Genomic DNA, 71,381 nt, shown 5'->3' with positions numbered 1-71,381 from the left:
TTTGCTAGAGCAGCTCGCAGAACTCGGGGAAACCCTTACATCAACTACCTTATTAAAGGAAATCACAAAGGATATAGAGGAACAGCCAGATGAAGAGATGCGTGGGGCGAGGTCTGAGAGGGTCCCGACTACAGGAACTTCTGTCCCTGTGGAGTTGGGGTGCATCACCCTGCCTGTGTGGTAGTGTTTGCCAACCTGGAAGCTCTCCAAACCCCATACTATTGGGATTTTCTGACGGCTTCCTCACATTAGGCATGATCAATTATTAACTCAGTTTCTGGCCCTGCTCTCCTCCAGAGAATGGGGCAAGACGGCTGAAAATTCCAAGCTTCTAATCATGGATTGGTCTTTCTGGTTACCAGTCCCCATCCAGGAGCCATCCAGGAGCCCACCCAGAGTTGCCTCGATAGAACAAAAGATGCTACTAGTGCTTTTATCAGTTAGGAATTTACAAGGGTTTAGGAGCTCTGTGCTGGAAGTTGGGAGAAGGGTACAGGCAGAGACCAGTACACGTATTTCTTATCATTTCCACCTTCCGTCATCAAGTCCATCTTGCAAAACCTGACACACATATATTCACACACATACACATAGTTTAAATGGCAAATAACAAGGTAATATAATGTTGCCAACATATATTAGAATTAGCTACTTCTAAAACACATAATGAAATGCTGCTCTAGGTCATGAAGAAACAGGTGAACATTCTAAAGGAATGGGAAATGTAGATTAAAAGGAATACAAATATTTTCCCAATAAGTGAGGGAAATATTCAACCTCACTAACAACAACAAAAAAAGCACAACAATATGAGATTCTCTTTTCAACCTATAAAATTTATAAAATTATAAAAATTAGACACACGCACACCTATACACACACATTACACCAGTATTGACAACATGGCTGTCTCATACAGTGTCTTTGATGGTGTACTTGATTGTTTCTGGTATGCATAGTAAAGGATCATAATACTGTTCAGAAGTTTGACCCAGTAATTTCCTTTCAAAGAATCTCTCTTAAAGAAATAATCAGTGATACACAAAGACTTATACATGTATATGTCCCTTCACCATAGGAACGGACTTTATAAAGAAAAACTTATCAACAATGTCAAGGGCTAACAATAGGGGATGGATTAAATGAAGAGTTGTAGCACCAATCAATGGAATACATATCACTGTTTTTAAAAAGTCATGTATTTGAAGAATATAATAACATGGTAAGAAAAACATCATACAATACTGAGGTAAAATGGATGTACACTTAATTGAGTAAAAACTCAATACACACAACAAGCAGCCTAGAGGAAAATGGAAATATTCTAAAATGTTAAGTGTGCTAGTTTCTAGTGAATGGATTATATGCAACTCCTTTTCTAGTGAATAATTTTCTCTATTTTCCAAGTTTTCTATGAATTTTTATTACTCTAGATTCGAGAAAAAGAGATCCTATCAGTTAAGACCCATATCAAAAGCCACTATCACTCTGAATTCTTTTCTAATCTTTACATCATAGTATGTAGTTTCACTCTCCCCTCCAGAACACATGCCTATGGTGTCTCTATTTCCCCTTTTCTTAGATCCTCCTACTCAAGAGAATTTAAAGAGGAAATCATCTTTGTGTCTTTTGAAATACATGGTCTACAATTTAACTTCGTCATTAATTGGCCCCCAAATTTCTGCTGCTTCTGCCTTTTATCACTCACGATCAGCATCTAGAGAAGACTGACACTCCAGCTTGATAGATGGCGCGATTCCTTCAAGTGTCACGGAAGACGCTGTTTACAGAAAGTAGCAGAAAGAGAGATACAAAGAGAGGAAAGAGGAAGAGGAGGGCAAATCACATACACATTGTTAACAATCAAGGGAAGGAGTGTAGGCATTTTGAGTTGCCTGTCAGCTCCCGCAAAACCATACTACTATGTCAAGGGTTTAAACACGGTTCCAGATCTACTCTTTCAACATCAGTGCCCTGAAATACCCCTACCCCCCCACTGCAAGTCCAGGAACTCCCCTGAGAACTTAGGCAGGAGAAAGACGAGCCACTTCCTTTGCCTGTGACTGGGGCTGCTGCCCTGCACAGGGCATGGACGGGCTCAAGAGAGAAGAAACTTGATGTGGGGAGCCGGGGCCCCAGCTCTAGAGGTACCATGCAGGTACTGAGTCTCAGTTTCCTCATCTGTAAAAGGAAGATGACACCTGCCTCACAATGGTATAGAAGAAAAAAACAGCTGGCAAAACAAAAAGAGTTCTGTACTGTTTTTGAATTTTGAGAAAAAACACCTGTCAGGAATTGCTTTACTGAAAAAGAAAGTTGAGGAACTGGAATACCATATCACAAATTAAGGTGTTTTTTATTTTAAACACATTAAGCTTTAGAAAAGTTCAGTAAGTTTAATATGAAACTATTTATATCAAGTGGTACAAAACTGAATATTTGCACGCTAATCGTTATTAAAGTCACTTATGAAATTCATCTAAATGTTTTACCAGCTTTCAAAATAACTAGATCACAAAGGTCCATATGTGAAGATACAAAAATAACTTAAAATACACTTGCATGAGGAGAATGCTTACTCATTCAAGGAGAAGATATCAAAGAACTAAAACCATACTTGCTTTGAAAATTTTTATTAATTTTTTTCATCTAAGTAGTTCTATAACTAGTATAGTAATTTACAGCTAAGATGTTCACTTCCATTCTTAAATTAGAAACTCAGATCTGATAATATTTTTGATATTTTGTATGCTTTTCTTCCACAGTAGGTAATCATTTATTTATAAATTAATTATTAAACAAAATCAATAATAAATTATTCAAATAATAACTAAGCACCAATTGTGTACCAGGTATTACTCTTTTCCTTTCAGAGCTAAAGTTTTGTCAGTTATGTGTTGTTAGACACTAAAGGGCATGCTTTCTCCATCTGTTGTGTTTTCTGTAGAATCACTCTCCTCCCAAACAACTGAAAAAGTATGTAATTTATAAATATCTTGAAAATTTCTTGGTACATTCACTTTAACACTGAAGTAATTATTAAAAAGAAAAAAACTACACATATACACTAATTGTGGCAGCTGTCCCCGGGATAAACGATTACAGCATTCCTGGGATTGGCCCCTTTTCCCCACCCAAGTGTTTGTGGAAGAAAGTCTGGAGCTGCTGCCAAGCATCCACCTGGGCCCTGGCATGAGCCCTGGGCTCCCCTCCCCAGATGACAGGACTGCCCACCAAGGTGTGCAGGGAAGCCCGGCACATGGGGAAGTAAGGAGGCTCAATGTAGTGTCCCGCCCCTGGGTAACAGATGATCTGGGGCTTCGCCTTACTATGGGCCTGCAAGCGTTTAGACGCCTCATTAGCATAGAATTCACTCTTCCAGTTGTGGTCATCCTGACCCACAAGGAACAGGAAGGCACACTCAGCCCTTTCCACAGGAATGAAGCTCTTCTGATCAGGTCCTTCCAAAGGGCTGTTCAGGACATCCAGAATGTCTGTTAGGCCATCTTTGGTCACCTTGAATCGACTTCGGCTGACACCCACAGGCGGCAGTGTCTCACCCTTGTAGTGTAAGGTTCCGCCGACACTGGCCACAGAGCCATTGATGATGACAGCCGCGGTGATGCCCTTCAGGAACGAGGCCATGGAGAGGCAGAGTTCGCCTCCTTTGGAAATCCCAAGCAGCCCTACCCCTGGGCCCTTTACCTGAGAAAAGGCCAAAGGGAAAAGGAGAATGAGTCCGTGAACAGTGCAGTGTGGCGAGTAGCGCCTGGACTTGAGAGTCGGTTAGAACTGAGCGTGGATCTGGGCTCTCCCACTTATCAGGGTTTGCAGCCTTGGGGTACTGACTTAGCCTTCCTCTCTACCTTGCTTTCCACAATTTCTCCATCACCATTCCTGGTGTCTTCAACCATGTGGACGACAACTAAATACTTTGGCCTCTCAGTTCCTTGACCTCCAAACCTCCCATTATCTTTTTCTCTCCCCGACCTCAGACACACACTCCCATTGTCATAACCTAAGTCAAGTCATCAATAAGTACATCATCTCCAAAACATCAGCTTCAAGCATTCTACTGTCTAATCACCAACTTATTTACCTCCAGTTTAGCAATTCTAGTACTGCCCACTCCCACCTCTTTGAGACCCTGACTACCATTTTTTCCCTATCAGTACCTCTCATTTTCTCACTTCTCACCTCATCCGGCTTAGATTTCAAGCTTAGATTTCAAGCTTCATCGTTATTATCGCTCCCCTGCAAACACTCCTAACTCCCTTAATACTGCTCTCCCTTTGGTCCTACTCGCCTAGAAAAGTGCTCACCTCAGTTAGCACCTGTTATTCACTTCCTCCTGGCCTGCATTTGTGCAAATGAACACTGCTGGAGGAAAAAATGCATGCTTGTTGGGCTTCCCTGGTGGTGTAGTGGTTAAGAATTCACCTGCCAATGCAGGGGGCACGGGTTCGAGCCCTGGTCCAGGAAGATCCCACATGCCGTAGAGCAGCTAAGCCCGTGCGCCACAACTACTGAACCTGTTCTCTAGAGCCCGCGAGCCACAACTACTGAGCCTGTGTGCCTAGAGCCCATGCACCTCAACAAGAGAAGCCACCGCAATGAGAAGCCTGCGCACCGCAACGGAGTAGCCCCACTTGCCACAACTAGAGAAAGCCTGCACGCAGCAACAAAGACCCAACGCAGCCAAAAATAAATTAATTTAAAATATATATATATGCTCGTGCGGACAGATCTTACTTTCATGTCATGACCACAAATTTCAAATAAGCGTCCATATTGCCCCTCAATCCTGCTTCCCTGATGTTTGCTTTCCACTTCTCCAAAAGGCCATTCCACCTTGTCTCCTACCTCTGTAAGCCCCTTTAACCCCTATTCCCCTTCACTAAAAATAGAAGCTATCAGGTAGGAACTTGTCCTTAATTTTCCCTTCCAAGTCTACGTAGTTCTACATGAATCAAGCTCTCCTCCTTCCTTCCTGTTTCCAAGGTATCTCTAATTCAAGGCCACCCTCTGCTTGTGCTTGGGATCCCATCTATTCTCATCCTCAGGGACTTTGCTCCTGCAATTACTTCCTCCTTCTCTCCTTCATAACTTTCCTCTCTACTGGCTCATCCCCGTCAGTGTACCCCAAGCTCTAGTACCTCTTACATTTTAATAACAATCCTTTGAGCTTAAATCCACTCTGCCCCAGTTTTCTACTCCCTTTCACAGCAAAACTTGTGGGAAATTTTGTAGTTATTTTCTTTCTTCATTTTCTACTCAATCCCCTCCAGGGTAATTTGGGTATGCCCTATTCCATAAGGACTCTTCTTGTCAATTACCAAACTCTTCTGTTACAAATGCCTTTTTATTGACCTCTCAACAGCACTTTTTGTTGTTGTTGTTGTTGTTATGGTTTCTACAAGAGCACTCTTAACTGTTTTCAGCCACTTATTTCTCATAAAGATACTCGGAATGGGATATTACTGTCATCCCAACTTTTGAGAGGAAGAAACAGAGGCCCCAAGGTCATGAAGCTAGTTAAGTGGCAAAATCAAACCTCAAATTTAACTTTTCTCTATCAAACATATTGTGCCGGTTCCACTACACCCCATCACATTTTCTAAGAGCTCCAGCACTTCCATCCCCCTTGAGCTCTGACTGAATTATAAAATAAGCAAGGTCTATCTTCTAATCCTCTGATATCCTGAGCCCTCCAAACGCTCCGTACTACCTAGGTTCTTTGTCACCAGGTTCTTTAAAACTGAATCCTCTGCTCTCAGAGGGGCACATGGAGGAGAGGTTTATTAAACACAAACATTTAAACTAGAGACACTGATCTCGTTCCCCTTTTCCTCTACTTCCTGTGTCAAACCCAGGGTTCTCAATGTGTTTGGGCTTGTAATGAAATAGTATAAAATACTGGAATTTAAAATTCCATAATTCCAACTAGGACATCTTTACTAGCAGGAAATCTATTACGGCTACATCTAATTGCATGGAAACTGTCTGGGAAAAGCGACTATGAAAGGTAGTGTGTGTTGGGGGCAGGAAAGGGCTGTCATGAATTTGTCAAGTTCTGTGAAAACCAAGAGCATTTAAGAGCAGGAGAACTGATAGGCAGAACATAAAAATTAGAGGAAGTTCCAACCTGAGGGTGATTAAGCAGGTAGTTCATAGCTTCTTCAAAGTACTCCAGGTGGAGGTTCTCTATGCTCTTGGGGAGGTCTTCATAGTTATAATAAGCCAGAGCCATCACAGCAAAACCCTTCCCAGCCAGCAGACTAGCTCGATATTCCGGAAGGCCACGTCCAGTTCCAGAAATGTCCACAATCCCAGGAAAGGGTGCAGGTCCTTGGGAAGAAACAAAACACAAAACTAAACTATACTTGAAACTCTTTGCAGTGGCGTCAAAAGCCATTTTTACCTATTTGGTGATGTCAAAGTTTTCTGTTGACAATCAGAAATGCTGAATGGCTCTGGTCTTCAAAGATCCAGACTGTGGCATAGGCTAAACCCACATTCCCTGCTATACCTGGGGCCTCAAAGCCCCACAGATTTTTACAAAGAACATGTACTATTTTTGTGGTTAAAAATAATTTAAAGGGACTTCCCTGGTGGCGCAGTGGTTAAGAATCTACCTGCCAATGCAGGGGACATGGGTTCAAGCCCTGGTCCAGGAAGATCCCACGTGCCGCAGAGCAATTAAGCCCGTGCACCACAACTACTGAGCCTGTGCTCTAGAGCCTGCAATGAACACCCAGTGCAGCCAAAACAACAACAACAACAACAAAGACTCAATTGGCAGGACTTCCCTGGTGGCCCAGTGGGTAAGACTCTGTGTTCCCAATGCAGGGGGCCGGGATTCAATCCCTGGTCAGGGAACTAGATCCTGAATGCATGCCGCAGCTAACAGTCCACATGCTGCAACTAAGAAGTCTGCATGCCGCAACAAAGATCCCAAGTGCTGCAACTAAGATCCAACGCAGCCAATAAATAAATAATTTTTTTTAAAAAAAAGACTAAATTGGCAAAATTCATACAAACCCTCCAAATACCTTGGCCAAAAGCATTGCCGTTGGTCCTTCTAAATCTCAGATCCACCCCCTCTGGAACTCATAAGCTCTCACCCTTTGCGATAGTCACAAGACATCTAATGCACCTGGCCCCTGCCTCTTTTGATTCACAGCTGATAAAAGGAGGTATATTTCATACTGTAAAGACCTAGTTGCTTCCATTAAAAATAATCATGCTTTGGCAGAGCAATCTTGTCACAGAGCAATCCCAGGAGATGAAGACCTTAAGCATCATACCTTGTATCCTGGAGATTTCCTCTTGAAAAAGACACCTCCAGAAAGACTTTTTTTAACCCCACTGGGAAGGCCCCTTTCAATTACTTTCAATTACTGCTAAACAACCCTTGTGCTGCCAAACTCCAGGGAACAGACTCTTCACTTACATGACACATCTGAAAAAAAGCACCAAACCCTCACTGGACCTCACATCATAGGATGACCTGAAAGTAAAGATTTCCTAGAATTGAAGCGCACGACATCTGACCAGACAGCTTTGCTAAGACGTCAGGGCCAGTACTGTTAGAAAGTTCAGGATTCACATTCTTTTTTTCATCTGGACTGTTAACTGACTCTGGATTCTTATCCAGATTCAGGGTAACTGAACTTGCAACCTCACATGCTATGCCAGTAATAACACATTTGGTTACAAACAGTTCTTTTAAGGTAAGAATACTGTTTTAAAATGTCTTTTAAGTTTTGCTATCTTCATGAAGAGTTCATTAGCTGTTGCCTCATGTTTATGCCTGCACTGTACCTTCCTGAATGCACTTGGTTAACTGTTTTAGATTGACCATGCCCTTGTTGTATTTGCTAGTCTATTTTGCTCTCCTGGCTGCTTTAAACGGGGACTTCCAGGAGGCATCCATGGCTCTGGGTTCACCTCAGTAGGGATAACTTTTCTCCCCGAAATCAGAGTAAGTGCCAATAAATATTTGTTCAGTTGGCTATCTTCAGGCCTAGGATCCTGGTTTAGAATCATCATACAATTTGGAATTGTCATGTTACTTTTGATTCTATACTTGTTTCCTGTCAAACCTCTGTAAAAATGATATATACCAAAAGAGATGATCTCTAGTTCTTAGGGTCTTGAGAAATGTGGACTATAGATGGAAAGTTCCTGAAAGTTCTCCCTCCTACCCCTCCTTGTTACTCAAATGTGACCTCACTAGGTTTCCACTCTGTGCAGTTTCCCTCTAACAAGGGACATGACACCCAGGAAAGGTCCTTCCTGACACAGAAGGACAAAAAGCCACTCTACTGACTCTTGATCATCGATGGTTTTGGAGAAAGATCGTGATTAAAAGGGAGAAATGTGAAAACTAATAAAGGGAAACCTCACTACAACGGAGTAAGGAGGACAGAATTGGGGAGCTTTCCTGCAGTACCACTCCATGTCAATTATAGGAAGAATTGTCAATTACATCAACAGGAAAGAATCATCAACTACAGGCCCCAACAGCAAAAGATGTAAATGGCCTCCCCTCCAAGAAACTGACTACCCCAACAACTCAACAGTAAAAAATCACCATTATCCCAAACTCTCTTTTCTCTGATGGACTTTTGTTCAAAACAACCCCTCCCAGCTTCCTCCTTTTTCTCTATAAAATAGTGTTCTTCTCCTTGCTTTGTCGCACTTGCCTATGGTTTTAGCCGTAGCTTGCTTGTTCCAATTTGCAATTCTCTGCTATTCCCAAATTAACCCATTTTTGTTAGTCAAGTAACTAACTTTTATATTTAAGGGCAACAGTGGGGGTGCAAAATGATACAATCACTTTGGAAAACAGCTTACAATTTCTTATAAAGTTAAACATACACTTAGGTTATGACCCAGCAATCTCACTCCCTGGTATTTACCCAAGAAAAATGAAAACTTGTGTTCACACAAAAACTTGGATGCAAGCGTTTCCAGTGACTTTATTCTTAATCTCCAAAGACTTGAAACCCAAATGTCCTCCAACTGGCGAAAGAATAAACAAACTGTGCCACATCCATCTAATGGGAAACTTCTAAGACACAAGAAGAAGGAACTACCAATATATGGAGCAACAGGAATGAATCTCAAATACATTATGCTAGACTCAGACAGCTACCTATGGGCTTCCCTGGTGGCGCAGTGGTTGAGAGTCCGCCTGCCGATGCAGGGGACATGGGTTCGTGCCCCGGTCCGGGAGGATCCCACATGCCGTGGAGCGGCTTGGCCTGTGAGCCATAGCCGCTGAGCCTGAGCCATAGCCGCTGAGCCTGCGCGTCCGGAGCCTGTGCTCCGCAACGGGAGGGGCCACAACAGTGAGAGGCCCGCGTACCGCAAAAAAAAAAAAAAAAGCTACCTACTGTGTATAAGTCTAGTTATGTCACATTTTCACTATTTACATTAAAAGTTTGTATTTAATGTGCAAATTTTAAGGACAATTTATAAGGCAAATACTTTATACTCAGAACTTTAATAATTCAGTACTAACCATCAAAGCCCTGTCAGTACCTGTTCCCCTTCCCTCACTTTCCACTATTCTGAATTTTATCAATCTCTTGATTTTCTTTACAGTCTTACTACTTGTAAGTATTCCTTAAATGGCATTTTGTTTATTTTGCCTAATTTTTGAATTTTATCTGAATGTAATGATACTGAATGTGTTCTTTGGGGACTTGATGTTTCCATCAACACTGTTTTTGAGGTTCATCCATTTTGATTCTTGGTTTTTAAAAAATATTTATTTTGGGCTGTGTGGGGTCTTAGTTGCTGTGGCACGCGGGCTTAGTTGCCCTGCGGCATGTGGGATCTTAGTTCCCTCACCAGGGATCGAACCCGTGTCCCCTGCATTGGAAGGTGGATTCTTAACCACTGGACCATCAGGGAAGTCCCTTGATTCTTGTGACTATATTTCAATCACTTTTGTGCTATAGTATACCTCAATTTATTCATCAGTTTTATTGCTGATGGACATTTAGGCTGTTTCCAGTTGTTTTTGCTCTTACAAACATAAATACCTATTGGTGCACCAGGAGTAGAATGACAGTCAACTTTCTAAGTAAAAGCAATTTTTTCCAGAGTAGATGAATAATTGTGTTCCTTTTTTAAAAACAATTATTTATTTTTGGCTGCGTTGGGTCTTTGTTGCTGCTGGCGGGCTTTCTCTAGTTGCGGTGAGCAGGGGCTACTCTTCGCAGTGCGCTTCTCAATGTGGTGGCTTCTCTTGTTGTGGAGCGCGGGCTTCAGTAGTTGTGGCTCACGGGCTCTAGAACGCAGGCTCAGTAGTTGTGGTGCACTGGGTTAGTTGCTCTGCGGCATGTGGGATCTTCCCGGACCAGGGCTTGAACCCGTGTCCCCTGAATTGGCAGGCAGATTCTGTGTTCCTTTTAGCAGTGTATGGGAGTTCCTTTTCCTCCACATACTGGTCAAAAACTGGTAATATTAGACTTCTAAATTTTGAGGGTGTTGAGTGTAGTGTTTAGTTTTACTTTGCATTTCCCTGATCCTAATCAGGACAAGCATCTTTTAACTTTTTCATTGGCCTGTTGCTTTTTATGTAATGGTAAAATTAACCAATAATTCAGAAGATTTCCAGTGGATAGCAAGAGGCCTTCTTCCTTCATGGTAGTTTTCTTAAATCTTAATATACTCTGGGAGTTAGAAGCAAAGTTGTAAAACTGAGAAACTTTAGAAAGAAAACTTTAAAAACTGCAAACTCCTTATACTTTTTTTTTTTTTAAATTACAACTGTCTTGACCCTTTCCTTGCGATGTCTTCGTTCTGACCTCTGTCTTGGAGCAGCAGAGCCACCTCCCCAGCCAGCCTTACGTTCCATTCTTGTCTACTCGAAATTTTCAGGCCCCACAGACCTTCGGAATGTTGGGAGCTACCTACTTATTACCTTTCTCTCTCACAGACAAGATAAACAGTTAGGGAAGCAGGGGGCTTACCCGGCGGCAAGAAGAGCGTGGCGCGCACCCGGCCCGAGCGCACGGGCTCGCGCCGCACCCCCGGCGCCAGAAAGTCGCGCTCGTTCACCGCCCGGCCCAGGAGCCCTCCGGCCTCCGGGTCGTGGCCATCGAGCACCTCCAGCTCCACGGCGAAGGGCGTCTGCACGTCCCGCTTCACCAGCCGCAGCAAGGGCTTCTCGGGCTCCAGAGCCCAGAGGAGCCCCATGGGCTCGAGGCCCGTGAAGCTGCCGCCCAGCGCGGGCGCGCGCTCGAGGTCCAGCTGGCCGTGAGCGTCGGCGCAGTAGCGCGCGTGGGCTCGGAAGAGCGCGTCCTTCTCGTCGCGCAGGGACGCGCGCAGCGTGACCGGCTGCCCCGGGGCCAGGCCGCTCACGGCGATGCGCACCGGCTCGTCCCAGCGGCAGCGGCCCGCGGGCTCCAGCGTCACTGTCACCGCCATCCTGGCAGGGGCCCAAGAGTTTGGGTCACCGGTCCTGAGCTTTGTAGGCCTTGCCAACCGCGCCCAGGGTGTCGGGTCCCATCGACAGAGTCGGAAGGGTCGCAGGAGAGCCGGAAATGAGACCACCATTTTGCGCCTTTTTCAGATCTCAGGTCAACTTCAGAGGGCTGTGAAGAAGGTTAGAAACTAGAGTCCCTCTAGCGACAGGCTGCCTACCTGCAGCCTAAGGCCTCATGGGGCCGAGCAGCCTGCTATAACTCTTTGGAGGGCCGCGAAGTCCTGCCGATCAGTGGCCGACCTTTAAAAGCAAGAGCGAAAGCAGACACACAGGAACTTTATGTTGGGAAGAATTTTCCTAGTTTTGCCTCTTGGAAGTTCTTTGGTTCGTGCAGCGTGGGCTGGACCGGGCTGCCCCTGAAGGAACCTGGCACTTAACAAAGTGTCCAGTCTCCAAAATTAATGTAATAGGGCAGGGCGCGCCGGCCGGACCCCGGGCCTCTATGATGTAGGAGCGTGCGGCCGCCGCTGCCTCCTGCAGCCATCCGCCCGATTGGCTCCGACGCGGGCCCCGGGCCGACCAGGGCGACCCCGGTCTCTGGCCCCGCCCCCAGCCCAGCTGCTAAGGCAGACGGCAGCTGAGGCAGCGCCGGCCCCTCGGCGGTACCGAGCCCCTGAGCCTGCCCGGGATCCTGTGGTGGAGCGGGGCAGCGAGCAGCCCTTGGCGCGCAGGATTTGCTGCACGCAGTTACTCTGGGCGACCGGTTACCGTGAGAACCCCAAAGCGGGAAGGTTAGAGAGGCGATTAGCGGTCCTTCTCCGCCAACTGTCCGACCGGCGGTGGTCCTCCAGCGGAGAGTGAGGTAAGAGGTGGATCAGACCACAGCCTTCTCCCTGGGGCCCTCCAGGCCCTCCGCAGCCTCCTGCCAGCAGGTGCGCTGGGGAGCCCCAGGACAGGCTGGGGGCTGTGTCCTGTAGGGCTTCAGAGCCCTTGCCAAGGCTGCCCACTGGCGGGGCCCAGGCCTTGAGGCAGTGGTGAACCTCTCCCCCATGCCCGTCTCTGCGACCTAATGGCAGCGGCAGTCTGCCTGGGTCGCAGTCTGTGGGACCTGACCTCCGCCTTTTGGGCGGCCTGAGGAGCCTGAGGGCCAGTTGGGTTCTGGACGCCTTGCTCCCTCAGTGATGACGGCTGGGCAGGGTCTGGGGACCCGGCCCTGAGGGTGAAAGTTGTGCCTTGGGACCTTGCCCTTTCAGGCCGGAACAGAGAATAACATTTGTTTGGTGGAGATTTATGAGAACATCGTTACCTGACCTTGACCTGACCTGACCTCAAGAACAAAGGATCTGGGACATCCCTGGTGGTCCAGTGGGTAAGACTCCCCGCTCCCAATGCAGGGGGTCGGGGAACTAGATCCTGCAAGCATGCTGCAACTAGGACCTGGTGCCGACTAAATAAATACATAATTTTTTTTTAAAAAAAGGATCTAACATCAAGAAGTTTGCAACAACTAACCACGCCCCCTCCACCTTTCCTATAAAAAGGCTTTGCTGAAAGCTTTAGGGGAGTTTGGGGTTTTTAAGGCATGAGCCACCAATCTCTTTGCATGGCCTGCAATAAACCTTTCTCTGTTCCAAACTCCAACGTTTTGGTATTGTTTGGCCTCACTGTGCGTCAGGCACATGGACTTATGTTCGGTAACATTAATTGCCAGAGGAGTGGACTGGAATTGAGTTTTGTCACTTTGTTGAGTAATTCACACCAGCTAATAATCATGTCTTTTCTTTTAAAATGTGCACCATAAAAAAAAAAAAAAAAAAAAAAGACCTCCCTGGCGGTCCAGTGGCTAAGACACTGCCCTTCCAATACAGGGAGCATGAGTTCGATCCCTGTTAGGGGAAGTTCTCCATGCTGTGCGGCACGGCCAAAAAAAAAATGAAAATAAAAATAAAATGTGCACCATGGTGTTTTGCTTGTATGTTATTTGTCTATTATGATTATTTTTCCACACCATTCCACAACTAAGGGGCCTGGCATCTTACTAGCTGTGTGACCTCACTTTCATTCCTTATGGGTGTAAAAACAGCCAAATGAGGTAATAGTTGTTATTTTGTTATCTGGACTCTTATATTGCTCCATTTAGGCAAACGTTATCTCCCTCTCGCCCTGGACTGCTCACCTTTTCCCACTATTTCATAAGCTATGGGTTCCATCCAGTGGTGAATTTTTCATCAAACTTAACTGCAGGCCCCTTCCAAGACCTTGTACTTGATTTTACATTCATGAATTCATATCCTTTCTATTAGAGAAACCTGCAAATTGTATAAGCTTCAAACCCACAAAACCTGTGTTTGCCTCTGCTCCTAATAAGGCCACCCCCATGAGCTTCCCAGACAAGACTTTTTACCTAGTTTCGAATGTTCTCCTGTCCTGCTGGTCATTAATCATGCAACTCCCTTTAGCTCTAATTACTTTTGTACTGGTTCTGTGGGATACTTCACAGTGTATTTTGTGCACGAGACTCAAACTAAAGACGGTAAATAATAATAGCTAACTCTTAATCCTTACAAGAACCTTATGAGAAAATTAAGGCCCAGAGAGGTGAATTGATTTGCTGAAGATCACACAGCTAGAAAGTGGAAATGCTGGGATTTATATCTTTGCAATCCAATTCCAGAGCCTGTGCTCTGAACCATTATGCTTTGTTTCTCACATGATGATGTCCTAGTTGAGCAGATTTGGGAAACAGACATTCATATACTGTTGGTGGATGTACACACTGGTATGAGCTTTTCAGAGCAACCTGGTTAAAAATATTTAAAAGATGCATTCTCTTTGACTCACAATTCCACTCTAGAAACTTTGCCTAAATAAACATTCATAAATGTGTGTAAATATTTGGCTATAACAATGTTTACCATATCGTTGTTTTAACAGAGGAAAAAGAAACTAGCAAGATAAATTTGGTTTAGTCAATTTGATTGTAATGCAGTAATACAACAGAAGAGATGTAGCCATTAAAAATGATATAGCAGAATATGATGAGGAAATTTTCATGACATTGAAAGCAGGTAGAGAACAGTTTGTAGAACTTTATATATATATATATATATATATATATATATAAACATTAAAAAAAAAAAGACTAGTAGAAAGCTACCCTAAACTGTTGTCTCTTAGGCTTTGGGGTATCATGAGTAGTTTTAATTTTCTTCTTTGTGCAGAATTTCTATCACCAAAAAACACATGGCTTTTATAATTAAACAGGGTTGGTTTTTTTAAACTGTGGTAATATACAAAGATAAAATTTACCATTTTAAAATGCATAGTTACTTAAGTACATTCACATTGTTGTGCAACCTTTAACCCTATCTCCTTTTTCATCACCCAAACTGAAATTCTGTACCTATTAAACAACTCCTCATTCCTCCCTCTCTACCACAGCCCCTTGGACATCATTATTCCACTTTCTGTAGCTATTATTTGACTATTCTAAGTACCTTAGATCAGTGGAATCATACAGTATTTGTCCTTTTGCGTCTGGCTTATTTCACTTTGCATAATATCTTCCAGGTTCACCCATATATGTAGCATGTACCGGCATTTTATTCCTTTTTAAAGCTGAATAATATTCTATTGTATGTATATACCACATTCTGTTTATCCATTCACCCATCGATGGACATTTAGGTTGCTTCCACCTTTTGGCTGTTGTGAATATGCTATGAGCATGGGCGTACAAACATCTGTATGAGCCTCTGCTTTCAGTTCTTTGGGTATATACCCAGAAATGGAATTGCTGGATCACATGTTAATTTTAATTTCTTGAGGAACCTTAACCAGTGTTTTTGTTTTTGTTTTTGTTTTTTTGCGTTACGTGGGCCTCTCGCTGCTGTGGCCTCTCCCGTTGCGGAGCACAGGCTCCAGACGTGCAGGCTCAGCGGCCATGGCCCACGGGCCCAGCTGCTCCGCGGCATGTGGGATCCTCCCGTACCGGGGCACGAACCCGCGTCCCCTGCATCGGCAGGCGGACCCCCAACCACTGCGCCACCAGGGAAGCCCTTAACCAGTGTTTTAATATTTAATTTCTTAATTCTTTCATTCATTTCATCTCAGAGAACATGTCCTTTCACTCTTTTGTGAGGGACCCAGAGTCTGAGCACAAACTGAGCCCTGGTACTAAAGTTAGTGTTCAGGTTGGTCAGCAAGAGATGGTAACCACCTGAATAGCACAGCCCCAGATCAACGAGACAGACAGAACATTATGGCCAGAGATCTTCTTTACTGTCAGGACAAATTAGTTCTCTTCACAAGGGGAAGCCTGAAGACCAGTATTCTGTAGGCCTGGAATTTTATTATTAAAAATATAGGACTTGAAGAGTCCCCTTGTAAAAAAAATAGTGTTATTGGCTGACAACCTAGCCAGAATTTGGGAAGCAGGGGAGATGGAACTGAACTGTGTGAAGGAAGGAGATTAAGCAGGGGCAGAGACGAAAGGGGAATGGGAAAGGTCCCAAAGACACTCATTCTGCTTTACCGTTTGTTCTATCAACCTGGTGGTCTGAAGCATGCCAGAGCTGGGTGTTCATGTGTTCCCTTGCTCTGTCTCTTTCTCAGTAGGACTTATGAACGAATGGTGGGGCGGGGGGGGTGGACATTGAGCTGCATAGACCTAGAGGTTTATTTTTCAAAGGATGACCAAGAAATCCATTTTGCCACCAATCAGTAAATACAATGCAACTTCCCAAAGTTCAATTTACAAAGAAGGAAATTTAATAAATAGCTGAAGATACGCCTGATTGAACCCATAGGTTCTGTGAGTAGCCTCATGGAATTCTAAAGAGGTGGTTGCCTAGTAACCAATATAAGCAGCTTTGGAACCTAAAACTAAGGAAGGTTTAAGATGGAAGAAACTTGCTTCCCTTTGAAGACTGTGTGTGGGAAGCCACTTTGAAGGTAATTTCAAAACACTGCTGCTTCACCAGTATGTGAAAGGAGCTTATTAGCATCAGATGAATGATAAGAGACAGAGAGAAGTAGTTGAAAATATTTTGGATTTAGTGTCAAAGTATCAGTGTGTTGCTTCAGGTACTAAGCAGTGCTGTGATCTTAGTCACGTCTGCTCTCCAGACCTTGGTTTTGAAACCTAATATAAAAGAGTTTTAACAGATTATCTTTATGGCAGCATTTCCAGAGTAATCTCATGAGACAGCAGTGTACCTGTATGAGTGCATGGCAAAGAATGGGAATTAGAAAGTAGAGGGGAGGGAATTCCCTGGCAGTCCAGTGGTTAGGACTTTCACTGCTCTGGCCCAGGTTCAGTCCCTGGTAGGGGAACTAAAATCCCCCAAGCCACTCGGCATGCCAAAAAAAAAAAAGAAAGAAAGAAAAAAGAAAGTAGAGGGGGAAAAAAATGAAGGGAACTTTCTGTTAAGAAAGAGGCAGCAGGGAATGGATAAAGAAGATGTGGCACATATATACAATGGAATATTACTCAGCCATAAAAAGAAACGAAATTGAGCTATTTGTAATGAGGTGGATAGACGTAGAGTCTGTCATAGAGTGAAGTAAGTCAGAAAGACAAAGACAAATACCGTATGCTAACACATATATATGAAATTTAAGAAAAAAAAATGTCATGAAGAACCTAGGGGTAAGACAGGAATAAAGACGCAGACCTACTGGAGAACAGACTTGAGGATATGGGGAGGGGGAAGGGTGAGCTGTGACAGGGCGAGAGAGAGTAATGGACATATACACACTGACAGGGCGAGAGAGAGTAATGGACATATACACACTAACAAACGTAAGGTAGATAGCTAGTGGGAAGCAGCCGCATGGCACAGGGATATTGGCTCGGTGCTTTGTGACAGCCTGGAGGGGTGGGATAGGGAGGGTGGGAGGGAGGGAGACGCAAGAGGGAAGACATACGGGAACATATGTATATGTATAACTGATTCACTTTGTTATAAAGCAGAAACTAACACACCATTGTAAAGCAATTATACCCCAATAAAGATGTTAAAAAAAAAAAAAAGAAAGAGGAGCAGGGACCTCCCTGGTGGCGCACTGGTTAAGAATCCACCTGCCAATGCAGGGCACACGGGTTCGAGCCCTGGTCTGGGAGGATCCCACATGCCGCAGAGCAACTAAGCCCACGCACCACAACTACTGAAGTAGGCTCTGAGCCTGCGCTCTAGAGCCCATGAGTCACAAATACTGAGCCTGCGCACTACAACTACTGAAGCCCACATGCCACAACTACTGAAGACTGCGCACCTAGAGCTCATGCTCCGCAACAAGAGAAGCCACCGCAATGAGAAGCCTGTACACCGCAACGAAGAGTAGCCCCTGCTCGCCACAACTAGAGAAAGCCCATGGGCAGCAACGAAGACCCAACACAGCCAAAAAATAAATTAATTAATTTTAAAAATACATAACTTAAAAAAAAAAGGCAGCAGAGAGAGGGTATTTGAAATAAGCCAGGTTAAAAGGCTGTGTTCCCTGATCCCACTCTCCCCACTAACCAAACTTCCTTCACAAATCTGACAGATACATTTTGGAGCTATGGTTTCTCTAAATTTAATGTGTATAAAAACCTCTGAGACCTTGTTAAAATGCAGATCTCTAAGCTTCAATTGCAGCCCACTGAATCAATATTCTAGAGTGTGGGACGCAAGAATGTGCATTTTAACAAACTCCTCAGGTGACCTTGATGCAGAAGGTCCTTTAACTGTATCTAACAAGCACTGTCACAGAAGCTGACTGTCCCCTCTTGGGCCCTTCCTCAGAACTTCAGAATCTGTGGATGTAGATCAGAGTGTATTACTTGTCTAAAACGCTCAGAAGATGGGACTTCCCTGGTGGTCCAGTGGATAAGACTCCACACTCCCAATGCAGGGGGCCCGGGTTCCATCCCTGGTCAGGGAACTAGATCCCGCATGCCGCAACTAAGAAGTCCATGTGCCGCAACTAAAACCCCGAGTGCTGCAACTAAGAAGATCTCACAGGCTGTGACGAAGACCCTGCGTGGTGCAACTAAGACCCGGCGCAGCCCAAATAAATTAAATAAATAAATTAAAAAAAAAAAAAAACAACCTCTCAAGATACTGTGCTAAGGTTTATAGCCTTTCCTTCTGTGGCAGTTTCCACTGCTTTAGTAACAGAAGGAAGATATTTCTCCTTTCAGCATGCATTATTTAGCCCACTTCAACTATTTCTGCAGAATAAAGGCAACAGACCAGGGGGTGAGGGTCGGGGACTGGGAAGTGAACAGAAGAGTGGAACTAAATTTGGAACCTCTGAGATAGCATCCATTTTGAGTCTGGATTTTTATATCAGGTGTTAACTGGACACATGTGGCATAAACCTTCGAGCCCCACTCCTGCCTGTCTAGCCAAGTTCCTAGAAATGCAAGAGATAATCTGGTGGTTGCTGCTTACCAGATTACAGGGCCTGATCTGCAGTTATGCTAGCTTTGAATAACTGTAGGCTGCAATTTATTCAATTTCTTATGCTGTCAGTGCACAAAAGCACCCGGAACCTGCCACTCTGCTTTTGGTTCTTAAGGGCTATTTGTTGGGAGGGAACCCTGCCTCAATGTTAGGCCAAGTAATACTTAAGTTTGGATAATATGGAGCTTCCAAACTCTGTTTGTAGGTCTTTTCTTCCCTCTCTTAATTGCCTAGGGCCCCAGTATTCCTAAACTTTTCCCTAAGTGCCCAGTGCATCTACCTGTGGGGCTCCAGAGACTTGCCTTCTAAGGACAATACTCCAGGCTCTAAATCAATAACAATTCCTCACAGTTATGTAATACTTTGCAGCTTGCAGAGAACTTTCATACATGTTCCCTAATTTTGAGCTTCATATCAACACTAAATTAGAACAGGTATCAGACTCTATTTTCAGATTGGCAAACTAAGGCAAACCAGGGATATTAAATCATTTAAACATGGCTGGGAAGTGCAGAACCTGGCCTGACACTTGTCTTCTGACTCTAAGTCCGTCCAGGACAGACCTCTTTTGACCAAACCTTAGAACATTTTGTCCTGTCCCAACTCCTTTACAAAAACATATCTATCATGTGTTCATCCTTTTTCAACAAGCCATTATCTTAGATGATGATAACTATTCCTTGAGAATTTATAATAACTGATAATGATAACATGGTATTCTTTCTGTGATGACAGCATTGTAACCAAAGATTCTGTATGTCACAGGCTAAAGGGCATATATCTGGGGACATCCCAAATCATTCCATATAGATAGTCATCTTAGGGTGAAACCAGTCCTCATTCTGTTTTTCAAGTGTTTAGGCTCAAAATGCCCCCTGACTTAGGAGCAAGATACTGACACACTGATATGTTAAGAATAAGATGTTCTATTAGGCAATACACAAGGCAGGAGAACACTAATATTGTGTTCATCTCGCAGTTCATTTTCAACCAGTGAGAGTAGACACTGTTTAAAGAAAAACAGCACCTTGTGACCACCCTCTAGCCTTGCCCTAAGTTTTTAGGCTGACTTTTAAAATACTCAGTGCCCGGTGGCCATGTTGCCTTCGTGACTGTGAAGAGATGGAACGACTAAATTTAACCTTATGTGCAAAAATTCCTGGAGGGACATCACATTAATCATGTGTGACTTAATGTGAGTTAGGTCATTAATTCTGGCCTAGTGACATCTAGGTAAAAGCTGACCCTTAACAAAAAGACACACCAAGAGGACAGATTTAATACACAGAAGACAATGGAATAAATCAAGCCCTAAAAAGAGAAGGTACTGTGCTGGGTGTTGTGAAAGAGAGAGAGAAGAGTCAGATCCAGGCTAAGGGGTACCCTGTGCACAGGGCAGGAAAGGCAGGAGTTGGCACTAAGCACAACAGAATAATGGTCTCACTTCATGCTTGGGGCAGAGGTTGGGGGGCAGTGTCACCTGCCCCTGGGAATGGCAAGGCCAACAAAATGAGTGGTATGGAGCCAAAGCCAGTGTGGCACAGAAGTTAAGTGCTCTGGGGTGGAATCTGGCAGCTGACTTTGAAGCCTGACTCTGCTACTTATGGCCTATGTGATCTGAAGTAATTTACCTACCTCTCTGAGCCTCAGCTTCTTCCCACAGGCAATAAAGACCATAATATCACCCCAGTGTAAAGCCCTTAGCAAAGTACCCATAATTGTCAATTATTATTATTAGGCCAAGGAAGTGCTTCAGAAGGAAAAATTTTTAAAAAGCACTAACTCTAGGCAATTGTTCTCTACAGTGTTTTCCATGCTAGCTAAAACCTGGAAACAACTTGCCTGATAATTAAGAGCTAAAGTGATTTACCTATTTGATAAAATATTCTGTAGCTGTAAAACATTTTAACAATGAAGACTATGTAACAATATGGAAAAGTACTGGGTGACTCTGAAGGACAACAGACTGGAGACGTGGTCCTTATGGTGCAGTTAAGGAGCCAAATATTTAACGATGTGAGGTGTCACAGGGTTAAAAGTTAAAATAACTGGAATGGACTAGGAGTGATTTGTAAATCTGTGTATGACAGGGAGGCCTGGATAGGTCAAGAAAGAGTTACGGAGTAGGCAGGAATTGAGCTGGGCCTGGAAGAATGGACAGAATTTGTGTCAAGTATGGAAGAAAGGCTTCACATGGCACAGAAGGAAGAGCTACTTGTGGAGGGAAGAACACTCAGAGAAGAGCTAGGAGAGTCGAGAGGAGAGGTTACATGTCAGGACAAGGTCATAAACTGGGGTCATACTCAGGGAGAACCCTGAATGCCAGGCTGAGTTGTCTGAACTTTACGCTGTAAGTTCTTTGAACAGGGAGGAAGCAGCTTTTGGGGAAAAACTGGAAACCTGGGATACTGCTGAAAAGCAGTAATCCCTCATAAGGAGATGAGGGTCTGAGCTTTGGGACAAATGTGAGAACTGGAAGCAAAGGTCTGAACAAGGACCATTTCAAATGTTGCAGCATTTCTTTCTTTTGTCTTTCTAATTCCCGTGGCTTCCCCCCTCCCCTACCTGTTCTCCAAGTTCTTTTCTTACTGACTGCTATGGGCTACCAATTTCTACTGACCTAGAGCTCTCAACAGTTCTTCCCATCCCCTTAACAGGTGCCTGGTCATGCCTCCAGGTCCTCCTCTGGACCAGGCAGTGTGGAAGGAAGCATTTGCTGGGAAACAATGACTAAGACCGAGAAGGGAAAGACCTTTCTCTCCCAGCATTTCCGTCAGTCACTCCCCCCACGGCTGGGATGGGGCATGATTTTCTCCTACTTAAAACCAAGAAACAAGGAGGAGTGCGCCTCCGTTTCCAGTGTGCCTCCAGTCTTCCACTCCAGCCCGCAGCACTGTGCAAACCTCAAGAACCAATATTTGAAACAGGCAGCTGCAAACCTCACCTTTTCTCGGGAGGTGGTGCAGCAGCGAGGGCTGGCCAGCATTCCTTACAGCCAAAACAGCTTTGACCATCTCTACGATGCAGACGGCATCATCCAGCCTCCCCAAGTCAGGAAGCCCCGAGCTGAGAAGCCCGTCAGCTTCAAGTTCCTGGATTTTTCAGGTCCCTCAACAAGGGTCACCTCCCAGGCTATGAAGACGGAAAGCTCTGCCAATCTTAAGAAGCTGAAGAAATCAAAGCCAGCAAGCGCAGTCCAGGAAGCATCTGGTCCTCTCAATCTTCATCCAAGCAGGGAGCTAGACGTGCTGGATCTGTCACTTTCTCCAGATGTCTACCTGGAGGAGAGGGAAACCTGGCTTCCCCCTTCTGAGAAGGAGGCCAGAGCATGGCAGGCCGTCGTGCTGGAAAAGCTTAACAAGCGCACTGCCCGATGGATCCAGAACAAGAGTCCTCTGAGGCCTGGGGTGTCCCCCAGTAAGTGGCAGAGCTTCTTGCACCAGCAATACGACTGGAGCCACATCCGGGATGAGCTCACTTCCTCCAGCGACCTGGAGCTCTTGAAACAGCTGGAGGAAGAAGAGACAGCAGAATTTGAGGATCGAAGTGTCGTTCTGCCCACCCAGGAGGAAAAGAAGCCAGAGCTGCTGCTTCCTGTCTATTATAGGTAGACTGGCTGGGGCCTCGGGCGCGCCTTTGAGAATCCCTGGCTCCCCTTCAAGGACTCCTGGGTGGCCTCACACTCCTTATTTCAGAACACACTGTCACATTAACCTCTTGTGTTTTCCACCACCAACCTGCTAAGATTTCCACAAAGTAAGGTTTCGCAACCTCAGCACTCCTGAGGTTGGGTAATTCTTTGTTGTGGGGCTGGTCCTGTGCACTGTAGGATGTTTAGCAGCAGCCTACTGCATGCCAGTAGCACTCTCCAGGTGTGACAACCAAAGATGTCTCCAGACACTGACACATGTCCCTTTGAGGGACAAAGCTGCTCCCAGCTGAGAACCACTGCCTTTAAAGGAATGGGTTCTCAGCCTTTCCCAGCAGACTGAGCCATTCTGCTGTTCCAGGTACTATCCAGGTGCTCCTAGAAACGAATCCATGGTGGGAGTGAGGAAGGCAGAGACCTCATGAGGTTTGGTCCTGCCTCAGTCTGAATAAGGAGCCAGTGTGTCAACTGACTCGAAAACTGACTGGCGCAGGATGGAGAACTAAACAAGCTTAGAGAAGAGGATAACTGCACGTTTCTCACATTGCTTCCTTTTCATTTATAACTCTAAGGAAGACTGGAGCTATAACATCCCTGATTCCTAAAAGTGAACTAAAGATAAGTGGAAACATTTATTTATTCATCTATTGGACAAATATAAATTGCATTGCCACCACTTTCCAGGCACTCTGCAAAGTGCTGGGAATACAATGTAAATGAAACCGACACGGACCTATCCTTTAAAGAGCTTACAGTCTGTCCACTAAACAACCACACACATAATAGGTAAAGTGAGGTAATGTAGGAGGTGGGTTCCCTTCCCCAAGTCCATGCACCCTCTAAGGGCACCAGTTTTAAAGCTACCCGTCCCCGCTTTTCTCCCCATGTCACTCATTCCAAGATTGCCCAATTACTTGCCGCAAGTGCAGACAGTTGAAATCACACCTGGCATCAGTAAGACTGCTGAGGACATCGATGGAAAGGGGAGCATCTACCAGCCCCCAAGACAGAGCCACTTCCGACAGGTGAATCCCCGAGCTGGAAAGTTTGCTTACTCCACAGACAACACCTTTGAACAGGAGATTTACTTTGGTAATGGAGCTTGGGCCCTGTAGTGGGGGCCTAGGGGGACATGGAGCAGGGAGGTGGAAGGTAGCTGGGGGATAACACAGTCATGGGTGTGGATGAGAGGCCCTGGATGAACCAAGTGTTCATGTTGACACTTCCTGGTTACTAGCACATGAGGTTTTTTTTGGGTTTGTGGGGTGGAGGCCGGGGACAGGGGGTAGGTATCTGATAGGAAGGAAACTCTTCTTCCTCTTTCCCCTCTCTCTATCCCTTTATGTTTACTAAAGAGGTAGTGGAGGTAGGATTGCAAAGTAAGCAAGATTCAGCTTTGGGAACAACCTACCTCTTCTCTGTTCTCCCTTCTCTCACTGAGATAATTCCCCCAATGAGGTGCTATGTTGGAAAAAACAACCACAGGCTCTGGAGATCTGAGCTTAAATCCTGGCTTAGCCCCTTCCTACTAACCTTCAGCAAATTATATAAGCTGTCCAAGCCTTACATACCTTATTTGTAAAACAATATTAACAAAAATGCACTTTAAGTAGACAAGAAATATAATGCTTCTTGCCCAATACCCATGAATGTCCACTACCTTCCCCTTCCATCCTGCTACCCTTTAGATGCCTGGGCTTCCAGGATACACAATCTAGGATTGCACGTTCCAAGCTGTTTATTCTTCCCTACCCTCATCTTGTTCCGAAACTGCTTTCAACTGAAAGTCTTCTTAAAATGTTTAACAAAATTATTCAGACAAAGGTATTTATGACTGATAAGAGATGAATTAGGTAACCCTTCATTAGTATCTAGCTTTTCATAGCGGACAATGCCTGTAAGTTAGGTTCTGACTTGGCTTCCAGGCTTTTATGAGGCCACCAGGTCATACTTCCAAGCAACAGTCACCTTCAAGGGATGCCCCCAGAGCATGGTAGTCATGAGTCCTAGAGGCTTAGAGTAGGGCAAAAGGAAACTCGGTTGATCCTGGTGACCAAAAACCCAGGAAGAGAGGAAGGAGGGGGGTTCTAGGGACTCATTATTTATCTGTTCACAGATAAAGTCCAGATCATCCACCAGATTGGTACAAAGAGAGACCAAATTTTCCTGGAAAACCTCAATCGATACAGCAAGCAGCTATCTAAGGTCTTCCCTGAAACCCCAGAAAGGTGGACTTCCCAGCCAGTTCCTGAATCATGTAAGCACGAAGCTGATAATGGGGGTAAAGGTGGATGTAGGGTTAGTTCTTTAAGGTCCCTGTTTCATAGGCTGGGACACCACCAGCATCTAGGTGAGTCCCTTCCTACTAACTAAAAATCATCTCATAAAATTATAAAATACTAATTGTAACAGGAAAAGCCTTTGTGGCCCATACAGCTGAAATGAGATGGAACTTAGTTGTAACCAAGTGGTTTAGGGCCAGTAATTCCTAATAAGACAGATCTCACCTTAATGCTTCCAAATGAAGTACATCAAACCCCTGATCTAGCACTCTGCCCTTTTTCCTTGGGCTGGCTCTACCCTCCCACTCCATTCTCAGGCCCATACCTGCTTCAGGCCCTAGAATCAACCTGTGTTTCAAATTTCTGTTTCATGAGTACATCATCCTTCATTCTGTAAGTTAGGTAAGGTAGAGGGAAAGGAGTTAACCAAGAAATAAACTTATGAAACAAAAAGTGCCCATCCTCGGGCTTCCCTGGTGGCACAGTGGTTGAGAGTCCGCCTGCCGATGCAGAGGACACGGGTTCGTGCCCCGGTCCGGGAAGATCCCACATGCTGCGGAGCGGCTGGGCCCGTGAGCCATGGCCGCTGAGCCTGCGCGTCCAGAGCCTGTGCTCTGCAACGGGAGAGGCCACAACAGTGAGAGGCCCGCATACCGCAAAAAAAAAAAAAGTGCCCATCCTCCAGAGACTACGTCTCCATTCCCCATGACTCTTTTTTTTGCAGTGTCACCGTTCAGATGGGCCCACTGGTGTGCAGAAACTAGCAGCAGTAGTGAACCATTCTTTTTCCTACCAGCCCCAAACCTCTGTCTCTAGTGCTGCCTGGCTCTAGAGGCAATAGCCACTAGAGCAGAGGAGGTGCTAATGATGGCAGATGTGGGCAGCTTCCACCAAACTCACACAGCCTCCTCCTTTGTTGAGGGCTACGATTATAAAGCAGTGAAGAAAGCATGTAGCAAAGCCTTGGGTTGGGTCTTAGCAAGTCACCTCCCAGGGCTTCAGCTGCCTCATTAAAACTGAGACACTAATCATTCCTATAGCAAGGCACTCGTAAACACTTAGCAGCTTATAGCACCATTCCTCCTCCCAAATTAAAAACATTAAAAAGAAAACAATAAATTAGGAATTAATGGCCAATTACATTCTACTTTAAATGGCAATATATCAAGTATTGAATTTTATGAGCAAACGTTGTTACATATAAACATATTTATATTCCTAAAGATTTATTAAACTTATAAAAAGGCTTATATGTATCTCAACTTTTCTTCCCCAAATTTCTCTGCTCCATCATCATGGCTTTATCATGTTTGTAGTCAGGACTTGTCATAACTCCCTATGGGACTTGTACTCAGTTTCCTACATAATCACAAGAAAGTTGGCTCTTGACAGTTTTGTTTTGCCTTAGTGCTAGCCAGGAATAGGAATGTGATGCTGGCTGGGAACACACGCTTAGGGCAGTGGGCAGAATACCTCATACTGCTGCCCCGCACAGCTTGCAGGCCTGTGAAAGGAGCCAGGCGCTGGACAGCTCTGCCCATACCGGCCAAGGATCTGCTGCTGCAGGTGGGTGAGGAGGACATGCCCATGAAGACTAGAAGACTGAAGAAGCAGGCAGAGTCACTGAAGGAGAATGTGACTTGGGAACTGGTGGTCCTGCGGAGGATGCTGCAGGAATGGAAGATGGCCTGGGCTCTAAGTGAGTGAAGGGGGTGGGGCGGGCGGGGGTCCTGACATATCAGCATGTTATTTGTGAAGGAGGAGGTTCTCACCTTGGACTAGTGTTTCTCAATCTTTGAAAATCCATCCCTCTCTTGTGAGACATAAAAATCTGGTTGCCTCATCAAGGTTAGACTAGAAAAGAGCTTTTCACACAATGACAGCTGCATTTATCTAGATACTTTTTGCACGGGCAGGTTTTACATCAGTAATTTGTGGAAACTCACTATGCTGAGAACTCTTCACAGGCCGAGACCCTATCTTACTGACCTCTGAAACTTTACACTCAATAAGTGATGCGTGAAAGAAAGGGTGAAATGTGCTGCCCAAGCAATGGAAATGCAGTGATCAAAAGAAACTTCAGTTGGCCGTGGTATATACAACCCTTTTCCAAAATTCATTTGTAAATTTGGGATTATCATATATTTACTTTGCCTTCAGCGATATGGGAATAGAACGCTGAGTGCCTGGGACAGAGGAAGGGCCCAGCAAGGAGTGTTGAAAGCTGCAAGATTTGAGGACTCAAGGGCTGCTGGCTTTCAGAACATGAAAAACTAGTTTAGTTAGTGCAGGAAAAAGAGAGGTGATTCATCACATAAACTGGTTCAGGTAAACAAAAAAAGAGTTGAAAAAGAGATTCTGAGTAAAAGCTACCAGTGGGGAGCACCTACAGGTGGTGGGAGCACTGAAATAAAAGCTCCAAAGCTATAAAGAGAGCAGTTAGCAATAAAAGGAAGAAGCCCTTGAAAGCCAGATGGAAGAGCCCTAGAAGTCAAGGAAACCTAATGATAACCACAACCATTAACATGTGAGCCCTTATTATCTTGCAGGCATTTTGCTAAACACTTTGTCCAGTTAACTCATTTAACACTCAACGTAACTCAATACAATGGGTTCCAGCATTATTCTCATCTTACAAATGAGAAATCTCAAGCCCAGTGAGGTTAAGTAATTTGTCCAAGGTCACATAGCTAGTAATTGCGATTCCAAACCAGGTATGTCTGATGACTAAGTCTCCTTAACCGCTATGTTTTATTGTACCTAACTATTTACCAGGTGATAACAATCAAGAGTTATTTAAGCCAAAAAAAAAAAAAAAGAATATAGGATGGGATTAGGAGTTTTGTTTGGGAACTACCTAAGAGGGTACATGGATCATCAGAGAAATAACTTCCCTCAGGACAGGACTCCATCTCTGGAGCCCTTTATTCTTCTGAACTGTTTTGCTTGAATTGTCCTAGGGGAAGGGGACTTCTTGTCACCTGCCTGCAGCACAATATCTAGCCCTAACCAGGTGGTTCTCTTCTAATTTTCCTCCTCATGGTAGTCATCGAGTGGCACCATAAGACAATAGAGGGCCTGCTGCAGAGCTTGGTGGACATCCATGATGACGTCCGCATCCAAGCCATCATCACTTGTGCCACAGCTGCTTTAGAACGGCCCCGTATTGCCATCAGCCAGGGGGACTCAGGTGAGAGCCAGAACTGGACTGCTTGAGAATATAAGCAATTCACAGAGCCATAGAAATTTTGAACTGGCGGAGACCCTGAAGCTTATCTGAGATCATTTCACAAAATGGAAACCAAGACCCAGAGACTGGCCTGAAAAACCAAGACCCATCTCTTACCAGCAATAGAGATGAATTTAAAATTCCTGACTCCTAGTCTAGTGCTTTTTGCATGAATTTCATCACCCTTTGATGATCAGTAGCTTACAAGTAAGTTCACATTGTTCTACCTTGAGAGATCCCATTCGTAATACCCAAAAAGTATGTGTATGTGTGTGTGAATGCACACACTTTGCTCCCGACTCCACTTTAGCGCTTCTTTTGAAGCGCTCATCTCAAACTCAACATGTCCCATACTGAACTCATCACCCTCTCCACAGACCCCTCCCCACATTCCACATCGCAATCGGCATCCCCACAATCCATGCAGTTTCTGAGCTAGGACCCTGGGAGTCATCCTGGATAAAATCTTTCCTCTTCCCACAACCGATCGACCAATAAATTCTACAGATTCTGCTTCCTAAACATTTTTTTTATTATGAAAGAAATATAAAGTGTCATTATCAGTCAACACAGAGGAGTATAAAAAGAGGTGGGACTTCCCTGGTGGCTCAGTGGTTAAGAATCTGCCTGCCAATGCAGGAGACACGGGTTAGATCCGTGGTCCAGGAAGATCCCACATGGCACAGAGGAACTAAGCCCCTGCACCAAAAATACTGAGCCTGCGCTCTAGAGTCCACAAGCCACAATTACCGAGCCCACGCAACTACGGAAGCCCGTGTGCCTAGAGCCCCTGCTCCACAACAAGAGAAGCCACCGCAATGAGAAGCCCGCGCACTGCAACAAAGAGTAGCCCCCGCTCACCACAACTAGAGAAAGCCCGCACGCAGCAAAGACCCAGTGCAGACAAAAAAATTTTTAAAAAAAGAGGTGATTACCTTCCCCCAACTCACTTCCCAGTCCCAATCCCACCCCCATGCCATTCCCCAGGGTAACCAATGTTTAGTTTGGCATTCCACCATTTTCCCTATGCTTTTACAAACATATGCCAACATACATGTGAGCTTTTCTATTTATTACAAAAATGAGTGTTGAATTTTACCAGCCATTTTCTAGTTTCTTCTCCTTTAATTTGTGGATATAATGAATTCTGTTGTTAAACTCTTGGAAAAAATCCTAATGGATCTTTCTTTCACTCCACTGGGTTTGATTTGTTAATATTTTAGAATATTTTACTACATTTGTAAGTGAAATCGGTAGTTTTGTGTTTATTTATACTATCTTTATCAAGTTTTAGTTTTTACTAGCCTTTTAAAATGAATTAAGGACTTGGCCATTTTCCCCAATGGTCTGTAATCGTTTGAAAAAGAAATGTCAATAGTTTTTTCTTTGCTAGCAATAAGCAGTTAAAAAGGAAAATTTCCCATCTACAAGAGCCAGAACTGTAATCTACCAAGGAGCTGGCTTAACAAGACACAGGAGCCAGATGACAGAAACTATAAAATGCTGCTGAAAGGACATAAAACCAACTGACTTACTAACCCCCAGGTACCCTCTCAGATACCACCTTTTGTGAGAAGCCTGGGCTGATACTTCTTCCTTCTCTGCTGATGGTAGCATCTTTTTAAAATTTTTATTTATTTTTAATTTTTGGCTGCGCTGGGTCTTCGTTGCTGCGTGAGGTCTTTCTCTAGATGCAGCAAGCGGGGGCTACTCTTTGTTGCGGTGTGCAGGCTTCTCATTGCGGTGGCTTCTCTTGTGGAGCATGGGCTCTAGACACATGGGCTTCAGTAGTTGCAGCACACAGGCTTCAGTAGTTGCAGCACGTGGGCTCAGTAGTTGTGGCACAGGGGCTTAGTTGCTCCATGGCATGTGGGATCTTCCCGAACAAGGGATTGAACCTGTGTCTCCTGCACTGGCAGGCAGATTCTTAACCACTGCGCCACCAGGGAAGTCTGGTAGCATCCTGATATTATTCTGCCCTAACATTTATCATTCTGTCATAATTGTCTGTTTACTTTTCTGCCATCTCTACCAAACAAGGAACTTCTTAGAGGTGGGAACTAATTTTATCTCTACAAAGTTGTCAGGTTTTTAAAGTTTCATTTCACTTATTTCCTGTCTTCTGAGTTCCAGATATGGGCATTTTAACTCCAGGTTTTCAAATTTGCTGCTCCCTCTGCTGGGAAACTCTACCTCTCCCTCTTTACCTGATTAACTTCTATACATGCCCTTCAATTTTCAGCTAAGGTATCACTTCCTCTGAGGAGTCTTCCCTGCCCCACCACCCAGACTTGGTTTGATGTCCCTGCTAATATGCTTCCACATGTACACATCCTTTATTTTAAACGCTTATTTCCTTGGGTATTAAATGGGATGATGTATGTTAGTGCCTGGCACATAGAGAAAACCTTCAATAGGTGGCAAGAGATATTATCTTATCCCCAAATCTTCCACATACATTAGAGAATACCTTTGTCTTTCCCTTTCATGTGATCCCTTTCCTGGGTGTCTAGATTTTGATTTGTCTTGTTTCCTTCCCACAACTTCCCAAAGAAAATTATCTTACTCATTATTTCTTGAAATAATTGACTTCTGTCTGTTCCCCTGAAATGCACATATTTCCACCTAGCCCATTCTTAACAGATGGCACAGTGGCCCACAGTAGTAGCAAAAAGGACAGATCAGAAATTCTAAAACCTTAGCTATAGAACTAGCTCTGCCACATCTTGGGAGGTCAGTTAACCTCTCTGAACTTCAAATTCCTTATCTATAAAATGAAACTAGTTGTGGACAAAAGGTTAACAAAACACTTTCCCCTCTTACTTGAGAAATGAGCTTTAGTTAAATGCCTACCTGTTGTCCCGATAACCTGATAAGGATAGGAACTATCTTTGCAGGCAACATTGCTTATGATAAAAATGAACCCTGACTGATAAATTACATCTGGACTGGGAAGAACTGTAAGTGAAATATACACGCCTGAAGGAGGCACCATCCTTTGGGCTCCCATGAATGCTGTAACTTGTCAAAGCATGCCCTTTGAGGACCTTGGAATTATATCTATGGAGTTGTTCTATAAAAGAGATAACTCTGGTGGAACATAAGACACATACCTGGGGATCGATTCCATGCTCCTGAACTGTCCCCAGAAGGCTCCATGGAATGCTAGACAAACCACCTCAAGAACTCTTGCCAAAAGGAACGCCTGATGCTGTCCTGTTGGCAAACTATGCTTCCATCCTATTTCCTTCCAAAGATTAGTGCCATGCGTGGCCTATGATAGTCTTGTGAGACTGTGTAGTTAAACCTGAAAGGACTCCTGCAATACACATATTTCAGGTGAGCTCTGCAGTCATACCTGCCTTGCCTACTTCAATGAGGGTTAGAAGACTGAATGAGATAATGAATATGAAACACCATATAAGCAGCAAAGCACTACCTAAATATATTTGCTATTATTATTAAAAATACAAAAATATTTAAATAGGTTGATTTTCATCACTAAAACTAATGGTGATGGTCACCATAGCCTAGCTGGAAACATTCTCCTTTGGCTTGAATATAGCTCTGTAGAGGCCAGATGATAAAGGATTGGGAACAGGAATACCCAGCACAAAAGTCAGCCTTAAAATCCTGCCCATTGTAGGGGCTCAGCTAAACTCTAATTATATTAAGAAGCAGTAAGCATGTGCAACTGAGACTGAGGTTGGCCACCATGTGACTACAGGAAAAAGTTCTGTTTCAGAGGAAAGCAAAGGGGCTAGCTAGCACCCTCTTACTGGCTTTCTTTTGATCACAGACAAGGAAACCGTCAAAGCTCCACCTATCCAGGACTTGCCAGAGGTTCTACAGGCCCCCCTAAAGGCTGCCCTTTGTGACAAGAACGCCAGTGTGCGGATGGCAGCAGCAGTATGCCAATATGCCATGCAGTCAGATAATCTTCTTGCCCGGGAAATCATGCAGACTGCCCTTTTGAAGGGTGAGTAACTCCTTGTTACTTTTGACCTGGAAATATGGGGTAAAGAGAGGACACCTCACCATCAGCTTTTCCTAATCCTTTCCTCTCCACCATCATGCTCTATGATGTCTACTGTATTGGGTCTGGGCTTCCATTTAGATACTCAGAGATTTGTTCTTCCCAGGTACTTTACAAAATAGGTACACTGCCACCTAGTGGTACCTGGGCTAAACGTTTCATAAGTGCATTTGAACAGAAACCATGTCCCCTTTCATAAACCAGATTTTCAATTGAAAAGATAATGTAATATTAAAGATAACGTTCTAAAAATTTTTTAAATCACTACTTGAACACATCTTGCTTCCATTTTTGCACATGAACTTACAGGCATTGTCCACAAGCATTGCTGGAGTAATACAAGCAGAAAGGTTCTGTCAGATGATAGGCCCAAGGTGCCCAAATGCTCTGTCTGAAAGATGTACCTGCTCCTTGCGTGGCGGCAGGGGTGGAGGACAACTGGCTGACCAGTTTGGCCTTCGGCACGGAGATACTCAACGATTTAATTCATCTGTCTTAAGAAAGCCTCCACTCCAGACTTCCCAATCTCTAGTGAGAGGGACAACTGCATCTCTCACCCAGGCCGGAAGTGCCTTCCTGCTGTTACCTAACAAAAACATATTAGGATTTGACTTTGCAGGTTAAGATTTTCAGTCTATATTTAGAACCTTGATACAATCCATTTAAATATGATTTAAATAAGGGATTGAATTTTGAGACAGGGGGCAGAGGGAAGTGAGATATCAGGCAGGTAGCAGCCTTGTGTACCAACCCAAAGGCTGCTCTCTCTGTGGGGAGAAGAGATCGCCATTCTGGACTCCTTTTTCACCCCACTGTGGCAGGTAATAGCGTGGACAGCTGGGCTGCAGCTCAGTGCCTGGCTCTGGAAGGTGCTGCCACTTACCCCGTGATTACGAGGATCCTCCATCAGCTGTTTAACAAGAAGAATGAGGACACTGAGCAACAGTCTTGTATGCTCTTGAGCCATCTAAGTGCAAAGACAGTATGTGTCCATTACGGGGTCAGAGAAAGAAACCGAGTTTGGGGGGAACAATTGGGTCTTTGAGGTCGGTGCATGTAAGGAACTGAAAATGCAGGTGGTTGGATAGGGATCATCTCAAGCACAGGTAAAACCGGACTAAGTGTGGGTGAACCGGCGTGTATACAAGGAAGAGTGACAACAGCTAGCTGAGAAAGGTGAGAAAAGTAGGCTGCAGATGGCTTCTAACTGTGTAGGCAAGGAAAGTTGTGATATGCAGAATTTGCTTCTGCTAGAAGTTTACCACTGAAAACTACACAGACCTACAATTCTGTTTACTTCCAGTAGAAATGTGAAACTCACAGATTGAGGCATATACAAATCATTTTAGGGGGAAAGATAGTTAAATTAAGAAGAGAAGGTCCTAGGAATTTTCTGTTCAGATTACTAAATCTGTATGTTGTTCCCCAGAAATCAGTTGGCTTGGATGGAAGAGTGCCCCATTGTAAACCCACTCTCCTTTGCTAGCAACGGGCATCTCATGTGTTTGTGACATTAACTATGCTGGATGCCAGGTTAGGATATAACTTCTTCAAGGCCCCATCATCTCTAAAAGTGATCTTGGATATCCATACACGTCTTCCATTTCCTCAGACCCTGATACATACCATGCTTGCCGTGGAGCTGAATAGCCATCAATGGAAAGACCGGATTGTAGCCTGCCGAGCTCTCTCCCAGATTGGTGGAAATGTCAATGTGGTAAGCCTTCTCTTCCTGTGTTTCCAGGACAGAAAGTCTAAGCAAAACTGAGCTAGGGAGCTCTTCCACTTTTTGCTGCTATCTAGTATCCCATTCTTGCCACACAGATCTCTGTTCCCATACTGCTACCTCTTACTCCTAACCCAGAATTCTCTTCAAATGCCAGCATATCGTTCTATTACTTAAGACACTGCTTCTCAGCCTGGTGGCAGTCCACAAACTGTTTGTAACCTACCTACAATGAAGTAAGCAAGAAAAAAAAAAGAGAAAAGTTTAGAAACTTTTATAGTAATTTGACATTGCCTCCACATCAAGGTACTTTTATAAGTATCAGTCAATACTGTCCCTACTTTCAAAAACCTGACATTAGAGTTAGAGTAACAAGACTAACATACACAAATGATTCAAGAACAAGTGATAAATGTAATGTACTCAAAACTTTTCAGAGAGAGATTAGTGTGGGCTGAACCCGTCAGTTAAAGTTCTGTGAAGGAAGGAGTGTGGGTCAGCTGAGCAAGACTTGGGACAGAACTGAAAAAAAGACTTCCAGGCACGGGAAACCCTGACCATCATTTAGGCTTTCACCTGACCTCCTTCTTGCCATTATTTTAAAATCAACTTCAGCTGTCCAAATGGGATTTTTCCCTTCTTCCTATGTGCCACTATCTTTTCCTTATAACACTAAGTAACTCCAAAATGGCCCAGAACACTGCCATTCCCACGAGAAGAGAGCACCCTCCATCTTGACCCTCACATTTTGATGTGGGAAGCACAAAACCTGGCCATTCAGTGTAATCAGTATAATTCTAGTCTGGGTTAATTCTGCCTCGACTGCCATAGTAGTACCCTGCTGCTAAAGTCTTGGACCAACAGCATAGGTATCACCCGGGAGTTTGCTGGAAGTGAAAAATCTCACCTCTGGTCAATTCAATCAGAACCTGAATTTAACAACACCATTTTAACAACATCTGATTAATTTGCACATTCACCTCCTCAGCACTTGTTACTCAGGATGGCCAACTGAAAGTAAAAAGCCATGCAGAGCAAGCAGGGGACGGGGTAAAGATGAGAACTTCACATCAGACTGCTGGGGTTAAGCAATATGTCCATCAGTCCTTTCACTCATTCAGTAAGCAAGCAGTTTCTGACCACATCCTACATGCTGGGCAGCATGCTACCACTGGGGATGCAAAGATAACAGAAGTAGCTGTAAAGTATTATGGGGATTTCCTATTGCTTACAGAAGGCAGAGGAGAGTTCACTGAGGAGATGCTTTTTGAGTTCAATCCTAAAAGAACAGGAAAACATCAGGTATCAGATAGGGGTGGAAAAGCGAGATGTTTCAGGCAGGGAGAATAGCTTTGGGCACATTACATAATCACCAACTAGTAATCTTCGTCCCTTTCCCTTTGAGAGATGTACTAACACATAGGGTGGCCAACTGTCCTAGCTTGTCCAGTACATAGGACTTTCAGTACTAAACCCAGGAAAAGTCCCAGGCAAATTGGAATGAGTTGGTCACCCTACTAATGTATCACTTTCAAATTTTAAGAGTCTCAAGTACAGATATAATACAGTAGTTTAAAGCGTGAGCTTCGGGCTTCCCTGGTGGCGCAGTGGGTAAGAATCCACCTGCCAATGCAGGGGACATGGGTTCGAGTTCCTGGTCTGGGAATATCACACATGCTGCGGAGCAACTAAGCCTGTGCACCACAACTACTGAGCCTGCACTCTAGAGCCCATGAGCCACAACTACTGAAGCCCGCATGCAGCTACGAAGACCCAGCACAGCCATAAATAAACAAATAAATAAATAAAATAAATTTATGAATAAATAAAGCATAAGCTTCAAAAACAGGCCTGGGTCTGAGTCCTGGCTCCAGCACTCAGCAGGTTAACCTTGGGCAAGAAATCTAAGCCTCCATTCTGTCACCTATAAATGGTAATATCTGCCTTATGGGATTGTTTGGGAGGATTACGTGACAGGTAGAAATACTTATTAGCACAGTGCCAAGTACAAAATTGACTTGGTAATAAATGGTAGCTAATTATTACACCTCTGTGTAGGATGTGAAACATAAGTTGATCCAGCTGATGTTGGGTGACTGGAATAAGAAAGTGAGACAAGCAGCTGCCCAAGCTCTGGGGCAAATGAGCCTTGGGAAAGAGGTGCATGACACAATCAGGTAAGACCTTGTCAACATGGAGAAAGAAGCTTTTTTATTCTTAAAAGTGTCCAGGGAGCCTGGGCTCCAGCCAGCCAGCATTTGTTAAGCTGCTCTGTCTGCTCAGCATTGTATAGATCCCATTGCAGATTTTTTTTGTTTTTAATAAAATAAAACATTAACAGCCCCTACAGACACTAACAATGTAGCTAAGGGAAGAATCATTAATTGAATGCCCACTAGGTGTTAGGCACTGTTTTAGATGTTTGAGAGTTCAAATGTATGCCATGATTCTGATTATACAGGCAAGATACACAAATGCCTAGCAAAGTCAAGTTTCATGAAGGATGGGTAAGACTACGTAGGCAGAGAGAAGGTAAGACCTTCCACACTGGGAGCCAAATACAGAAATGAACATGGCACATGTGAGGGCAGTGGGGAAGAGAACTTGACTGTAGCAAGAGATCCATGTTTAAAGTTTCCTTTATTCAGTCATTCAACATAGTTTAGCACCTAGCATACTCTAGGTAATAGGGATTCAAGTAAATAAAACAGTTGAGGTCTCTCTACCTGGTGAAACTTAAATTAATGTGCATAAGGCTAAGTAGGAAAGGGTGGGAATGGATAATGGAGAGCCTACAGAAGTTGGATTTTATCCTGAGGGCACTGGGGGTGGGCGTAGGGCGAGGGACCAAAAGTTTAAGGAGGGAAAATAAAAGCACCTGTGCCTTACAGAGTCAAGCTGGGCCAAGGAAACTCCCAGGAGCGTGTGGAAGCCCTCTCCCTGATTCGTGGGCTCAAGCTCATGACCGCCAAGCTTCTCCCAAGCTTTCTGAACTGCTTCTCTGATGACTTCACGGCAGTTCGGCAGGCAGCTTGTTTGGCTGCTGGTGCCCTGCAGATCCACGATAATATGGTGAGTCAAGGAGACATGTACCCATCTTACCTGATCAACCCAAGAGGGCATTACCCTGTGCTTCATTCGTACATAGCATACTCACCATTCTGTGGGGACACAGAATGAGAGATCAGAACCAGGAAGGTGAGGAGATATATAGGCCACACCAACAGTTTGGACCACACTTAGCTCCAAGCCAGCCTAGACTTCACTTTAGAGCACACCCTGAATCCTGTTCTCACCTCAGTTAACTAGCTTCTCATTACATGGGTGCTGATAGGCTTAGGGATTGACTCCAGTGAATCGAGTTATAATCCCTAGTTATGAGTGGAAAACCCGAAGGAGGTATTCAAAAGAAGCCTATATGGCCATAGATCTGTGAGCTGGGAAAATCAATCTACAGACAGGAGATAAGAGCACTCTGCGCCTAAGCCAGTACTTCTGGCTCCAGCTCATTTTTTCACTAGATTTGATAGAGGGCCACTTTTCCAGTTAAAGCACATTTAGACAAGAGGGGTCCCTGTCTCTGGTTCATTCTTGCTCTGATTCTCTCCACTCAGCACTGCCTTTTATCCATCCCAGGTCCTTGAATGCCTTCTGAATCTCACACAGAGAGATCCCTGCTGGAAAATCAAGGCCTTTGCCATTCGAGGTATTACAGGAGTGGCCCCAGCTCCTCAACCTTCCCGTATTTTAGTATAGATGATCCCCAGAACCTCTTTAGGAAGAGAGTAGAGTGTAAGGGAGGGGATAATCACAGCTTCTCAGAAGTTCCTTGCCTGAGAAATTAAAGATTATTTTCTTGTTCTTTTTAATTTTTAGTTAAGGCGTCTAGGTCTATGTCAAACGCTTTAAGGCAAAGGGCTGAAAGGACAATCCCTGCCAACAGAGTTAGGTATGAGTTCCAAGTAGGTATCCACTGTTGGATATACTTGCTTTCTCTGGAGGTTTCAACCATAGGACTCTGTAAAAGTCAGACCAGATTCAAGACTGCTACAAACCTAAAATCCTGCCCTCAAATTTCCTAGAGTTTCTTTTTACGGATTTTTGGCATTGTTTCTCTCTGACAGTCTGGCAGGTCCCTTTAAGAATCTGCCCTGGGTTAAGCTGTGAAGTAATTGTGCCTTCTTTCCCCATTACCCTGCCTTGACTAGGTTGGTCTTCTGAGTTATCTATCCCATATCTCATTCCTAGATAAATAGGTAAATTAGTATATTCTCACATCCTAATGGACAAGGATGGCGTGGAATACCCCCCCCTTTTCTGGGAATTCTCTGGGGATAATGTCCTATTCTAACCCATTCCTAAAATTCTAATGGTAATTGTCATCTAAAAGGGAAGGTAAAGACAAAATACTTAGTTTAGTATTTGCAATATTTAATTGCAAATTAAATAATTGCAAGTGGTTGCCTATACCTTATTATTATTATTTATTAATAAGGCCATTTCTGGATGCTAGGATATAGCAAGCTCAATCTTAAGTGACAGTGGAACACGCTGCCCTCTAATCTCTGCAGCTTTGGGACAAATTGGCCACGTGAATCCCCAACTGATAGACTCCCTGCTCTGGGCTATACACTATGAAGAATCACCAGGTGTACGACTAGAGGCTTGCCGTAGCATCCTAGCCCTCAAACTTCAAGGAGACCGAGTCAGGGACACCTTCCTAGACATGCTGCTCCTAGAGAACCATGATGCTGTTCTAAAGTAAGCACTAACCCTCTGGTTCCTGCCGTGACCTGTTTTACTGCCAACTCTCCCAACCTTGTTAACAGAGTATGTGCCTGCCTTTCCAGGCTGCTTAATGGCTGTAAAAAGCACAGGCTCACCTGGGCCATTCATCTACTGAGCAAGTGGGTAACAGAAAAACTGGCCTGAATTAGATTAAAAGTCAAGCTCATGTAGTTTACGTACTTGTTCATCATCCCAGGTGGGTTTTTTTATTCAACTAACATTTATCAAGTGCCTACTTAGTGACGATAGGCTTTAGCGTCAAAAAGACCAGGATTTGAACCCCAGCTCAGACATGTGCTAGCTCTGTGAGTCTGGGTAAGTTACTTAAATTCTCTGAGCCCATTTTTTCATGTATCAAATGCAGACGGCACTCTGCCTTATGGGTCTGTGGTGATGAGTAATGAGATAACATGTTAGTACCTGTCATAAAGGTGTTCAATAAATAATATCTACTAGTACCTTCAAGTATATCATCTCAAAAACTACAGAACACCCCTACAAGCTAAGCATCATACAATTTTTGCAAATAAAGCTCAGCAAAACTGCAGTTAGGATTGGAACTTAGGATTCTTGTCTGATTCCAAGTCCTGTATTTTCCACCTCCATGCTTTAAGGATAGGAAGAACAGCCTAAGAAGTCCTTCTTACCTTTCAGAGAAATTCACCATGCAATGAAGATACTCAACTTAGAAAATGAAGGAAACCAAGAAATGCTTCAGAAGATCAAGAACAGGGTAGATAAGTACAAGCTATGTTTTCAAGAAAAAATTCAGGGCTCTCAAGGGTTCCTCAGACCCCTTTTTCCCCCTAAGCATGTACGTACCCTCTTCCCCAACACAGAAATACTTTCTACAGCCCCAGATACAATATCTCACTTGAAGATACAAAATACATCTGTGCAAGATAGGATTATAAAATCCTACTAGTAAAAAGTAAAACAAAGCAAAAATCCCCTTAGGCCTGTCAAGTAGCCCTCAAAATCAGCTGTTTCTGAAATATTGTTTCCTTTCCTTCCCTTTTTTCCCCCACCATCCTCTAAACTCAAGTTCTTTCTTTTTTGCAGATAGGCATAAAGAAGGAATGAGGGACTGGAATAGGCCCCCTAGATTTTTTTTTTTTAATTAATTAATTTTTTTGGGCTGTGTTAGTTCTTCGTTGCTGCGCAAGGCTTTCTCTAGTTGCTGCAAGTGGGGGCTACTCTTCGTTGCGGCGCACGGGCTTCTCACTGCGGTGGCTTCTCTTGTTGAGGAGCATGGGCTCTAGGCACACGGGCTTCCGTAGTTGTGGCTCGCCAGCTCTAGAGCACAGGCTCAGTAGTTGTGGCGCACGGGCTTAGTTGCTCCGTGGCATGTGGGATCTTCCTGGACCAGGTCTCAAACCCATGTCCCCTGCACTGGCAGGTGGATTCTTAACCACTGCGCCACCAGGGAGGTCCCTAGATTTTCTTTTTCCTTCTAAACTTTCCTTAATTCCTAATCTGGGCTCTTTCACCAAAGGAACTCTAGCTGAACAGGTGGTTCTAATTTTTCAAAGCTGTTAGAGGAGATGAAAAATCGAGGGAAAAGGACTTTAAAAAGGCAAAAGAGGGCTTCCCTGGTGGCGCAGTAGTTGGGGGTCCGCCTGCCGATGCAGGGGACACGGGTTCGTGCCCCGGTCCGGGGGGGTCCCACATGCCGCGGAGCGGCTGCGCCCGTGAGCCATGGCCGCTGAGCCTGCACGTCCGGAGCCTGTTGCTCTGCAGCGGGAGGGGCCACGGTGGTGAGAGGCCCGCGTACCGCAAAAAAAAAAAAAAAGGCAAAAGATTCTTCATATGATTCACAAAACCAATTTCACATCAAGCAAGCATTTCTTAGCAGATTCCTTTCATCATGTCCAAAAAGCTAAAGTAAATTTTTCAATAACAGATGTGAAAAATGTCCAACCAATATCACCAGAGAACAATGTTCTCAGGCATTTACATACCACCTAATACTAATAAGCATGATGCAATGCTACTTTATTAACGCTTTTTGATGATTTACAGCCTAGTATAGTTGTTTTTTTCAACATTTGTTCTGATTCAGATTCAAACACTAAGCCAAAAGGAACTGTTGATACAGAAAATATTCAAGATTGAGACAGTCATAGGAAAAGTGAAGGAGGAAGCAAAACGTGTTTACATGCAACCCAAACAAGGGCAAAAACCACTGAAATTCCATACTTTTCTCCAAGAAACTTTTCAGGGTAAGTTTTCTAGGGGTGAGTCCTATGCCTTGACTCCTTTAACAAGCCTTTTTCATGACTGGATGTTTGGGGACTTAGTTGTGAGCCCTGTAGGATGAGAGCCAGGAAAGGACACTTTCTTTTCTTCTTGGCCACCATCCTCTCAGTCCTTCTGTTATCGTTTCCTTGTCCCCCTCCCCCAGGCTCTGATTTGCTATCTGCCCCTTAAAAAAAGAATGATGTAATTCTATCTGAACCAATTTGAAAGTTAGGTCAAAAAACGGACGCCTTAGAAAAACAAAACAAAAAACTGCCGTGTGTACGTCTGGTTAAGCACTCAGAAAAATCCTTGAAGCTTAACCTTGAATAGTAATATTACCTCTGGAAAGTGAGATTATACGTACATCTACGCTTTTGCAACTTTAAAAAAAAAACGATTTCATAAAGTTCTCAGCTTTACATAACTCAACCTATCAGTTACGGTGAAAGGATCTTAAAAGTTCCAGATACAACCTAAATGATGAGGTGTAGACATCAAGCTGTACCAAAACATACTTACAAAATCAGTGTGCCCAGGCGCAGCAGCAGCCTCAGGTCATTCAGCCAGCTGCCCACCAGCCACCACCCCAAACCCAGGTCTTCTGCTTCCAAGTCCAGTGCTCTCTCTGGTACACCAGGCTCTTTTCCACCAACCATGAGAATATTCACTTGCCAGATTTGGGGAAGTTTCTTCCAACTGCCAGAAAAAAATGAGAGTGGAAAGTAACTTGAACACCAGCCTTCCCTCATGGCCAGCTTGCTACAAGTTGGCTGACTGAGGCCTATGACAGCACAACTAGGTGACATTCTGTCTCTTTGGGAGCAGTGCCAGCCACTGATGCAAGCAAGCACTGGGCAAAACCCTAATACACTTTTAAAAACATAATATACTCAAAACTTTTCTAATAGGATTGTGCTGTTTGGGGTTCGAGTAACATGATTAAAATGAATCAATTACCCCCAAAGTTGCAGAATTGGCCCCAATCCTACAACCGTCCCAAGTTACCTTTCACCTCAGCTGTTGATTTTCCCTATCGACCTCCCTCCTCCCACGTTTCTTCAGACCATGCCACATAAGAATCTAGCCCTAGAAAAAGGAAAACATTCTCTGGCATTTTAATAACTTTTCTAACTTTCACACAGACTCACAGTAACAAACAGGATACTGACCCCAACCCTCCCCCCCAAACTGATGAAAGAGAACTCAAATGAAGGATGCAAATTCCAAATAAAAACTTCTAATGTCTCAAGCAGAGTAACACAGCAAATGCCACACAGTACACGGAAGCCTGAGGGTGATGATGAAGTTGGTACTCTCAAACGATCAGGAATCAGGGTTACTTCAGAACAAGCTCCTTCTTCCACCTCCAACTTCTGCTTTTACTTTTGTGCCTAGATGAGGTGGTGTTTCCTAGAAGACCGTCTGAGTTGTGTGACATTGAAGCAGTCATAAAGGTAAATGTAAGCACAGTCATGGTTATTAAGGTAAGAACGAATTTTCCCCCCAAAAAAAGTGGTGGTGGTAGGAGAGAATCACTACTGTCTTGTTTCTGGCAATCAAGGAGTAACTAGTTCAGGTTAGAGGCATCTTGGTGAGCAGCAGCCCCTTGTCATATAACATGGTCGCCAGGGAAAGCTGGTCCTCCACACTGTCGCACGGCAAGTCCGCTACCCTCACAAACTCTGGGTAGGAGCGGAGCAGGAGTTCCATGGCATCAGCTTGCTGGGGGTATATCTCCAAGCACTTGGGCTCTTCCAGATGATAAACTCGGGAGTTTTCCACTGTATAATAGAGAAACAAATGGCCTCCCTCACCCACCAGCCGAGCTATACCATCCTGAAGCATGTGCACTTCTGTTTCTGTTGTCAATTGGGCCCCCACGTTTACGGGTTCCCCAGCCTCCCACCGAATTGGGAGCCCATAAACGCTTAGTGCCCTCTCCCTCTCAGTCAACACTGGGGGCAGAGAATCGTGGATGAAGTCTTTGGCTCTCTGGTCAGCCACAGCATCGACAGGGGCAAAGTGTCCCAAGCGGGCAACCAAGACCCGCACTTTCTCCATGAAAGCAGTTCTTCGCGGATCCTTAGACTCCGAATGCTGGGCCCCCATGTAATCCATAAAGTCTCGGGGCAGTCCCCTACGAAACTCCACATTTTCCTCCATTGCAGCCTGCACTGCCAGAGGCAGTACGGCCTCCAGGAAGTCGCCCCAGGTATTGCGCTGGTATGTGGACAAGGTCAGGTGCAGAGAGTGCACTCCATCCTGGCATTCGGCTTGGTGAATGAAGCCTCTGGGAAAATAGAGCAAATCTCCAGGTTCCAGCACCGTCTGCAGCACCGGCTCTCCTAGGTCGTCCTGACTGAAGTTGGGGCTGGATGTCAGGGCTAGTTCCTCGGTCGGAACCCGCGGTCGGTAGACCCGCCAGAGTTTCCTACCTTCCAGCTGCAGCACAAAAGCCTCGATATCGTCGTAGTGGGGGGCAAAGCCCTGCGAGTTGGGGGGCGTGAGGTAAACGTTGGAGCCTGCCATGCTTCCAAACTGCTCCTGGAGCACAGCCAAAAACTGCCACACGGTGGTGGAGAAGGCCTGCGGACAGAGGAGGCGCAGGGAGCAGCCGCCCCTGTACAGGGACCACGCGGCGGCGGGCAGGGCGCGGCCGGGTGGGTTCAGGGTCTCGCGCCGCCCACTGATGTAGCGCGCGGCGTCCAGGTGCTGCCCAAACTGCACCTCCTCGTCGCGCAGCATTGAGTCCAGATCGGCGGTAGAGAAAAGACCCTGGTAGTAGGTGTGGTCCTGCCGCCGCACCAGCACAGCCTCGCGCTCCCATAGGCGCCGGTAGAAGTGGTCGGGCGGCATGGGCGCGATGAGCCACTCGAAGAGGCGCGCCGCCCGCCGCCGGCTGCTGGGGATGCGGTTCAGCTCAGCCAAGACGCGCTGCAGCGGGGAGTCCCAGGGCAGCTCCCCACCCGCGCTTTCCCCCTGCGGCCCCGACAGCGTCGCTGGAGCCACGGACGGCGGGGCGGCCGCCAAGTGCTGGGCAGAGCACAGCACGGCCGAGGTCTCCACCAAGCGCGGCGGGGGGCCCGAGGCCTGCACCAGGCGTGCCGGCAGGGCGGATGCCTCCACCAGGCGCGCCGGCGGGGTCTGCGCCTCCACCAAGCGCGCCGATGGGGTCTGCGCCTCCACCAGGGCGCGGGGAGTCTGCAGGGATCGGGACGCGGGCGAGGCCTCTAACAGCTCCGCGGGCCCGGGGTGGCCGTACGGCTCCCGCCGGGTCACATCCGAGAGGGCCGCCGCCCCTCCAGCCAGCGGGTCCCTGCGATCGTCGACCATCGACTCCACCCTCGAGTCCTCCGAGTCCTCGCTCGGCAGCGCCTGGGCCCTCAGCGCGGCCATCCGGGACGCGACACTTCTCCTCAGCTGCCTTCGGATCTTCCTGGGCCTCAGGGGCAGGGCCAGGACCGACCCGCTATGTGGCTGTGGCTGGCGCCGGCGCCTCAACCGCCCGCGCCTCGGCAGCCCAGCGCTAGCCCGGAGCCCGTCCATGGTCCTACCCTCTCCCGAGCCCAGCGGGAGATGGCGAGAAACCGGCTCAGGCAGTCGGCTTCCGCAGTGTACTCTGGGAAAGGGGTGGGCCTCCAGCCGCCTCTGGGTTGTCCCCGCCCACCATTCTGCCGCCGGCGCCGCCGGCGCCTCCGGCTGGCCCCTTTAGAAGATGTTAATTCAATGCATGGCTTCCCGGTAGAGCGGCGGAGTCCCTGCCAAATTAACACGGATTCCATATTTAGGGGGCAGTTTACAAATCAAGTTGCCAGGGACTCCAGGAGAAAGAAAGTTAGCTACTGAACTTTTTCCTTCTAGTGTCTGCAAATTGCAGTGTTCCTCGGGAGGCCCCCGTTTCTGAAAAACACGTTCCCCAGCAGCTTTGCATGAGAAAGCGCACAATTCTTGGTTTCAAGGAATGCCCTCAGGCAAAGTTCTAGGTTCAAATTTCGATCCACCTGGGTCTCTTTACAGACTGATTGAAGCCCTAAATTCCTCCGCCTAACTTCCCTTCCTCCCCTCTCCATTACAAATTTTCAGTCATTGCTCTCTCTGAAAATGAAGCTACAGACTTTTCTACTTGTATTCTTTTTTTATTTTATTTTTTTAATTTAACAAATGTTTACTGACTAGTAAGTGACAGACATTGCGATGGCATCGGAGTAACAATCATAAACAAGACAACGAAACAGACTATCACCTGCCTTCATGGGACACGTTTCAGAGGACACGATCAACCTGCAAGGAAATGCACACTTTCCTTTTTCTTCCCTTCATCTTTGCTAGTTTAATCCAGCTCAAACTTGAAGTTCATCTCCAAGGCTACTTCTTAATTAAACTGGAAAGGAATATTTTCTGACTTAATAATTCCATATTCAGTGAACATATGCTGACTCTACCTGCCCAGCATCCATCCCGGCCATCCACCCCCGCCCCCGCGACGAAAGACACTGAATTTCCTTTGAAGAACCATCCTGTGCTGGGACTCCACTTGGTCTCCAGAAGTGCTGCAGAACACAGTGAATGCTCCCAGACTGTGGAAGGCCTGGCCACAATGATTGGCTTGTGCTTAACCAAGTGACCCAAGTTTCTCCAGTCAAAGTGACTCAGAGGAGCGTCACTATATATACAGGCTGCCTACGATTCTTTTTAGAGTCCACGTCTAGTGTCATCCTACTTCAGAAGGTCTTGAGAGGTGACCATATGCCAGGCGCTCTTCTAGACACCGGAGATGCAGAGGTGAGCGATATCCTCACTGTTTTTGGTGGCAGTTGAGCGTCCATCCAAAAAATTTCCTGTGTCCCCGAGCTGCTGCGGGAGACCAACTCTGAGTCCCACGTGTTCTCTCCAAGCTGCCCATGCTGTTTAGGAAGAGCTGCGCGCAGCGTCTTGGTCCAGGGGAACTTTGGTCCCTCGTCAATCCAGTTCACTCGGGCGGCAGGGGTGGGGAGGGGGCCGACCTGCGCCTCCTCAGGGGAATCGGGGCCATTCTTTTTTTTTTTTTTTTTTTTTTTGCGGTAAGAGGGCCTCTCACTGTTGTGGCCCCTTCCGTTGCGGAGCACAGGCTCCGGACGCGCAGGCTCAGCGGCCATGGCTCACGGGCCCAGCCACTCCGCGGCATGTGGGATCCTCCTGGACAGGGGCACGAACCCGTGTCCCCTGCAACAGCAGGCGGACTCTCAACCACTGCGCCACCAGGTAAGCCCCCGGGGCCATTCTGTATTCTTGATAACTGCCCTTCACACCCCCTCTGGGATTTTGTTTTATTAGCTACAACTTCTCTCTCCAGAATCTTCAAACTCACCTCCTCTGAACCTTAAATCGACTTCTTAAATCTGGGCCTCTCATTAACAGGCACTGTGGTAGGCATGAGGGTGCAATTGTTGAGAACATGGTCACTGTCCCCATGTAACTATTGTTGCTTTATACATAAAGATTACTTGTCTTCATTTGAAACATTTATGATAGATTACCAGGAATGGAATTGCTGGGTCAATTTAATTTTTGTGATTATTATAGGGCAAGATAATTTTTGTGATTATTATAGGTTTTACCAAACTTCCTCCCAAAGAGTTTACAACCTTGCAAGCAATTATGAGCAGGTTAGACTACATGGCCTCTAGGGCCTTTTCTGTGTTTCTGTTTGATCTCTCAATCTTCTTCCTCACATTCCTATCCAAACCCTTGAGAAAGCATTTCGATTTTACCCCTACCCAGGTGTCACATCTACACTTTTAATTTCTCACATGGTCTATTACAGTGGTCCTCAAGTGGGGGCAATTTTGCCTTCCCAGGGAACACTCAAATATCGTATATTAACACATATATGTGGAATCTGAAAAAATTGGTATAGACGATCTTGTTTACAAAGCAGAAATAGAGACACAGGCATAGAGAACAAACCTATGGATACCAAGGGGGCAATGGGGGGGGTTGGGATGCACTGGGAGATTGGGATTGACATATATACACTATTGATACTATGTATAAATTAGATAACTAATGAGAACCTACTGTATAGCACAGGGAACTCTACTCAATGCTCTGTGGTGACCTAAAGTGGAAGGAAATCCAAAAAAGAGGGGATATATGTATACATATAGGTGATTCACTTTGCTGTGCAGTAAAAACTAACACAACACTGTAAAGCAACTATACTCTAATAATGATTAAGAGAAAAAAAAAAGAAATTGCAAACTCTACAGGCAGCTCAACATGTGGGTTTATACTGGGCCTTGATGAGAAACAATGTTGCTGGTTTCCCCTGCCATATTCTCTGGAACTCAGAACAAGAGACTTGATCAAGAATAGGAGAGAAACTTCAGTTCAAGAAAGAAGCCTTTTGACCTCATCAAACGTATAAGCTTTTGCACAGCAAAGGAGACCATAAACAAAACAAAAAGACAACCTACGTAATGAGAGAAAATATTTGTAATGTGACCAACAAGGGCTTAATTTCCAAAATATACAAACAGCTCATACAGCTAAATATTAGAAAAACAAAAAACCCAATCAAAAAATGGGCAGAGGGACTTCCTTAGTCATCCAGTGGGTAAGACTCAGCACTCCCAATGCAGGGGGCCTGGGTTCGATCTCTGGTCGGGGAACTAGATCCCACATGCATGCCACAACTAAGAAGTCCACATGCTGCAACTAAAAGATCCTACATGCTGCAACGAAGATCCCGTGTGCTGCAGCTAAGACCCAGCGCAGCCAAAATAAATAAATAAAAATAAATAAATCTTTAAAAAAAAATGGGCAGAATACCTAAATAGATATTTCTCCAAAGAAGACATACAGATGGCCAAAAGGCACATGAACAGGTGTTCAACATCACTAATTATTAGAGAAATGCAAATCAAAACTGCAATGAGGTATCACCTCACACCAGTCAGAATGGCCATCATCAAAAAGTCTACGAATAATAAATGCTGGAGAGGGTGTGGAGAAAAGGGAACCCTCCTACACTGTAGGAGGGACTATAAGTTGGTGCAGCCACTATGGAGAACAGTATGGAGGGTCCTTAAAAAACTAAAAATAGAGCTACCATATGATCCAGGAATCCCACTCCTGGGCATATATCCAGAAAAGACAAAAACTCTATTTCGAAAAGACGCATTCACCCCAATGTTCATAGCAGCACTATTTACAATAGCCAAGACATGGAAGCAACCTAAGTGTCCAAAAACGAATGGATAAAGAATATGTGGTGTGTATATATATATATATATATATATATATATATATATATACCATAAAAAAGAATGAAATTATGCCATTTGGAGCAACATGGATGGACCTAGAGATTATCATACTAAGTGAAGTAAGTCAGACAAAGATCATATATCACTTTTATGTGGGCTCTAAAAAAAATGATACAAAGGAACTTATTTACAAAACAGAAATAGACTCACAGACATAGAAAACAAACATGGTTACCAAAGGGGAAAGGGGAGAAGAGGGATAAATTAGGATCTTAAGATTAAGATTAAGATTAATATACAGGGGCTTCCCTGGTGGCGTAGTGGTTGGGGGTTTGCCTGCCGGTGCGGGGGACGTGGGTTCATGCCCCGGTCTGGGAGGATCCCACATGCCGTGGAGCGGCTGGGCCCGTGAGCCATGGCCGCTGAGCCTGGGCGTCCGGAGCCTGTGCTCCGCAACGGGAGAGGCTACAACGGTGAGAGGGCTGCATACTGCAAAAAAAAAAAAAAAAAAAAAGATTAATATACACATTACTGTATATAAAATAGATAAACACCAAAGTCCTACTGTTTAGCACAGGGAATTATATTCAATACCTGTGATAACCTATAATGGAAAAGAATCTGAAAAAGAATATGTATATATCAGAATCACTTTGCTGTACGCCAGAAACTAGCACAACCTTTTAAATCAACTATATTTCAAAAAAAAAAGGAAAGAAAGAAGCCTTTTAATTCTACCTAGTGGGCCTTCTACATTGCCTCCCAAATGTTTTTCAAACTGCTTTGGGGAAAGTAATAAATGTTTGTGATTAAAAAAAAAAAATGGGGCTTCCCTGGTGGCGCAGTGGTTGAGAGTCCGCCTGCCGATGCAGGGGACGCGGGTTCGTGCCCCGGTCCGGGAAGATCCCACATGCCGCAGAGCGGCTGGGCCCATGAGCCATGGCCGCTGAGCCTGCGCATCCGGAGCCTGTGCTCCGCAACGGGAGAGGCCACGACAGTGAGAGGCCCGCGTACGGAGAAAAAAAAAAAAAAAAAGGTCCACATCAAAAAAATCTTAAATTTAAAAAAGTACCCTTATTAAAGCCCATTTCACATTCCATCTCCTCCCCAAGGGCTCTCCCATCTCCCTAGTCACAGGAGAACTTTGGCCCTTTCACATTGCTTTAGCACATTGTGCGTGTATTGGTGTACTATATATCAGATTCCTTCTTCAACTTCCTAAACTGTAAACTCCTTCGAGCAAAGGACTTCCTTATGCCTCTTTCTCTTGCTTTTAGCACACTGCTCTTCACAGAGAAGATGCACAGGAAATGTTTGTGGGAAGCAGACCAACCAGAATTGAGTCCCTGCTACTCATTATCTGTGGCATTAGCTCAGTCAAGTTACTCTCTCAGATCTCGGTAATCTCATCTGTAAAGCAGGAGCAGTCATTGAACATACTTCTTCATAGATGTATGGAGAAAATAATGTTTTATTGTGAGCATAAAATAATGCATGCAAGGCACTTAGCACAGGATCTGGTACAGATCTAAACACTTAAAAAATTGTAGCTATAATTTATTATTGTGGAGCAAGGACCTGTATGATGGCTTTTGTGCCTCTGGCCTAGTTCAGAGAAACTAGGAGTGGGGGAGTCAGAGAAGTTCTTGAATTGGCCAGGATGACAGCATGGGATGGGAAGATTAAGACTATTTTTGCCTGTGCCCTGTGGAAGTTTAAATGGGTGAGTGGGACCGTTTCAGACAAGGCCATCGTGTGAGGTATCGGTCTGCACAAAGTTACCTGGCCAAGGGCCAGAGTAGGGTCTGAAACCAACCGATGTTATCCTCGAAAGTCCTGTGCCCTACTCTAGGGCTGCAGTGTCTGGAGGAAGGGCCAGCAGAGGGGGAGCCCTCTTCCTAATTGACATACAGGCTGTGTGTGCTGGCCAGACCCTGATATCAGATTCCCCAGGGAAATATTGCAGAGGGCAGGTCAAGGATGGCACTGGGAGGTTTCATTGCTTTTTCAAAGGGAGCGGTTTTCAATAGACAGTGGACACATCCTGTAGTGAACTGGGGGGATGAGCTATGCTTCTCTGCTGGCAAAGCTGGGAAACACTGGGCTTAGCTAGACGAGAGCTGTAAATTTGTCTTTTCCACATCCTGTACAATATCTCCTCCTCTTAGTCTTTCCTGTGACCTCATCCTTTTCTTTCTTCAACATTTTGTGATTTCCTCAAGTAAAGAATGTTGTTGCTATCTATCTTCTAGTTTCCCTTGTGACTGGGAGACACCTTTTGGAGACTGACTTACTTTTAATTTCATCATTTTCCTGTGGCTCTACTTAGTTCAACAAAAGCAGCTATTAATAACCATTTTCAGAAATATATTTACTGGGACTTCCCTGGCGGCGCAGTGGTTAAGAATCCGCCTGCCAATGCCTGGGACACAGGTTCGATCCCTTATCCAGGAAGATCCCACATGCCACAGGGCAACTAAGCCCGAGCGCCACAACTACTGAGCCAGCGCTCTAGAGCCCACAAGCCACAACTACTGAGCCTGCGCACCTAGAGCCCGTGCTCCACAACAAGAGAAGCCACCGCAATGAGAAGCCTGCGCACCGCATCGAAGAGTAGCCCCTGCTCCTCACTGCAACTAGAGAAAGCCCGTGCACAGCAACAAAGACCCAACACAGCCAAAAACAAGAAAGAAAAAGAAAAAGAAATATATTTACTGACATGGAATAATGTTCTCAATATATCATTGAATAAGAAAAAAAGCAGACAAAATAAGTATTATGGTAGGATCCCATTTGGGAGATATATATGTGTGTGTCGATATGTATGTGTATTTCTATCTATCTATACATCCATCCATATATACATACTACTGAAAAAAGTTTGGGAGTCTTTATGCCGCAATATTTAACAGTGATCGTCTTTGGATGGTGGGATTCCAGGTGATTTTTATTTTCTTCTTCTTTGCATATTTGCATGGTCTGGGTTTTCTACATTGTACATATCATTTGTGCAATTAAAAATATAGTGTTTTTTTTGGAATTCCCTAGCAGTCCAGTGGTTAGGACTCCGTGCTTCCACTGCAGGGGCAAGGGTTCCATCCCTGGTTGGGGAACTAAGAACCCGCAAGCTGTGGGGCATGGCCAAAAAAAAAAAAAAAAGAAAAACATATATAGTGTTTTTTTAAACAACAAACTTCACTCTCCCTAATTCATTTCATTTCTTCTGATCTCTAATCATTGCTTGCCTTGCTCTTATTTTTTTGAATTGATATTATCTTTGTTTAATGAAAGAAATTTGACATTGAGATTACAGAAGTTACTAATTGTTCATCAGAGAAGCTGCTGTAGAAAAGATCTTGAATAGAGCCAATCCCATGTTTAAATCTACATAGAATGATCTGAATCCTCTCAGAAAAGTTATCTCCCCCACCAAATCCCATTGTTAGATAGTTATACCTTTGGATAAGTCATTGCCTTTTTCATTCATTCTTTATTTAAAATTCAAATACACTGGGAAGGTGTAATAATTTGCCAGGGCTGCCATAACAAAGTACCACAGACTGGCTGACCTTAACAACAGAAGTTTATTTTCAGAAAACAATTTCTGGAGGCTAGAAGTCCGAGATCAAGGTGTTGGCAGGGCTGTTTTCTGGGGCCTTTCTCCTTAGCTTGTGGATGACTGCCTTCTCCCAATCTTTATATGGTCTTCCCTCTGTACAATTCTGTGTTAAAATTTCTCCTTTTTATAAGAACATCAGTCATATTAGATTAGGGTCCATTTTTACAATCTCATTTTAACTTAATAACCTCTTTAAAGACCCTATCTTCAAATACAGTCACATTCTGAGGTACTGGGGGTTAGAACTTCAACACATGAATTTTGGGAGACACAATTTATCCCATAACAGAGGGGTGATATACACTAAGTCACAAATTCCTTTAAGCACTTTTCCTTTTTGAAGGAAGGATAACATGATAAGTTGTTGAAAGGGGGATAGGGAGAAAAAGAAATTAAAGAAAAAAGAAAAACAAGTGTCCAGGGTAGTGGTTCTCAGCCCAAGATGATTTTGCCCCCCCTCCCTTCCAGGGGACATTTGGCAATATCGAGAGACAGTTTTGATTGTCACAACAGGGGAGATGCTACTGGCATCTAATGCGTAGAGGCCAGAGATGCTGCTAAACATCCTGCAATGTGCAGTACAGCCCCACAACAAAGAATTATCCGGCCCTAAATGTACCAAGGTTGAGAAACCCTAGGATAAACTTTTGGATGACCCCATCAACATAAAAATGTGGATATCTTTGATCCAGTAATGCTGCTTCTAGGAATCTATCCTACAGAAATATTCATCCATGTGTACAAACATATATAGATATAGAGAGAGATAGAGACAGAGATATATACAGATGCTCATTGCTTATCATTTCAAAATTGGAAATGACTCAAATGTCGACTAAGTTTCAAGAATTCTTGTTAAATATAATGACTAGGAAAGATGTTGAAAATATATTGTAAACTGAAAAATCAAATTGCAGCACAACATATATGTTGTCCCTTTTTTAAAAAATCCATATACATTTATATATAGTTTCTTTAAAACCACATATGTTGTATTTGTGTGTGTGACTGCACCGTTGAATATTTGAAGTCAGAGGTTGCCTCTGGGGAATGGCATTATTGGCAATAGAAGAACTTTCATGTTTAACTTTATACATTTCTGAATAATTTTGCTTAAGACCTCAAGGATATAGGACTTTGCTTTGGCAAATGTGAGACAGATTACAGTCTAACTTTGAGACTACTGACTCACTAATTTGTAAAACTATTTTACCAAATTACTGTAAATTAGGGATCAACAAATTATAACTCTCAGGCCAAATCTGGCCTGACTCCTGTTTTTACACACCCTGTGGACTCAGAATGATTTTCATATTTTTAAATGGTTGAAAAAAATCAAAAGAAGAATAATATTTTCTGAAATAAAATGTGTACAAAACTCAAATTTCAGTGCCCACAGATAAATTTTATTGGAATACAACCACACTCATTCATTACAGACTGTCTGTGGCTACTCTCATACTACAATAGCAGAGCTAAGCAGTTTTGACACAGGCCATCAGGCCCACAAAGCCTAAAATATATACTATTAATATTTGGCCCTTCACAGAAGTCTGCCAAGTCCTGCAGTACATCATGTAAGATGCTGTCTAGGATGTTGAACTTCCAACTCTTTTGCTCATGGACCCTCTAAAAGAATTGTGAAAAGCTATGTCACCTCTTCACCTTTTTTCATTGGCATCAAACATTTTTTTTAAGTTTAAATAGACACAAAGCATCTAATTTCTAACATCTACATAGTCCAGCATTTATATATATTGATATTTTAAATTAAAACTGTTACATCGGGCTTCCCTTGTGGCGCAGTGGTTGAGAGTACGCCTGCCGATGCAGGGGACAGGGGTTCGTGCCCCGGTCCGGGAAGATCCCACATGCCGCAGAGCGGCTGGACCCATGAGCCATGGCCGCTGAGCCTGCGCGTCCGGAGCCTGTGCTCCGCGACGGGAGAAGCCACAGCAGTGAGAGGCCCGCATACCGCAAAAAAACCCCACAAAAAACTGTTACATCACTTTAAACATCCAACTAAATCTATAACAGTTCGATACCTACCATCATCCATTTAAAAAAATTATAAAATAAACAAGCTCTTCTTTGAAGTTGAAAATTTAATGTCTTTTTTTAAGCTTACATTTCCATTTTGAAATAACTTCCAGACAGAATTTTATTCTAATATACTATATGTTTATGCTTGAAAATATTTTTCATCATCATAACACTGTCTGTAACAAAAATATGTATTTAAATTGAGGTTACGGTTATATTCTCTTGTCATAGTCTGGGTTTTTCCTGGGATTCCCTGACCTCCTAAATGATTTTCTTTTTAATTTGTATTCATTAAGTTTCATTCTTGTGCTGTATAGTTCTACGGGTTTTCACAAATGCATAATGCCATGTATCCACCATTTCAGTATCATGCAGAATAGTTTAACCACACTATAAATCTTCTGTGCTTCCTCTTTTCCATCCTCTCTTCCTCCCCGCAAACAACTGACAATCAGTGATCTTCTTATTATCTCTGTAGTTCTGCCTTTTCTAGAATGTCATATAATTAAAATCATACATATGTAGCCTTTTCAGGCTAAGTTGTTTCACTTAGCGATACATGTTCAAGGAGGTTCACCCAAGTCTTGTGGCTTGAGAGCTTATTTCTTGTCTGTGAACAATATTTCATTGTATGGATATACCACACTTTTTCATTTCACCTACTGAAGGTTGATTCTGGTTTTTAATGATTATGAATAAAGTTGCTACAAACATTCATGTGCAGGTGAGACTTACAAATTAAAAGTTAAAATGATATGACCCGTCACAATTGATTTATTCAATTTTTTAAGTAATGAAAAACAAGATAATAAATAATGTGTTGGTTCTTTTTCCTTAAATAGCAAAAATACAATATAATATGTAGCTAAAATTGTAAGTTATTTGTGAAATAAGAAATATTATACAAGGCATGGTGTTCTCTCTGCATATATGTAAGTGGGCATATATCAAACTTTGGGGTTAGGCTTTTGAGATTAATTAAAGAATAGTCAAGTATGGGTTGGCCAAAAAGTTCGTTCGGGTTTTTGTACCATCTTATGGGAAAAACCCGAATGAACTTTTTGGCCGACCCAATATAAAAAATCAGAAATAATCCCATTAAATTCATTAGACATCATAATAAAATTTTTCCTATTTATTTAATGAAGGAGGAAGATATATACATACACAAGGGACTTCCCTGGCGGTCCAGGGGTTAAGACTCCATGCTTCCACTGCAGGAGGCACGGGTTTCATCCCTTGTTGGGGAACTAAGATCCTGCATGCTTCACAGCATGGCCAAAAAATAAATTAATTAAATTAAAATTTAAAAAAATTCACCATTTGTAGTACCACTAGAGGTTTGTTCCCTGCAAATACACAATTCTGATGTATTCTATTTTGCTTGATCCTATCACAAAAGAAAAACATGGTGCATTTATTTATAATGCAGTTTTCCTGCACCACCACATTCTGGTAAGGAGCTCCAAAGACTGCAAAAATTCCAAATTCAAACCTGGTCTTTTTGTCAATGTAGGTGATAGTATGTATTTTAGTTAACAGTTTGGGGACTTCCCTGGTGGTCCAGTGGTTACGACTCCGTGCTCCCAATGCAGGAAGCCCGGGTTCGATCCCTGGTCAGGGAAATAGATCCCGCATGCCACAACTAAGACGCGGTGCGGCCAAGTCAATAAATATATATATATATTTTTAAAAAGTTTGGGGCTTCCCTGGTGGTGCAGTGGTTGAGAGTCCGCCTGCGATGCAGGGGACACGGGTTCAGTGCCTTGGTCCGGGAAGATCCCACATGCCGCGGAGCGGCTAGGCCCGTGAGCCATGGCCGCTGGGCCTGCGCGTCCGGAGCCTATGCTCCGCAACGGGAGAGGCCACGACAGTGAGAGGCCCGCGTACCACAAAAAAAAAAAAAACAACAAAACCGTTTGTTAGCTTGATTTTTAAAAAATATTTATTTATTTATTTGGCCGCGCCCAGTCTTAGAAGATCCTGCGGCACGCGGGATCTTTTAGTTGCAGCATGCGGGATCTAGTTCCCTGACCAGGGATCAAACCGGGCGGCCTGCAGTGGGTGGGAGTCTTAGCCACTGGACCACCAGGGAAATCCCTACTAGCTTGATTTATAACGTTTAAATATGTAGACGTTTAGTAAATGGGATTCCATTTGTACTTTGGCTCTAAGCTAAGAATACATTTGGGAATGAGATAACTCTCTTACTATTTCATAGAGTAATACAGAAACCTAGATTAACATTAGAACAGCCTAGATTCCTGGGAACGCTTTAACCTAGGTACAAACTCAACTACGGCCATCACTACTTTGGTTTATAAGGTGAAAATAGAGCAGCGCTGTGTCCCCAGGGGCTGTTCACCCTGAGTGAATCCACCTTAGCACACATGAAGAATAAAGCTCTTTAGTCATTGCTACTACAGTTCCCATAGCTGCTGCTACTACTACATATTAATAAAGACATAGAAAACACAGGCTAACCCCAAAGATCACCATGTGGAGGTCCAAGCCTTGGGTGGGAAATTCAGGCATATTCTCCACATTAGGCTGCTGACTGCAATCAAAACAGGCAGGTCTTGGATTCATAGATTCTATTCTTTCATTTATTATGGTAGTTCACAGAGCTATTCTGATAAAACCATGGCTGAAGAGGCTTTCTCTTTGGATCTGTCACATGAGACCACATTTTGCACATGCGCTCACATGTTAATATCTCTCTGCAGCCTGTGAGGCCCCGCACACCAAATCCCTGGTCACAGAGTCCAGTCCCGGGCCTAAGCACAAGAAGCAGAGGTCATTCATCACTTGTCAAAGATCTACGCACTGCCCGGGAAAAAAGAATTGCGATGGGACCATTTGGATCTGACAACCAAGATCTCTAGCTAAGTAAAAACGCAAGTTTTTTCCAGGGTCGTGTCCTCTTCCCCTAGAAGGAAAGGTAATTATTTCTGGGATGAGCCCTTCTCTTGCTCCAAGACACAGGCAGCAGTGGACCTAGTCACATTCTTCTCTTTAACTGATGTTGTGTATCTCTTTGTCATTATGTTTATAAAGAAAAATCTGTTTAACAGTAAACCTGGCTCTTTAATGTGCACCATTTACACAGAGGGTTAAAGAAAATTGACAACACATTAGGTGACAGTCCATATTTTTCCATAACCCAGAAAAGTCCTATATTAAATATAGGTCAGAACTCCAAATTTTACTAGAATAGAAATATTCAAAGACCCAGAATCTTTTGTAAGCTATACAAAGAGCCCTTTGAAACCCAAACTAGAATCCCATTAATCTAGGAAAGAAAATCTTAAGTGATGTTTTCTATCTACAAGTCTAGTCTTGTTTTAGAGCAAGTTCTTTAACTGCAGCCCAGAAGGCAATAAGGAAGCCATGTCACTGGACTGTTACAAGAAAACAGAGCTAGTACAATATTTTCCACCTTGTACTGTGTGGGTGGGTGTGAACACTTTTAGATCCCTAGGAAGCATTGCTGCAGTTTCACAAGGCTGATTAGCATTCTCATGAGCCTCCTTAATGTACTTAATGCTTAAAAGATTAAGGCATCATGGGAGAGTTACAGACGGTATCTGTATCCTAAGCTGGGATCCCGTAAGAGCACACAATACCCAAAAAATTGCCATGGAAGAGGAAAGATCCAGAACTCATAGTAGCAGAACTCATCCAGCTTTCTTTCCTAAATATTGATTGCTGTTTACACCCTAAATACCTTTGGGACATTCAGTGATTAAAATAAAGCCAATATTAATTTCTCTCTCCATTTTTCTCCCCCTAATCAGATCCTCTCTTCTGGTTGCACTGTTACGATCAGAAATATAAAAAGCAATAATTTCTACTATGAACACCTAGCAGCTATTGAACATGGGGGAAAAAAGAACTTTGGGGGGATATCAGTTAAGTATGTAAAAGAAAATCTTCCCTTTTCCTGACTCATGTAACCCATGTTTTAATTTATTAATTTACACACTTCAAGTTAAATACTAATCCAAAAAGCACCATCACATACATCAAAATTATTTCCACATCTATCAAGTCTGAAGATTCTGAGATCTGGCTGCCATGAGACATTTGAGACAATAAATAATTCTGTGAGTACTTTCTCAGCCCCTCTATCTTTGACTTTGTCATTTCATAATGAAAGGACTTTATTGTGCTCTCTGCATCACTGGCAGGAACAAGAAGCCTGAACGGAACCCTTCAGTCAGTCAGCAAGGCCAAACAGAGGGTCTATTAGGCCTTTGGCACTCTGGGAGATGTAGCAGAAGCAGCAGAAATGGCCCTTGTCTTTGAGGAGTGTACAAAGGGTTCTATAAAACACACATATAAGAACCTTTGAAAGACAGTATGCTTAATCTAGTAGGAATTGTGGGGTACACAGAAGATGTGTTGTAGGAGTCCAGGGGAGAAGGGCGCTGGAGTAGTCATGGGTCTCAGGGATAGCACAAGCCTTAGATAGAGTGAGGGGAGGAGGGAAGATCTTCCAGGTGGGGGGAAGGACACAAGAAAAGCTGGAGGATGGAACTCGGCAGGGCTCCACGACAGCTCCATTTTCCTCTTGTGTTTCCAAATCGGTTCACTTGTTGCTTCACAATAAAGAAGCAGGTCATCCATTCTCCTTGCCCTTGTGCTTTCTAGCTGTATCTATTCATATTAATAAACTGTTATAATGACAAAATATTCCAGAGATCCTTGCCTGTCCTTCCAGACTGAGGCAGTTGTAGGAGAGTCTTCCCGCACAGAATGTTTCGGCTGTCTCCTTTCCATTGCTCTTTCCATTTTTCATCTCCTTTCTTCTGCCCCAGACATTCGCTAACTCCACAGGTTGATTAGACAAGGGATTGCTGCCTATCCTACTTTAAAAGGAAGCTTCTGTTTGGCCCAATTTGTGGGAGAAACACTATGCTGACCTTCTCTTTGTCGAGATCTAGAGAAATTTTCCATTTTTCAACTAAGATTCATGTCCTTATTAGTTTACATATTCCATCTAAGTTAGCATCCCTTAGTGAACTACATCAACAGAAATCTTCCTGACCAGACTAACAGCAAAGGGAGGGTGGTGGGTCGAAGGAAAACACCTGCGTTAGAATTTGTTCTTTAGAATTTGTTCTCTCCCATCCCACAACCTCCCATTGGTTATCACTTAATCCTCCCACTCCATCGTATCCTTTCTGGAAGAGCTATACTGTCAACAAATAGTTACCAAATGCATGTATTATACTTAGGCATCATGGCTGTGCCAGGAAGTGTAAGACAGTTTTTCTGACTCTGAGGAGTTTGTTTTCTTACTGGATAAAAGGGGCTCATTTGTTGGAGGCAGCAGCATCAGTGCCTCTCAGAGGTCAAGAGTGAGCTGGATACTCTGACTTTTTTGAGACTTCAGCTATATTTTTAAAAATGAAGTGCCAAAATGAAATTTCTAAAAATACAGTAGGTTTTTAATGTATCCACTTAAATTATTGCTTTTAACACAAAAAATTACAATGACTAACTTTTGAAACAATGTCAAAAATCTAAATTAACATGAATGTTCATAGCAATATTATTCATAATAGCCAAGAAGTGGAAACAACCCAAATGTCCATCAACTGATGGATGGATAAATAAACTTTGGTGTATCCATACAATAAAGTATTATTTGTCAATAAAAAGTAATGAGGTACTAGTCCATTGACAGATGAAAGGATAAAGAAAATGTGATTTTATATATATATATATATATATATATACATATACACACATATAAATGTATACCCACATATACAATGGAAATACTACTCAGCCATAAAAAAGAATGAAATAATGCCATTTGCAGCAACATGGGTGGACCTAGAGATTATCATACTAAGTGAAGTAAGTCAGGCAGAGAAAGACAAATATTATATGATATCACTTATATGTGGAATCTAAAAAAATGATACAAATGAACTTATTTACAAAATAGAAAGAGACTCACAGACATTGAAAACAAACTTATGGTAACCAAAGGGGAAAAGGGGTGGAGAGGAATAAATTAGGAGTTTGGGATTAGCAGATACACACTACCACATACAAAATAGATAAACAACAAAGACCTACTGTATAGCACAGGGAACTATATTCAATATCTTGTAATAACCTGTAATGGAAAAGAATCTGAAAAAGAATATATAACTGAATCACTTTGCTGTATACATGAAACTAACACATTATAAATCAATATACTGAAGTATTGATAAGTGCTACAGCGTGGCTGAACCTTGAAAACACTATGCTAAGTGAAGGAAGCCAGTTACCAAAGATCACATATTGTATGATTTCATTTATATGAAATTTCCAGACTGGACAAATTTTTTAATTTGTCTATTCCTTCTTAAACCAATTGTCTGTTGATGTGCACTTGGGTTATTTTCATGTCTTGGCTATTGTAAATAGTGCTGCTATGAACATTGGAGTGCATGTGTCTTTTCAAATTGGAGTTTTCAACTTTTCCAGATATATGCCCAGGAGTGGAATTGCTGGATATATGGTAGCTCTATTTTTAGTTTTTTGAGGAACCTGCATACTGTTCTCCATAGTGGCTTCACCAATTTACATTCCCATCAATAGTGTAGGAGGTTCCTTTTCTCCACACCCTCTCCAGCATTTTTTTATAGACTTTTTTCTTTTTTTAACATCGTTATATAGACTTTTTGATGATAGCCATTCTGATCGGTATGAGGTAGTGCCCAATTGTGGTTTTGATTTGCATTTCTCTAATAATTAGTGGTGTTGAGCATTTTTTCATGTGCCTGTTGGCCATCTGAATGTCTTCTTTGGGGAAATGTCTGTTTAGGTCTTCTGCCCATTTTTTGATTGGGTTGGGTTTTTTTTTTTTTTGATATTGAGTTGCATAAGCTGTTTGTACATTTTGGATATTAACCTCTTGTCAATTGCATCATGTGCAAATATTTTCTCCCAGTCCATAGGTTGTCTTTTAATTTTGTTGATAGTTTCCTTTGCTATGCAAAAGCTTATAAGTTTGATTAGGTCCCATTTGTTTATTTTTGCTTTTGTTTCCTTTGCCTTAAGAGACAGGTCCAAAAAAATATTGCTACGATTTAAGTCAAAGAATGTTTTGCCTATGTTCTCTTCTAGGAGTTTATGGTGTTATGTCTTATATTTAGGTATTTTAACCATTTTGAGTTTATTTTTGTATATGGTGTGAGGGAGTGTTCTAATTTCATTCTTTTACATGTAGCCGTCCAGCTTTTCCAACACCATTTGCTAAAGAGACTCTCTTTTCTCCTTGTATATTCTTGCCTCCTTTGCAGTAGATTACAGAATATCAAATTTATATAAACAGAAAGTAGATTAGTGATTGCTTAGGGCTGGGAGAGGTGGGAATGGGGGAGGGAGAGTTGGAGAGGGGAATAGGAATTGACTGTTAATGGGGTTTCTTTGGGGGGAACAGATATGTTCTAAAATTAGACTGTGGTGATGATTGTTCAACCTTGTGAATAAAATGAAAAAACATTGCATCATACACTTTAAATGGGTGAATTGTATAGTATGTTAATTGTACCTCAATTCGGCTGTTTTTAAAAAATCTAAATCGAAAGGCTTTTGTGACTGTGAAAGGCCCACAAGTGTAGGATGCTGTGCAGTGTGGAGTAGTGAACAGAACTCTGGCTTTGGAAGTCAACATGCCTGAGTCCAAATATTTTGCTGCTTATTAATTATGTGACCTTTGGTGAGTGACTTAAATTCTCTGAGATTTATTATTTTTTTAATAAATTTATTTTATTTATTTATTTTTGGCTGCATTGGATCTTCGTTGTTGCATGCTGGCTTTCTCTAGTTGCGGCAAGTGAGGGCTACTCTTCGTTGTGGTGCGTGGGCTTCTCATTGTAGTATCTTCTCTTGTTGTGGAGCACGGGCTCTAGGTGCATGGGCTTCAGTAGTTGTAGCACATGGACTCAGTAGTTGTAACACATGGGCTCAGTAGTTGTGGCTTGCAGGCTCTAGAGTGCAGGCTCAGTAGTTGTGGCACACAGGCTTAGTTACTCCACGGCATGTGGGATCTTCCTGGACCAGGGCTCGAACCCTTGTCCCCTGAATTGGCAGGCAGATTATTAACCACTCTGCCACCTGAGATTTCTTTCATTCACTGTAAAATGGTGACAATAATTCCTACTTCATAGGACTGGGTTTTGTTTTTTTTTAAAAAAACATTGATTCAAAAAATATTTATTAAAGAGTTATTACATTCCAGGAACTGTTCTAGGTTCTGGGATATAGCAGTGACCAGGATAGCCAAGGTTTTCTACATTATAACTCATGCAAAAAAATCTAGATTTTTACATGAAACTTGTCCACCGTAAAACATTGGCAATTACTTTAAAAATATTAAAAACACTGAAAACTAACACTGTGCAAAACACATCTGGGAGCCAAATTTTGCCCTTGGGCTGAGAGTTTGTGACCCCTGATGTAGGCTTTTCAGAGGGTGAGTTTCTAGGCTATTGCCCTCAGCACCCTCAGCCTGTTCCCATGTGCTGCCCAGCGCCAACCAAAGAAAAATTCCTCAAAAATTCAGGGGAATCGTCCTAGCAAGTAATTGAGCTAGGCAGTGGCCTGGATCTCACCCATCTGTATAAGATGCTGCAGGCTTCCTCAATGACCCAGTGAGGCCCCATTCATTTTCCATGCCTGGGCTGAGCTGGCACTTCCTACAGGGTAGGTTTGGAAGGCGCTTGTGCTTCCCATACCTTTCAAGATCATCTGTCCTCTGAGAATCTCTTTGGGAGGCCAGTTTAGGACACAGTCTCAGATGTTAGGATTTAGCCCTTTCATTCTTCTTTATCTGCTGATACCTGTCACCTCAACTGTTTTTGGACAAACATATAAGTGCGCACTAGTTGTATGGGAGGCTGTTTCCTGGAACTCAGTAATGGATAATTAATCTGTTTTAGTTCTCTAACATATCCCAGATCTCAGAAAAGAAAAAAAAAAAAGCTTTAAATATATCTTGTAACTATTCAATTCAGAGTCAAACAAATTTAAATTGCTCATTTGTCCATCAACAGAGCAGTAGAGTTTAAAGCTCTGGGAAGAGGGATTCTATAGAGAGAATTCAGGAAGTCAGTGCCTTCATTAGGCCATTTTACCCTCTCAACACCAAAATGCTGTTTGGGGTACTTCACCCCATAGGGTCATGGAATTTTCCAGTGTCTCTGAGTTTGAGACTTTCACAGGCAGAAGCTAAGTGGAGCACATCAGACTTCCAAAAGCCTCTACCAAGACAGCGTGGTACCATACCTTTGATAAAGGAGGCAAGAATATACAGTGGAGAAAAGACAGCCTCGTCAATAAGTGGTGCTGGGAAAACTGGACAGCTACATGTAAAAGAATGAAATTAGAACACTCCCTGACACCATACACAAGAATAAACTCAAAATGGATTCGAGATCTAAATGTAAGACCGGGCACTATAAAACTCTTAGAGGAAAACATAGGCAGAACATGCTATGACATAAATCACAGCAAGATCCTTTTTGACCCACCTCCTAGAGAAATGGAAATAAAAACAAAAATAAACAAATGGGACCTAATGAAACTTCAAAGCTTTTGCACAGCAAAGGAAACCATAAACAAGACGAAAAGACAACCCTCAGAATGGGAGAAAATATTTGCAAATGAAGCAACTGACAAAGGATTAATCTCCAAAATTTACAAGCAGCTCATGCAGCTCAATAACAAAAATACAAACAACCCAATCCAAAAATGGGCAGAAGACCTAAATAGACATTTCTCCAAAGAAGATATACAGATTGCCAACAAACACATGAAAGAATGCTCAACATCATTCATCATTAGAGAAATGCAAATCGAAACTACAATGCGATATCATCTCACACCGGTCAGAATGGCCATCATCAAAAAATCTACAAACAATAAATGCTGGAGAGGGTGTGGAGAAAAGGGAACCCTCTTGCACTGTTGGTGGGAATGTAAATTGATACAGCCACTATGGAGAACAGTATGGACGTTCCTTAAAAAACTAAAAATAGAACTACCATATGACCCAGCAATCCCACTACTGGGCATATACCCTGAGAAAACCATAATTCAAAAAGAGTCATGTACCACAATGTTCACTGCAGCTCTATTTACAATGGCCAGGACATGGAAGCAACCTAAGTGTCCATCGACAGATGAATGGATAAAGAAGATGTGGAACATATGTACAATGGAATATTACTCAGCCATAAAAAGAAACGAAATTGAGTTATCTGTAATGAGGTGGATGGACCTAGAGTCTGTCATGCACAGTGAAGTAAGTCAGAAAGAGAAAAACAAATACTGTATGCTGACACATATACATGGAATCTAAAAAACAAAACAAAAAAATGGTCATGAAGAACCTAGGGGCAAGTCGGGAATAAAGAAGCAGACCTACTAGAGAATAGACTTGAGGACACGGGGAGGGGGAAGGGTAAGCTGGGACAAAGTGGGAGAGTGGCATGGACATATATACACTACCAAACGTAAAATAGATAACTAGTGGGAAGCAGCCACATAGCACAGGGAGATCAGCTTGGTGCTTTGTGACCACCTAGAGGGGTGGGATAGGGAGGGTGGGAGGGAGACGCAAGAGGGAGGAGATATGGGGATATATGTATACGTATAGTTGATTCACTTTGTTTTAAAGCAGAAGCTACACACCATTGTAAAGCAATTATACTCCAATAAAGATGTTAAAAAAAAAAAAGAAAATGTGATATAGAGAAAAATGGTAGAGTCGCGTTCAAACTCCCTTCTGCTACGAATAACTATGTGACTCTGTGAAAAGTACTTTATCATTCTGAGTTTTACTTTCATCATTTGTAAAATGGGAAGAATGATAATTATCTCACGGGTCTTTTGCAGTGGTTCTCAACCTGGTTGCACATTAACATTGCTTTTAAAAATGTGGCAGCCTGGGACTTCCCTGGTGGTCCAGTGGTTGGTTGAGATTTCACCTTCCAATGCAGAGGGTGCAGGTTTGATCCATGGTTGGGGATCTAAGATCTCACATGCCTCACAGCCAAAAAAAACCCCAAAACATAAGACAGAGTGGGCTTCTCTGGTGGCACAGTGGTTAAGAATCCACCTGCCAATGCAGGGGACACGGGTTCGAGCCCTGGTCTGGGAAGATTCCACATGCCATGGAGCAACTAAGCCCGTGCACCACAACTACTGAGCCTGAGCTCTAGAGCCCGCAAGCCACAGCTACTGAACCCACATGCCACAACTACTGAAGCCTGCACGCCCAGAGCCCGTGCTCCACAACAAGAGAAGCCACGACAATAAGAAACCCGCGCACCACAACTAGAGAAAGCCCACGCACAGCAACGAAGACCTAACACAGCCAAAAAAAAAAAAAAAGAGAGAGAAACAAATTCAATAAAGATTTTTAAAATGGTCCACATCAAAATAAATTTTTTTAATTAAAAAAAAATGTGGCAGCCTGTTCTACAAATTAAGTCAAAATCTCTGAGGGTGAGATCCAGATAGCAGTAGATTATAAAAGCTCTGTAGATTATTCTAATATACAGTCAGGATTGAAAATCACTGGTGAGGATTAAATAATATTACTTGTGTAAAAAAAAAAAAAATTGTTACTTGGGTAAAGCCCATCTTACTAGTTCCTAGTTACTCCCTAACTTAAATTTCAATCCAGCAATTGACTATACTTTTGGCAAAGGTTCTAAGATTGCACCACCAGGTGTCAGTCTGACCATGCAAGTTGGTTCCTGGAAGCTTCTGTTTACCTGTTCTCACAGTAACAGCCCTGTACCGTCCCTACAACCATTTGTTGAGTACCTGCCTGCCTTATGCCAGCTATAGTGCTAGTGACCATGTGATTTCTAATCGTATGACAAGTAGGCAAGATAGTTATTGCCTCTATCGTGAGGAAGCAGAGGGTCAGAAAGATTCCGTGCCTTGTACAGGATGCACAGTAAGCAGCAGAGCTTAGATTCAGGCCTCATTCATTCATTCACTCATTCAAAAACACTGAACTTTCCTATGCACAAGGTACTCTACATGGAATTGCGGATCCAAAGGTGAACAAAGTATAGTTCTTATCCTCTGGAAGCTCATTTTATCCTTTACTTGTAGGTACATTTGGGAAGAAAAAAGGGGGGTGGGCATCTCATTTTACAGTTGTTCTTGGCCTCAGGCGAGCTACATCTAGAACTCAAATGCTATGTCCCTAAGAGGGTAGAATGGCCCTCATAGAATTTCCTGGGATGGCTGTTCCACGGTACCCAGCCATTATAAAAAAACAAAAAGAATTTGAGAGCCTGTTAGTTACTTATGAAGCTAGGGACCACATCTGTTTTACCACTGTCTTATTTACTTATTTACACCCTCAGCAGCAAACTATTAGCATAGAGTATGTGTCTAATTTTTAGTCAATGGATATTTACTGAATGAGTGAATGCCTAGTATTCTAAGCACTGCACATGAAGAGTCACAAGGGAAATGTTTAAAGAAGTCTGCACTGTATTCTGGTAAGCAGATTTGAATATTTCCTTCCAAAGGCTGTTCTAAAAAGCTCCAGTTGATTCATCCCTGAGGTGGTAAAGTCTCACAGATCTTGCAGAAGGTTCTAAATGAGCCAGGGGCCGGAGAATTATTATATTACTACATTTGATCACTGGATCCAGGGTCTAATGGCTACTCTGGAGTTTGGTCCGTATCACAAAGATACCAGCTGTTATGTCTCTGAGTTGGCATTCACTAACCAAGCAGTTTGACAGTTAGGACCATAAGGATTACCAGGTTGAGACAGACCTATAGTCCATTTAATATTCTCTTACCTTGGATGAAAGGTTGTTCAAGTAGTGGTTCTTAAACCTGGTTATGAATCAGAATCACTTGGTGGAGCTTTGCAAAAATGAAGTACAGATCTCTGGACCCTACTCCAACCTAATGAAGTGGAACCCCTGGAACTAGGAAAGGGATCTGGGACTCTGCAGTAGGACTGGGGTTGAAAAATGACTGGTTCACTCATGTATGACTCTGCAATTCATAAATTTGCTCTAATCATTTCTGTATTCTGACTATATTCCCTCCCTGGATAATGAGCTCCATGCATTTATTACCTACACCTTAAAGTATTCTTTTTCTTTACCAGTCCTCATCTTAACTCTACTGGAAGTTTGTCAATGATGTTATAATCCTAGGATTCGGGGATTTGAGAGCAGAGTTCATGCTGATCTTCCCCGTGCTGTTTGTGATACTATAGAGTTAGCTCAGCTCTCCCCCTAAAGCATGCCTAGCAGTCACGTGCCCATTCTTGAGATTTTTCTTGGTTTACACGCAGCTCTGGCTTTATTAGGTGATCCATTCTGCATCAGTTCGACAACCTTTGTCCACTTTGTGCAACAGCAGAAAAATAATATCTGTTCCTGTGATGATTGTGACCTGGGATTGTTACTGCTTAGGTCATTCAGGACAGGTAAGTACTTGTTACAGGCTCAGGTTAAAGTCCTGTTATGAGTCTAGTCAGCCTGTTAGCTTTGGAGACACCAAGAAGGGGAATATACTTTCACTTAAGAACTCAGTGACTAACATATCACTTTGGAATGACAATCTGGTTGGTTTGTGGAACAGAGACCAGGAGGGGTAGTGGGGCAGGAGCATTTATAGCAAAGTATACAAGGGAGTGAATAGAGAAGTAGAATACCAGGGTCACATACCTGCCAAATAGAATGAAAAAGGGTCTGGTTTAACCACTTCCTTAAAAATAAAAGGGCTAAGTGGTGGGAGATGGAGAGCCACAATTGGGGTGATCATTTTGGAGTCTCCAAATATCCTTTGATAAGTCAAAGTTCCTAAGTAGCCTTACACACATGTAAAAAAGAGGATAGGAGGGAGGGCTTAGGAGAGAGAGAGAGAGGGAGAAGTGTTACCAGGTCACAGCCTATACATCCCTCCACACAAATTAGGCCTGGCCAGGATCTGTTGCACAGAAAACTTACTGGTGCTTGGTTGGAAATTTGTAATACTCCAATGATGGGGATTTTTGGTTGTATTCCTTACAGACATCAGCAATGAACATGTTCTCAACTGAGGTTATTAGAAAACAGATCTCCAGGGACTGGTCCACCCAAGATGAAAATACTGTGGCCTCTGATTCCAATACAGGAGCTCAAAGATGCTCCGGGTCCTCTATGAATCAACAATCAAAATAATAACAACTTTTCCTGGCATGTCTTTTCATCTAGAGATTTCAAAGCATTTCACAAACATCTGCCCATTCCTTGGGTAGCTGATTAAGCCACATCTCTGACAATCATCTTTTGCGTGGGGTCCTTCCATCAACTGATGGCTGAGCAGGAAATAGAGTGTGGGCCTCCTGATCCAAGACCTCACACTCAACGCTCACTCCCTCTCTTTACTACCCAATCTGCAGCAATCTGTGCTCCCATGGGGCATAGTTCTTAGTAGGACCTGTGTGTCAGATCTGCCAGCTTCTTTGCTGTCATCACTTCCCACTGACTGCATTTCTGATTCCCTGTGTCCTGGCAAGTGGGCTGTGCCTTGGTTGTTTGAAGATCCTGTTGAAGGATCCCTAGGGATTCTTCATGTCTTGTCATCCTTCATCCCAATTCACAACTCCCCCACCATCTCAGGGCCATCAGAGTGCTGTGTCCTGTGGTGTATCCTTCCTCCTTCTCTATGTCCATCCTCACTTCCCCTCTGCAGAAGAAGAGGAAACCACAGACCAAGAGCTTTTGAGGTAGGAAGGAATGGGAAGGAAGAGTTTTGTCTTTTCTCTCAGTTTATCCTCTTGTTCCCAAGGAGGAGGCCAAGGCCATGAACAACAACCCCCAACGGGAGGATTAGCAGGATGAGTCTTTGCTTGCATCACTCATCCTGAGGGAGTTGAATTTTTTTGTTTTTTATCTGGAGCAGGAATGACTCAGTGCAGACCCTTGATGGGGAAATCCATCCCAGAGCCTGAGAGGGAAGTAGCAGAGGGCCACCACCAGCCCAGCATTTTAATTTAATTTTCAGACCAGAACAGTTTCACTGAGTCGGAGGAAACCGAGTTCTCCCTCTCCCCACTTTTGGCGACTGAAGGAATGACCCTGTCTCTCTATGGGAGTCCAACAGAGACAGGCAATGAGATTTCCAATTCATAATGCAGGGAAGGCCCTATGCACACTGGTAGAAGGCTTTATTTAGTCATATCCCCCCACTGTGCTTTTACCTACTAATTAATGTAACCACTAGTGATCATTATATGATAATTAGCACATGCCTTTTTCATAACTCCCATAGCACCACCCCAAAATAAATGATGGTGTAGAGTGGGAAGGCTGCCCCTAGAGACAACTCCTGACTCATTCATTCACTAAACATTTAGTGAGCTAGTTTGGGTCAGGCCTTGTGCTAGGAGCTGTGAGCAGGATGGATGAGTTTCCTGGTATCACAATGCTGCAGGGGAGATAGGCACTACGCAAGTTTACACATGGGGTGTGTGTATTCCACACGGAAGTGCAGTGTGTATAAGAGGGGCATCCAACCCAGTGGTGGCTGGGAGAGGAGGTGTCAGCAGGCCCCACTGTAGTAGTGACTTTGAAGGTGAGATCTGTAAGATGAGAAGCAGCTAGTAAATGGAATCTAACTTAGGGTAACCCTATACTATTGGTATAATTTCCCCAGAACATAGAGTTAAACCCAAAGCTGCCTCCTTATATCAACCCTCCAAAGTAACTCCCAGGCTCCTTCAAATACAGTGCCTCGGAGTCTGCTTCTGTACAGTGTGACGAGACCTTGGGAAAGTGTGAAATTCTACACAAGTGGAAGATGTAATTATTGTATCCCACTAGAGAGACTATTTCAGGGAGGAAGATGGCACGAGGGAAATAGGTGTGAAAATCAGGTTCTTCTATTTCCACACCCAGGCTCAGTTCTCCGTGCCCTTGGGATGTGCTGGGTCTGCCTCAGGAAATATGTTTGTCTGCCTTCACTTGAGCAACAAAATCCTTCTTATCAGCTGCTGCTCTGAGAAGACACTGGTGTCCTTTTGCAGGAAACTAACAGGAAAAGAAAGAAAGCCTACCACTAAATACACTTCCTGAGGACAAAATGAAATGGCTGTTGCTCTGGCTGCCTGTAGGAAAAGGCTGAATAAATAAACACACCATCTCTATTGTGTAGGCAGACTTCCTGGGGGCAAGTCCTCATCTCCTCAGCCCCTTTCCCTTCTAAAATTGGCCATCCTGCAAAAAAGCAGACAGAGATCTTCTCTGGCTGCTGAGTGGTACTGAGCCTTATTTATTATTCTCCCCTTTCTCAAACACAGAGGAAACATAGAGTTAGAAGAAGAAGAGACAAGAGTAACAGGAAGAGGAACTTGATGTTGCTATACACCTCTCCTTTAACCTCACGGAACTTTCCCAGCAACTTCTGCTTTGAGCCTTTCTGTGCACAAACCTGGAAACACCTGGGAACACGCCCAGAGGAGAAGGGACCAGAGCTGGTGCATCTCAGAAAATCAAGGGGCCTGTTGAAATCACAGCTGCACAGGTGACTTGATTTGGAGGCAGAGGTGTAACTGTTATTACCTGTTATTTATTGAGCTCTAATGGTCTAGCACCACAGAAGAAACTGTTGGAGACGGAGGCTCTGGATCAGGAAACAGCTCCAGTTGAAAAGATCCTAGGGCATTTCCTTGTGAGGATAGTTTCTTCTTCTGCCTGGAACACAGACAAAAGGAAAGAACATGTACAAATATAAAGAGAGGGAGGGAGGGAGGGAGGGAGAGAATATTTGAGTACCTACTCCTAGCCTGAAAAGATAAGATGAGGTGAGCTATGCACTTGGACCTTTGTTCTTCTACAGTGTTTTCGGTTTAAAAATCATTTATACTTTAGGGGTATTTCTCTGCCATTTTTCTATATAATAATCATGGGTGAGCCCTGAGAAATGACTCAAAGCCAAAATAACGGGGTTTCCTTGATTATAGTTCCTCATTTTCTCTGGCCACTAGCCAGACCTCAATATCCTCCTCCCTTACAAGGAATCCACTCAACGCAGCCCTGCTGGGTCACTCTAACCTTGTAGTGATCTTTCGTTCATGTTGCAAACTGGACTCTCTTCTTCCAACTTTCTAATTGCAAAATTTCTCTTTCTTCAGTCTCTTGATTCTGACTTCTCCCAATCCAGGTGTGCAATCCACCTCTTGGGTGTCCTTACTCCATCCACGGAGCCTGGGTAGAATCCCCCTTTCTCTCATCCTCAGTTAACGACTGACAGCAGACTACACAGTGACCAGCTTCTTTTGAAAGGGACAAAAGTCACACAGCCAAGTCCTTGCTCATTCTGGGCACACTCCCCTCTCTCTGGAACTTTAATGGATCCAGGCTCAGATTTCTGCATACTGGAAGGTGCTGCCATACTTAGCCCATCTTGCTTGTTTTGAGCATGCCTTTCTTAGTATAGCGCAGGCAGGAAATTAGACTGGATCATGGCTTTGTTGGTCATATTTTATGAGCCCCAAATCTAGAATTGTGTTCTGGCAAGTATAGGGTACACATGGATAAATGAGGCAAAACATTTGAAAATTAGACCACTCTGGAAGTTACCGTAAT

The 71,381-nt window shown here is 43.7% G+C and overlaps 3 protein-coding genes and 1 long non-coding RNA gene across 4 annotated transcripts; 2 read left to right on the top strand and 2 right to left on the bottom strand.

Annotated features, from left to right (window-relative positions):
• Window positions 1-1,183: 1,183 nt before the first annotated feature.
• On the bottom strand, window positions 1,184-11,574 carry LOC101276207 (acyl-coenzyme A thioesterase 1). Its single transcript, XM_004262215.3, has 3 exons — window positions 10,989-11,574; window positions 6,146-6,348; window positions 1,184-3,705 (listed from the first exon to the last, which is right to left on the bottom strand). Exons 1-3 carry the CDS (start codon window positions 11,572-11,574, stop codon window positions 3,100-3,102), a joined length of 1,395 nt encoding a protein of 464 aa, XP_004262263.1. The 3' UTR covers window positions 1,184-3,099.
• A 434-nt stretch (window positions 11,575-12,008) lies between these two features.
• Window positions 12,009-13,418, top strand: LOC125963629 (uncharacterized). Its single transcript, XR_007475841.1, has 2 exons — window positions 12,009-12,305; window positions 12,697-13,418. It is a non-coding gene; the product is annotated as an uncharacterized LOC125963629 (long non-coding RNA).
• Window positions 13,419-21,548: 8,130 nt separating this feature from the next.
• HEATR4 (HEAT repeat containing 4) lies at window positions 21,549-58,241 on the top strand. The gene is made up of 16 exons (XM_012534118.3): window positions 21,549-22,501; window positions 23,445-23,635; window positions 24,660-24,800; window positions 26,321-26,524; window positions 27,872-28,015; window positions 31,854-32,033; window positions 32,912-33,072; window positions 33,703-33,807; window positions 35,875-35,993; window positions 36,708-36,888; window positions 37,453-37,522; window positions 38,388-38,577; window positions 39,259-39,337; window positions 40,667-40,826; window positions 42,241-42,299; window positions 56,481-58,241. Exons 1-16 carry the CDS (start codon window positions 21,621-21,623, stop codon window positions 56,637-56,639), a joined length of 3,024 nt encoding a protein of 1,007 aa, XP_012389572.1. The 5' UTR covers window positions 21,549-21,620; the 3' UTR covers window positions 56,640-58,241.
• Window positions 41,945-44,432, bottom strand: RIOX1 (ribosomal oxygenase 1). Its single transcript, XM_004262214.4, has one exon. The coding sequence runs from the start codon at window positions 44,389-44,391 to the stop codon at window positions 42,418-42,420; it is 1,974 nt and encodes a 657-aa protein (XP_004262262.1). The 5' UTR covers window positions 44,392-44,432; the 3' UTR covers window positions 41,945-42,417.
• Window positions 58,242-71,381: the final 13,140 nt, after the last annotated feature.

This window comes from Orcinus orca, chromosome 2 (genome assembly GCF_937001465.1).
Source record: "Orcinus orca chromosome 2, mOrcOrc1.1, whole genome shotgun sequence".
Lineage (NCBI taxonomy): Eukaryota > Metazoa > Chordata > Mammalia > Artiodactyla > Delphinidae > Orcinus > Orcinus orca.
The sequence above is the reverse complement of the archived record's forward strand: the minus strand, read 5'-3'. Positions and strand labels throughout refer to the sequence as shown.

What these genes read in the sequence shown, in the direction of transcription:
- LOC101276207 (XM_004262215.3), bottom strand. Translation starts at nt 11,574, where the DNA reads ATGGTGGTCTCATTTCCGGCTCTCCTGCGACCCTTCCGACTCTGTCGA. An exon ending in CACGCTCTTCTTGCCGCCGG is followed by an intron (nt 6,349 to 10,988) that starts GTAAGCCCCCTG and finishes TTTCTTCCCAAG; the next exon opens with GACCTGCACCCTTTCCTGGG. An exon ending in ACCTGCTTAATCACCCTCAG is followed by an intron (nt 3,706 to 6,145) that starts GTTGGAACTTCC and finishes GCCTTTTCTCAG; the next exon opens with GTAAAGGGCCCAGGGGTAGG.
- HEATR4 (XM_012534118.3), top strand. Translation starts at nt 21,621, where the DNA reads ATGACTAAGACCGAGAAGGGAAAGACCTTTCTCTCCCAGCATTTCCGT. An exon ending in GAAGATGGCCTGGGCTCTAA is followed by an intron (nt 26,525 to 27,871) that starts GTGAGTGAAGGG and finishes TCCTCATGGTAG; the next exon opens with TCATCGAGTGGCACCATAAG. An exon ending in TGCAGATCCACGATAATATG is followed by an intron (nt 36,889 to 37,452) that starts GTGAGTCAAGGA and finishes TATCCATCCCAG; the next exon opens with GTCCTTGAATGCCTTCTGAA.
- RIOX1 (XM_004262214.4), bottom strand. Translation starts at nt 44,391, where the DNA reads ATGGACGGGCTCCGGGCTAGCGCTGGGCTGCCGAGGCGCGGGCGGTTG.